Genomic DNA, 72,089 nt, shown 5'->3' on the forward strand with positions numbered 1-72,089 from the left:
GGAACCTTCCAGGGGCCTTCTGTAAATAGGTCAATCACAGCATTCCATTTTAGATCAGTTGTTTTTGACAGTGATTAGATGAAACCAATGGTAATGTTTAAAATATTTAACAACAGTAAGAAAGATGCACTGATCAGTACACCTGGCTTTAACCCTGTAACTAGTTGTTGAATCATGAGAAGGTATGAAGATTCATGAGAAAGGAGCTTTAATGGGACTGGGCTTGGGAAACTATTTGCCTATTACTGGTAAAGTGTTTCAATGTTTTAGTAACTAACAACAACTGTACTGGTGTGTAGCAGCTGACTATTAGCTCTGTATGTAACGATGTAAGTATCATTCTGCCAACTAGAGAAGTTGGTTGAAGTAAATGCAAGTATGTATTTCTTCTCTCTACAGTGGAAATGGAAAATGAAAAGAAATTAATTACCGATGTTACAGATGATATATTAAAGCTAAATTTCAAACTTAATGTAAGGGCACACACTATCTCAAGAAGTATTTTAACACTTTTTATATTAAATGCCACCTCTTCACAAAAACCTTCCTGATCTCATTAAAAATAAAATGTTTCCTAGCTCTCCGCTGATAGCCTCGTTCCCATCTCTGCATCTGTTTCCTTCATATCACGTATCACGACTTGTAATGTTTTTAATTTATATAACTGTATGCTTGTTTAACTGTCAGGGCTTGGCATTTATTCTTGTTCTGTGTACATGTGTGTGTGTTAGTGTGTGGGTGTGATGGGGAGGTGTACGTTCACACTGGTTCTTTGACTAGAATGCAAGCTTCTTGAGACCAGGACCACTTTTGCGTCGTACATATCTGTATTCCCTGTATTCACAGTGCCTGGCACATAGATGATCAGTAATTTACTAACTAAAATAATGATCCTAAATCATTAACCAAAATTAATCACTCCACGTTCTTACATTCCCATTTCTTTGGTCATTTACCTCCATTTTAGCAATTAATATTTTGTAAATGGTGTGAGAATTCCTTGAGAATAGAGGGCACGTCTCATTCGTCTGTGTAAGTATGCCAGTCTGTTACCCAGCGCCAGACCCATAGATGGAGTTATTAAATGGTAGCTGAAACACGAATGGAAGGCAGAGAAAGCTGCTTCTATTACTTCCCCACAACAAAGACACACTTATTTGGCCAGACTTTGAGATGCTTAACTACTCAAAGGCTGAATCTCAACCTCAAAACATGGGGTTTATTCCAAGATCATATGAGTTACAATGAAAAAAGAAGAAAGGAATGCAAACTATTTCTGCCTGAAAGCATGCTTTTGCACTAAAAGTCATATGAAAAATCCAGCAGCCAGTCCTTGGCAAGTCACAAGCATTGCTGAGTCTTTCGAACTATGTATTCCAAATACTTCATTTTAGGAAACAAAAATATAATAATGTAACCTAATTCTGATGTCTCTCCCAACTTCCGGAAAGCTGGGAGATCAATTAGTCTGAGAAATTTGCATACAGTTAAATCTTCCTCCACCTCAGAGAACCAAAAAGGAAACATGGGGCTTCCCTGGTGGCGCAGCGGTTGAGAGTCCGCCTGCCGATGCAGGGGACACGGGTTCGTGCCCCGGTCCGGGAAGATCCCACATGCCGCGGAGCGGCTGGGCCCGTGCGCCATGGTCGCTGAGCCTGCGTGTCCGGAGCCTGTGCTCCGCAACGGGAGAGGCCACAGCAGTGAGAGGCCCCCGTACCGCAAAAAAAAAAAAGGAAACTTGACTTTCTCCTTCAAGGTTTTAGACTTGGGATCCATAGGAGGATTATGTTAATTTCTTAACCATCTGATACAGTGCAGCCTCCACAAGAACAAATGTGATGAATTGGCGAAAGTCCTACAGTGAGGCAAATGCCAGCAGGGCAGGGGCCCTGGGGTTTGTCTGCTGCTGTTACCACATGCTGGCTTAGACCAAGTGCTGGCAGCCGGGTCTTTGCACTTCAGCTGAGGAGCAATGCGTTTATCAGTTTCATTCATGTCAAATTATCCACATTCTTTGAGAATAATCTGGAAAAATAATAAGCCATGGCTTTTTTACCTTTGCCTTTCAGGTTGTAATTAAAAAATTACACTGTTCTTCAGAGTATAGAATATATTGTGATTATGAAATTACAGACACAGCATGTGCCTTAATGACTCTAAGTAAGGCATGCCAGATTTACCAACTAAAGTTACAGGATTTCCAGGTAAATCTGGGTATCAATAAAGAACAGTGTTTTTTGTTGTTGTTGTTTTTGTTTCTTTTTTTTTCTTAAGTATACATATGTCCCATGCAACATGCTTATACTAAAAAAAAAAGTAGTTTTGGTTATATAAAATTCAAATTTATCTGGGAGTTCTGTATTGTATTAGGCAACCTTTCCCAAAGTTTAAATTCCAGTTTTCCTACCAACTACTTTGGCTAGTAATTTAACCTCTCTGAGCCTTCCCTATATGGAAAATGAGAGCGGGGACACATTGACCTTGCACAGCTTTTGAGATAATTAACTGAGACGCTGTACTTCCTTGTATGGATGCCAGATAAGAAATAAACTTAAGCATACCTTTCAGTGTTAAGGTATAGTATTAGTCAAGATAAGGCTAAGCACACATTGTGCTAACAATGTCCGAATGTCCAATCTCCTAACATTAAAAGAGTTCATTCCTGGGCTTCCCTGGTGGCACAGTGGTTGAGGGTCCACCTGCCAATATCATGCAACATCACTTTAGATTCCATGTAGCTTCTCAGTAGTCCAGACTGCCTGGATCTTGTAGCCCTACCATTTTGCTATGGGGCCACTTTCCTAATTGTCAGGCACAAGTGTGAAAGACATAAGAACTGTGCCAGCAATTAACTGCTTCAGCCTGGAAGTGATACACTTGATGTCTGCCCACAATCCACAGACAAAACTTGTCACATAGCCCTGCTTAGCTACGAGGGGGCAGCAAAATATAATCCCCATATGCCAGGAAGAAGACAGGAACCAGTGTGTGTGAGCCCTACAAGTCTTTACCACAAAGGTTATCATGATATTAGAAGCAACAGTAGAACCTACAAGTTAACTAAGCACTGAGTGGTCCAAACTTCTTCCTAATATGAAAATCTCTTCCAGGATGTCACTAGTGCTTCATCAACCCTTAGCTTGGATGCATTCAGCAGCAAGGGACTCATGGCTCATTATTAAAGATTTTCATTTTTGTTGAGCTTGTTGAACTCATATCTGTATCCTTACAATTCCTAAAACTTGCTCCACTCTGTGGCTGTTACTGCCAATGTCTGTACTTTATTAAAAGAAAAAGAAAAAAGAAAAACTATAGAAAATAAGGTAAAAAATGAGAACGCATAATTATTTTAAGAATGAAGAATAAATAAATACTTGAGAAAAGAATAGATCACTTTTAAATTTTAAAATGCTTAAGGAAAACTACAATGCATAATCAATTTGTTTTCTTTTAATTTCCAAGAAGTTACTCTCCAGAAGATGGGAATAAAGGTGTAGTGGGGCCGGGGGAGGAGATTGTCTACTGCAAAAAGAAATGTTTGCTTTTTTTATTCTGGTTGCTGTGTGTATGTACCACTTTTATTTTGAAAGAATAATTTTATGTGAAAAATTTCTGATTATAGAAAAAAGAAAGCTTAATAACTTTAACCAATTTGGGGCTAAGTTTTTAAATCCACTAGCCAGGTAAAAGTGTTTACTGTACCACATTATGTTTTGAAAAATAATAAATTGCAATGATACCAGTGCCTAGTGTTTTAAGGACCTTTTTTTTAAATTCAGTGATTAAAATAATGATGGGAATATTTAATACATGTATTCTATGAATATAGAACATAAATTGTTTTATAACTGGATTACTATGCTTCATCTATTCAAAAGAAAGTTTTGTTTGCTTCCCATTTGATCTTTCCTACCAATTAGTAACTGGGCTTAACTTTCCTTCTCATCAGGTTTCTATTTTGTTCATTAAAACCTTTCACGCATGTTGAAAGAAAATCATTGACTATTTCAGAAAGAATACAGAGCTCTATTTTCACTGACCTACTTATAATTCTGAATAAGAAAATACCCTACTGGTAGAGCTCATTTCACATTATAGGAAAAGATTTAATAATGACCACCGACTAAAAGGAGACTCAAATAGCACCCAGAACATTACCCCAGGGTTAGACAGAAGTTTGATATTAAAAGGTTACAGTCTATAATGGTTAATACAAGTCATTAACACAGCTTATAAATGAAACATATCTTCTATCAACCAATTTCTCAGTCCCACAGACATCAGTTGACTGCTTTTTATAATTCTTCTCTTTGGGCTCCATCCCCATATTCTGCCTACAACTGCCCTGCTTATTTCAAACTGTATAATAATACAACCACAGTTAGCTGTAACGCTGTGGAAATATTGCTGGAAATGGCACTAAGAAAATGTGTTCAATCCCAGCTTGCTTCTTTAGTGGTACACGAACATGAACAAATCATTTTAGTTCTATGAACCTCTATGAGTAAGGATATCTACCTTATAGAGTTGGTGTGAGGATTAAACAGAAACTATGCTACAAATTTGCCCCCAATACTGTAAGAACTCTCTGAGTGTGAGTTCCCTACCCATTTTGGATGTCCACAGAGACAAGAGTGTTCGTAATGAATGGTTAATCTATGCACATCTTTACTATCAACAGTCTAAATAAAGAGTTAAGTTATAAAACAAGCAAAAAGCAAACATAAAAATCAAAAAATAGAAATTAATGAGCCCTTGAAAGATAGAAACTATAAAATAAGCAGTGCTAATAGTTCATTCCTTAATATAAACAAAATGCTTTTTCTATACAGTCTCTATAAGCACATAAAGTCATACTTAAGAATTCTTATAAATATTTTACAAAGGTAAGAAGTCACTGTTGACATTAACAAGGCCTTTTTGTAGCTCTCAAGAATTTCTAGATGCTGAGTGCAACAGATGTGACTAAACAGGCACAAGAACATTTGTAATAAGCAGCATGCCCACCTACAATGAACTGCCTCACTTTCTCAATGTGACCCATAAAAAAACATTTTTTCTTCCACTTTTTTCCATGGATGCGCATTTCTACCTGAGGACTACTGCATCCTCCCACGCCCCCGTACTGAACATTCCGGAACAAACAAGTGCAGAAATTCATTTATATTACTGATAGCATTGGTAACCTTGTGCTATGACGCTAATGTGAAAGGGCAGGATGGTAGAGGGCTCTCAAATAAAAGCCGTAAATGATAAAATTCACTCAGCGAATTTTAAGACAGAATTTATTTTAATCATCTGCTTAAAGTCAGACGATGTCTGTCGATCACACAGAGTCCACAGGGTACCGAGGACTGAGAGGGCCTCCTCTGCTCTACAGCATGCACCTGAGCACCGTCTCCTACACGGATGTTCACCCTCCTAACCTAGTCCTTCACAGTCACCTTACAGGAGCCTCCACATTCTTCCCCTGCTGCCCTCACACCCCCCATCCCCCGCCGGCCCTTCAGGGCTCTCAGCTTCTTCGTTCCCTCCCCTTTTGGTTTAACTTCTGATGACCAGGCCCCTGGGATTATCAGATGGAGTAGGGAGGAAGGAGAGGGTAAATTTTGATTCTTGGGAAGAAGCGGAAAGGGCAGGGGAGTTTCTACCATTGTCTGACTTTTGGAAGGTTATCTAAAAATTAAGGAGACATATTTAATGAGAGTATTGACAAAACTGATTGTCTCTTCAAACTCCTCATGGTTAAAAAAAAGAAAACAAACGGAAAAGCTCTGTCTTCTTACCTAAATATGATGATTTACATAACCAAATAAAATGGACCTTACAGGTTTCAGGGTAAGGAATGTGTGTGTGTGTGTGTGTGTGTGTTTGTGTGTGTGTGTGTGTGTAGAAAAAGGGAGAAAGAGAGGGGTGATAACCCATCTAAACAGTTCAAAACTAACTGTAAGAAATAATAGCAGTAATCATACATGTACAGAGTCTCTCTGTGTTGATCATACTTTTTATTTATCTCTCCAGATCCCCTAATTTTAACTTCTTGAATGTCTCATGAATCAGATATGAATCAGAAAATTATATGTTAATTCAATGAAAGACAATTGTTTGAAGTGTAGACAAATAACTAGCTTGCTAGATGAAAACTAGTTGATCTTCCCTGATCCATTACTGCATATTATAGATGTCATCCTATTTTATTAGTGAATTTGACAAAGATTATGATTTCTAAGAGCCTCACTTTTCCATCTGCATATTTCAAAGTTTAATTTTAATTTTTAAGGTAAGGATTTTAAAAAAAAATTCAATCTTTTATAGGGTTTCAAAGATCTTCATTCAAAGTGTTTTAAAATGATCATTCTTATACATAAGATTTGCATATTTCTTTATTAGATATAAAATAATTTAAATTTAACTTGGCTTAAAATAAAGACTTAGGTTACTTAGGCTTTGGGTTAGTTCTCTTTTATACATGAAGCTACTTTTATAACCAAAATGACAGGTCAGGGAGGTGCTTAGAAGGCTGCCTTTTGGTTGACAAGTAATAAATAACCTTCTCCTAAAGGCAGTGAACTAACTCCTCTGAGCTTCCCCAATCACGTGCTCTTATAAAATATACTATTTCTACTTGATCAGTTTGCTTTCCTGATCTTTTCCCTCTCTAATTTGAATGTTTCACTGAAATTATCCAAAGCTAATCATTTTTTCTGGTCTCAGAAATATCTGATGTCCTTTACTAGTGAGAGTTCTATAAGCACCAAGTAAAGAAAATTACCAGGTGTCCTTCAAGTGGGCAATAAGGAAGAGGAGTTGAATCCAAATCTCAGGGAGTCTCTTTCGGTTAGCAGTACTTAATTTCCTGTAGCACTAATTATATTGCATTTTAGTGAAGACACTATAATGTCTTGTCAATGGTCCCAACAGGACAGCCACACCCTTTGTAAATCTTTTAATGCTTGTCACTGCATTATTTGTGAATAGGGACCAGAAGTGTTTTTTAAATGGGAAATGTGATTTTGCCAACACTGAGAAGATCCATCAGTCTTGACTTCCTGTCTTGTAGAGGTAAAACTAAGGGATAATAATTGATTTCATACTATGGGAAATGTCCCTGGTTTCTCTAGACCATGTAATTCCCCAAAATTTTATAAACCAGGCTAGGGTTTGAATTTTACCTGTGTTTTTCAGTCAACCTCTATTTGTCTTATGAGTCACTGAGATCCTCACCTACTTCTGTGCTTCTTCCTTGTGGAGGCCGTTACCATGGTATCATTAATGTAGTGCTCTACCTTGCACTTAATGATATTACAAACACATGGCATCTATTCCAATTAAGTAACAACAATGTAAGCACTGAGTATTGTCTTGGCACCAGAGCAGCACTACAATCTCCAAGCATCTACACTACATTTTCTTCATACTCTAGCCGAAAAAGAACTTTGAGCATGCATCAATCCATAATGATCTTACTCTTTACTAAATTCCCATTTCCTCTGCCTCTACCAGCCATTTCAGCAAATACATTTTGAGGATCATAATTCTGTCTCCCCAGTTAGATGCAGGCTCATTGAGGAAGGAAGCCTTTTCCTACTCTTCTTTTATGGTTGAAGCACTGACTGATATATGAGGAATTTTACCCATCAGATATAACCATTTATTTAGAAATTCTGTCAGGCCCCTTCCGAAGAGTGGTGAAAACATAAGTCAGAGAAAAAAGGATCAGACAAGAAAACAGAATCACTAATGGACTCCACATATCAAAAATATGACAAATCTTCCATCTAGAAAAATAAATACATATTTATAATTATTATGCTGGCTATTTTGTAATCTTCAAAATAGCTAATGATTGGTCACTGGAAGAGAGACTGCCAGCTCATCATCAAACCTATTTCCTCTTCTTCCTTGGGATACAGCTAAATGATGTTTCCCAACATCCCTTGTAATAGTGTGGAGGCAAATGACTAGTTTCTAGCCAATGGTATTTTGTAGGAAGTGACGAAAGCTACTTTCAAGTCTGGCCTATAAAGAAATCTTCCTTATAATTATAATCCATATTCCTTCCCTCTTCACTATATTGATGCAAATATGCATGGTGATCTTTGAAACCATGTGGTAAAGATATAAGATTCACAAAATGGAAGTAATATAAATTCTCTCACTTGAAGAAGAGCCACTCTGATTAGAAACATCCATCTACCCTTCACATGAAAAGGAAATTAACAATTATGATAAGCTATGTGTCTGAGCTTACTTAACTGTAAACAGAGTTAAAAATATAAAGTCAGTCATCCTTCCTTTTTGCAAAAGGTATCATATTGAAAGAAGAGGAGGAAGAAATGTCACTACCCAGCCTCTAACCTCACCTCACCCATGACACCAGATTGGTGTACCGCAGAAGTTATAGGGCTCTCTCATGTCATTACGTAAGGTGTATCTCAGAAATAAGACTCCATGCCATTATACATGCACATCAAATTAGATATAGAGACTAAATTCCAAATTGATGAAGCAGTCACTTCCACAAATTATATATACACACACACACACACACACACATACATATATATATACATATACATATATACTATCATATATTATATAACATATTTCTATATAGGTACATATTATATTTAACTATATTTTCTATAATGTATATCTATACATTTAACTATCATTAATAATATAGTTTATAAATTAAAATTACATCTCATACATTAAATTTTTTCAAGTAGTTAATAAGAAAAAATATGGTTTAGTACTCATTCTGTATTAATTGACACTTTCTTTACTATAGAAGGTTTATGGCTTCTTAAATATTTCTTTTGCTAGAACAATCTATCACTAATTCCTATGTTTTATATTATGGATATTATAATAGAAGTTCTAGTAGAAACTGTCAATATTATTGATCAATTATATAGGCTTGATATTTTGCTCATTTCTACATAATTCCAAAATATGGTTTAAAAAGTAAGAAGTGAGCCAATATGCTCATTACACACATACTTAACTATTTCAGAAGCACTTGGAGTATAATGGCTGTATTACCCCGTTGTTTTCAGAACGTCAGTCTTGTTTCAGCCCCTAGCACACAGCAGATGCTAAATACGAGGATATAGTCATGATGATACCATAAAGATATGTTTAAAAGTTGCAAAATAATGGAAACTTTATCTTTTACAAATATTATAGTACAGACATAATCTTTGGAAATGAGCACAATAATTTTAACTATACAACAAATACACTACTTAATTCACTCTCAAAACAAGTATTTTTGATTATTTTGACTTTCAACACCTAACACACATGTATTTAAAAATTTCTTATGGGGAACTCTTACAAGGTCATTTGTACAAGCAGAATAGAAATCATCAGTAAAATAAACAGTTTAAATGCCTTAATCTTAACTTAGAAAGAGAGAATTTCACTAAACAGAAATTAAATTATTGTTAATTGGCCCTACACCAGTATTTGCAATATTGTGTTGAATTTAGAAAACTCAGTGAAGAAATTAATGGCACATTTTATCAGAAACTACATTGTTTGAGATGTCGACTTGAAATATTCTGCCCTAAAATAGCAATGTTATGTTTGACTGAATCTCTACTCAGTGACACAAAAACACAGCCCTAACATTACTCTTCTTTGCTTTCACAGAGTTTAAGCTTCTCCATGAGGCAAAAACACATGACTGGCCTAACAGATGACTCTGAGTTGCCTTAATGCCTTTGGAATTCTAGCTATTAATCTAAGCTTACTATAACTAAGCATATAATTTAATAAAATGTAATTCAATTGGACAATGAATATATTCAATATCATTTGCCACAAGTGCTCACTAAATATATTAATATTCATCAACAATTTTTCTGGAAAAATAAAGATGCTCCTGAAACTCTTATTCTCCTCAATTTAACCTGAATTCCTGGTCTTTATCATTTAGCTTTTTGACTACATCTTTTATAAATGACAATCATAGGACTTCAAAGGAAAAACGAGGATGAGATATGAGCTTCACATCAGCTTTGGATATATAACATGCACATTAATGGTGGTTACTAATAAGTCTTAACATGCTGCCCATGTGTGTATCTCTGAACAGCCCAATTCTTTTTTTTTTCTTTTCCATTATGGTTTATTACAGGATACTGAATATAGTTCTGTGTGCTATACAGTAGGACCTTGCTGTTTATCCCTTCTATATATAATAGTTTGCATCTGCTAACCCCATAAGGCAAAATTACTGTGTAAAATTTAATTTCCATCAAAGAAATCCTAGAAATAATTTCTGTAGGGGGCCAAGGAGTGTTGCACATGTATTTTGACACTGATTCCTGACCTATGCTGTGAACAACTTTGTTAGAGTATGGCATTTTAACCATTCCACAATGTTTGGTCAAAGAGCAAAGACAAGTATGTTTTTCTTTTTACACTTTGCACCCGACTCCTACATTAGAGAACACCTACAAGCTAAGGAATGATGTCAATATGTGCGGTAGAATATACTACTGGTGGTCTATTGCTAGGCTTTCACAACTAATAGAGATTGCCATTTCAGCTTTTCCTCTTTCTTCAATGCTTGGAATTCTTGTTTCACAGGATTACTCATAAAACTGATCGGACATTTGGTAATAATGAAGGCATGGTGTAAATTATGTCCCAGTCTACTAAGATGATTATGAATAAGATATTAATTTCAGTATTTTTCATCTACTTTAAGATTTCTATCTTTGATGCATTTATTTATTAAACTAGCATTGATAGTCTGGACTCTCCTGGTTATATACGTTTGTTATACATATTTTATAGATGAGGGACTGAGACCCAGACAAATAAAGGCACCTGCTCACTGAGGCAAAGCTGGTATATTTTATGACTCAAAATACAACACTCTCTCCATTCTCCAGCCTTCTTCTTTAGAATGTGAGCAGTACTTAAAAAATACAAACATTCTGGAACCAAATTAATTTGACTTCAAAACCTGAAATTGCCACCTACAAGCTACATAATTTTTTAAAGTTTTGAATCTCCATAAGCCTGTGTTTCCTCATCCTGAAGAAGAGGAATAAAAGTAATAATTTAATAATATTTTTCAAGTATGAGAGCTAATATATGCATGGCACTAAGGGAAATAACAGGTGCTCACAAATAGTAGCTAATGAAAATATTGGAGGTAGGTTATATTTATTCATTTTAGTGGCAGTACTGGCGATTTACTAGACTGAGAGTAAATAAGTCAGATGTCTAGTCCTACTTCATTTAAAAAACAGCTAAATGGCTCTCTAGAAATCTCTCAGGTCAGTATTGGAAGAAAGACAAAAACTTGTCTTCTGATAAGTGAGACAAACAATAAACAAGTAAAAAATGAATAAGTAATAAAAATGTCAGGCAATGTTTAGTACTATGAAGAAGATTTAGTCTTAAAAAAAGAGAGAGTAATGAATGATGGGTTTAGGGATAGAGAGGTCTATTTTAGGTGGGGTTTTTAGGCAAGCCCTCTCCGAAGTGGTAACATCGGAACAGAGACCTGAAAGACATGACACAGCAAGTCACACAAACACCTGGGGAAATGGCAGAGGGAATAGTAAGTGTAAGAAACAAAGTAGTGAATAAAAGAGTTTACCAGGGAGGGCAGTGAGAGTGAAGGTTGTCAGAGATTGGAGGGGCCAGATCATGAAGGTTTCTGTATGCACTTAGGGTTTTATTCTAGGTATGTCTGGAAATCACTGACAAATTTCGTTTTCATCAGGTTATCAATAATAAAAAGTGAAAAATAATAAAAAGTGAAAAATAATAAAAAGTGAAAAATAAATTCTCGTGTGGAAAATAAACTCCTGTGACATTAAGTATGGCGGGTGAGGGGATAAATTAGGTTTTTGCCATAGGGCAGGTTAAATTTTTCCCTTTGCCTCTAAATTGTAACCTGGATAAAATATGTGCTTCTTAAACTTATAGGAAAGTAGAAAAATCCCGTTGTATTTTTCCAAAATCTAATGATTCATACCTTAAAGCGATCTAGTATGGCCAACTGGCAGTTAAGACATCATTAGCTCAGTCCAGTATACTCAGCATTGGCTGTAACCAGTTCTCTGCCTGCTGGTCTATTAAAATGTGATGAAAATTATGTACTGTAAGGCACCAGGACTTTTCAGTTCCGACATTCTAGGTATAATAGGTTATTTTCTTAATAATTCTTCCTTTCCCAAAGGACCTCTTCCTTTTCCCATTTACCTGTTGCACAACTTCTTACTTACTTACTTGATAAAGTGATAAAAAGCAAAAATTGGTGCTATCTGTTAATCTGGCTCAACTGTCAAACATAGTTTTGGATATTTACCTGGTGACTTTTGAGGTAACTTGACTTACTCTTTTATTTTTGTTCCTACAACTGTGCAGTAACAGACAAACAACACAAATTATTAATATAAACATTGAGCCTGGTGATTTAAGATCAAATTTTATGGTGAGAGAACTGCCTGTTAAATATATTGGTATATTCTTAGTCTATAACCTCCTGGAGTAGAGTCATTTTATGATATAATAATAAAATCCCCAGCTTGTGTTTTGTGATTCTAATACATTCAGGCTTTGGTTGCTGACTCAAAGAGTATGGGAATTATTTGCTGTATGTATTTTAATATAATTTTAATGATAAAACCAACTTCCACGTGATTTTAGATAGTTCCAACTGACTGATATGACAATATTTAAAATTACAACTTATAGGTATCTTCTAATAGAAACTATTAACTCTGCCAATTTATACAAAATAAAAAGATAGGTTAAGAGATATGAAGTACAGAATGAGAACATATGCCTAATCATAGGCCCAAAAGAAGTAAACAGAGTATGGAGATGAGGCAAAATTGGAAGAGAAAAACTACTAAAATATTTCCAGAATGGACAAATTCATGAATCTACAAATATGTAAAGCAAAATGTAGACTAAGTAGAATAAATAAAAACAGATCCATTTCTATACACAACCTGTGAAAGCAGAGACAAAAAGAAGATCTTAAAAGAAGTCAGAGAGAGAGAAGACAGCTAACTTACAAAGAAACACCTTAAGAATGATAGCAGACTTCTGAGGAACCTCAGTGTCAATGAGAAAACAGCACAGGAACATCTTCAAAATTATCACTCAGGAACTAAAGTGACATAAGCCATTTGGAGATAGACAACAAGGTCCTATTGTATAGCAAAGGAACTATATTCAATATCCTATAATAAACCATAATGGAAAAGAATATGAAAGAGAATATGTATATATATATATATGTATAACTGAATCACTTTGCTGTACACCAGAAATTAACACAACATTGTAAATCAACTATACTTCAATTTAAAAAAAGATTTTTAAAAAAGAATACATAACATTGACACAGGGATAGTCAAATTCGCCAACAGAACAGAAGAGCAATGCCAGAAATAAATCCATTCATACATGAAAACCTGAAAGGGTGATACTGCAGATGACTTGGGAAAGGATGGCTCCAGCTATAAATGGTACTCAGAAAAATTGGGTTTTGATGTGGAACAAAAAGTTGAACTGAGGTTCCTATTCACATCAAGCACAAGACCTAATTCCACATGCATTTAAAGAGTGAAATGTGAAAGGCAATATTTAAAGCTTTTTATGTTGGAGACAACATTAAAAAATAGTTCATTGCTTGTGGAATGGTAACAAGACATGGAAGCTACTAACAATAAAATAAAAGATTGATACCATGACATTAAAATACTAATCCTCAGAAAACTGTGTCAAGAATGCAAAACTTAAGCCATAAATTAGAATAAGATATTTTCAATATATTTAACAGAAGATTAGAAGACAGAATACATAAAGAAGTCCTATATAGCAAACAGACAAAAAACCTAATTAAAAAAATTGGCAATATGCATGAAAAAAATGTCCAATAAAAGAAACAGGTGGGATAAAAGCACAAGAACAGTATTAAAACATATTAGTTATTAACATGAATGAAATATCTATCTCTATAATGTTAATTAAGTCTATTATTACCAAGTGTTAGCAAGTTTGTGAACCAGGAAGAAATCTTAAGCACTACTGGTGGGAATATAAATTGATACAACCACTTTGGAAAACAACTTAAAACTAACTTATAAATATTCACAAATCCTATGACTAGCAATCCATTTCCTAGGTATTTACCACAAGAAATTCTTATATATGTTTAAAAAGAAACATTTACAAGCCTCTTTACAGCAGTTTTGTTCATAAGACAAAAAATTAAATTAAAAATCCTGGAAAATAACCCAAATGTTCACTAACAGGAGAATGGATAGAGTATATTCTTACAATGATATATCAAACTGACATTAAAAAAATAAAATAGAATATTGTTACATACAACAACTTGAATACATGCTATTAGTGGGGGAAAAAAGTTTGGTCACTGAAGCCTACTTAAATAGTAATGATGATAGACAGCATTTTTGTGATTCTAGTACCCGAGATCCAAGGCAAAAAAGAAAAAGGGACTTTTGGCCTCTATGCATGCGACAGATCACAACCAGGATTGCTATGTTTCTTAAAACATTTTAGGAAATATCCTAATATGTATTCACATTAGTAGATTGTTTTATACACAACAGACCAAAATATAAAACTAAATTTAAAAAGAATAACACTAGATTTATAGACACAATCTTAATAACCATGGCTTGATATGGTTGTAATAAATCATGTTGATGGCCTGGACGAGGGGCCGTGTATAGGAAATTCTTCTTATTCTTTTTATCTTAATTTGTAGACATAGCCTTGGTTGGCTTTTTGTTGGTAACCATATACCCAAGTCCTTTACATAGGTTTCTGGACAATTTTATGGCTGAGAGTCAAATAGGACAGCTAACCCTGATCGCAAATTCTGATCACTTTTGCACAGCAATTATGTACTCCAAACTAAAGATTAACTTTGAAAATTGATTTCATATGTATGGGTCTCAACTCCAGAGGAAAATTCCTTTTGAAATACAGGAATCTATTACCCTTAGTGCCATTAACTTAAGATCGCTTGCAGAGAAGGTAGGAAAGAATAAGCTATTTAGTGGTCATTTTCTAAACAGTAGACATAGCAGCGACCCTGAGATCCTTTGCCACAGAGATGAACACCACCCCAATGGAGGTAAGGGAATTGGAGTACCCAACTGTCAATACCAGCAGGCACCTTGATAGCCAATGTCATGTGAGTTGGTGTAATTATATCTGATGCCTTTTCTACTACAATTATTCTCTCTGGAAATTTTAAGAATGGCAGCATCTGTTTTCAAGACGGAACACAATCAAAAGCTACCATCAGGTGCAGGCACTAGCCTAGCCCTTTATCACTAAGAAAAGGTAAGTAATCCCATTTATCCTCTAAAGATATATTTTCAAAGGAAAAAATAAAATTCTCTGCAATGAAAACAAAAGCTCTCTATAGTTTCTCTGACTTGTTGTATTCCAAATTCATGGCTCTGACCTTTTCTTAAAACTTTAAACATCACAAGGAAATCAGTGGGAAGGCAATCATGTGCTAACCAAATACTTAAAGGGCAGAAAAATTCACTGAAGTGAAAAGAGATTAGTAAAGGGTGGAAAAGAGGACCAGCCCCTCCCAGTTTGGGTGAACAGATTTGGGATGAGTTACCAGGCAGAAACCCACAAGCAATTAACAGCTCTGACATCACGGGACAAGCAAATATAAAACACTCAGTTCTAAGAAAGGCTCAGCAGAGGATCCCCTCAGGAGTTCAAGGTATTGGAGAGAAACTCTATGGGGAGTGGGTGGATTCCCGCCAAAACTCCATTAGGATAAAGGGGACTTTAAATCCTGGAAATTAACTTGCTAGAAATCTGCCCCCAATTTCTTCTTTCAGATCCATGGATAAATGTAATTAACGACAGTGACCCGATAATGAGTGCTTTTGATAAATGACATCCAGGATAAGTATTTTTTTTATATAAATAGAAATTTTAAATGAAGAAAATTAAATGACGAGGACAGGGGATTTACTTATGTAGGTATTATACATGTCAAATTTTTAAAGGTAAATTACTATTTTGATTAGTTTTTGAAATGTCATTTTACAGATATGAAAAACATTTTGAAGGTGGGTTGGGAAGGGTCTCATGCCATTTATAACAGTACAAAACAACTTGCATAATTTCATCTTGCTTTTTCCTTTTCAGCTTGATTTTTATCTATGTGCCTCGGGCTCTACACAAAGGGCAGAAAACCAGAGCCTGTATTGCATTCTTGCTTCAAGCAGAATGAAAGCTCCCAAACTCCTCTCTCTGGGCTATACCTTCTTGGCCCTGCTTTTTTTCCAGCAGGCCTGGGCTCAATTCCCAAGACAGTGTGTCACCATCGAGGCTTTGAGAAGTGGCGTGTGTTGCCCAGACCTGTTCCCGCTGTCTGGGTCTGGGACTGACCGCTGTGGTTCCTCATCGGGAAGGGGCAGGTGTGACGTGGTGACAGCTGACTCCCGACCCCATGGCCCCCAGTACCCACACGATGGCAGAGATGACCGAGAGGGCTGGCCCACGCGCTTCTTCAACAGGACATGCCACTGCATTGGCAATTTCTCAGGATACAACTGTGGAACCTGCCGTCCTGGATGGAGAGGAGCTGCCTGTGACCAGAGGGTTCTCATAGGTAAGTGGGGTGTGAATGGATGCACAGTTCTGCGTGGAACTCAACACACTTACAGAATCCTGAACCAGTTGAACTTTCAGAACTCTCAGAAATCATAAAGCTCAAGACTTACTTTTCACAGCTGAGGAAACTGAGGCTTAGAGAGGCTGAGAAATGTATTTGATTTAAGGAGTTGAAGGTGAACCTCAAGTCTTCTAATAACATTTCCTTTCAAAAGATTTGTTGAGCAACTCCTTTATACTAGGAACTGTGCTAGGTGTTTATGACTGGACCTTTCAGTAACTTTGCAAGATAGTTATGTTAATTGTGAGGTTCTGAAAGGTCAAGTCCATGTAGCTGGTATGTGGTAAACCTGGAATTCACAATGAGATGTGTCCAGCTCTAATCGATGAGCTTCTTCCACTACCCTTGCTGACCACAAGGATGGTTCCTGCTCTGATGATCAAGTTCAGCCATTTTACAAGATGAGCCTGGCCTGCAGCCTAAATGACAATAAATGAGAAAGCTTTAAATAGTAACAGTTGGCAATACTGGATTGTTTTCCTTGTGCCAAACGTGGGACCAAGACTTTCAGGGGACGTTTACTGAGCCTTTTTTTGTGTGTGTGTGGTACGCAGGCCTCTCACTGTTGTGGCCTCTCCCGTTGCGGAGCACAGGTTCCAGACACGCAGGCTCAGTGGCCATGGCTCACGGGCCCATCCGCTCCACGGCATGTGGGATCTTCCTGGACTGGGGCACAAACCCGTGTCCCCTGCATCGGCAGGCGGGCTCTCAAACACTGCGCCACCAGGGAAGCCTTTTTTTTTTTTTTTTAATTGAAGTATAGCTGATTTACAATGTTGTGGCTATAGCAAAGTGATTCAGTTACACATATACATCTATTTTTTCAGATTTTTTTCCCTTATGGGTTATCACAAAATATTGAGTATAGTTCCCTGTACTACAGAGTACATCTTTGTTTGTTATTTATTTTATATACAGTTGTATGTACATGTTAATCACAAACTCCTTATTTATCCCTCCCCCCCTTTCCCTTTGGTAGCCATAAGTTTGTTCTCTATGTCTGTGGGTGAGTCTTTATTCTGAGCCAGGCTCTGGTCTAAGTGCTGTAAAGTGTGTGTAAAAATATCCACTTTATAAATGAAAAACTGATGCTTAGAGAAATGTGTGCAGTCATAGAATGAGGCTCTGGTCTTAACCACTATACTATACCGCATACCCTGTTTTTGCAAAATTTATGATATTAAAAAGGTAGAAAATTCCAAGAAATATGCCAATAGTGAGCAGAAATCAATATAACAGGATCATAGAATCATAAAGTCCATGGTAAGATTAAGGAAAGCTCATAGGAATCCTACAGTAAGTTGGAGAGAGAAAGAGAAGGAGGGGAAGAGACAGACAAAAAGCAGGCCTGAAGAAGGGATTTTAGCAAGGGGTATTATTAAAAGTATAAAATGATGTGAGCACACATGTAAATTATCATTCATGGGTAAATGGGACGTGGTGTTCCAAGATGATTATGTGTGCATTGTCTACCCATGCCCACACTGCAGATGTTTTCACGTTTGAATTTTGTACCCTTAAAGTCAGGAGAAACCTACTGGACTTAAGTACAGAAGAAAAGAACCGCTTTGTCCGGGCCCTGGATATGGCAAAGCGTACAATTCACCCTCAGTTTGTCATTGCCACCAGGAGATCAGAAGAAATATTGGGGCCAGATGGCAACACCCCACAATTTGAGAACATTTCCATTTATAACTACTTTGTTTGGATGCACTACTACTCAGTCAAAAAGACTTTTCTGGGGGCAGGACAGGAAAGCTTTGGTGAAGTGGATTTCTCTCATGAGGGACCAGCGTTTCTCACATGGCATAGGTACCACCTGCTGCAGCTGGAGAGAGACATGCAGGTATGCACGAGGCATGGCCATGTTCATATCCTTTACAGAGGAGGTGACTTGTTTCTAAGTTGTTTGATCCGAATGATCAAAACAGGCGATGACGAAGCGATTTCACATTATTAATCTGCCTTTGGCATTCTGTTAAGTTTCTCCCTATGCTAATTACCTCCTTATTAATTAATCTTTACCCTTTGTGAAGTGAAAAGAAAGTCATATCAGTGATGAGGAAGCCAATTGAGATATTTGTAGGTGTGAATTAAAGCACTGGACATATTCTACAGCTCTGTCATTGAAAAAATAACCCTCATATAGTTTGCAATGAAGGACTCTCACTTGATATGTCTCCCTTTTCAAATGTAAACCAATACCTCCTCCTGGTTTGGATGAGGCAGGTGTGTATAACTTCTCAGTCTTCCAAGTCCCAAATGTGTAGCTCACTTTATAAGTTGATGATTCGTTTTGATATGATACAGGGTTTAAATTATGAAAAAAATTACTTTTCATTTATATTGTCATATTTTGATTGAACTCCGTTTTTTCCATGCCCCCTACCACTTTGAGGCTTATAGAAGACACCTACTAACAACATCCCATAGGTCAGACATCATTTTAATTAAAAAGGCATTGACTTTTTTGGCATAAAGTGAAGCTCAAAACAAAGTTATTTCCTGCTTATTTTTAATCAGATAAGCTAAAGCCACATTAAAGAATCTGTTAACATAAATACTTTCACATTGTTTATTTTACTAATTGCTCAATATTTTAAGAAAAGTATTGTTATTTTTAAATGAAGTTTTTAAAAAAATTTTTTGTTATTGACGTACAGTTGATTTACAATGCTGTGTTAATTTCTGCTGTACAGCAAAGTGATTCAGTTATACATATCTATACATTCTTTTTTTATATTCTGTTCCATGATGGTTTATCATAGGATATGGAATATAGTTCTCTGTGCTATACAGTAGGACCCTGTTGTTTATCAATTCTGTATATAACAGCTTACATCTGCTAACCCCAACCTAACCCCTAACCCCTTTAAAATTCTTAGATCTCAATTAGGAAATCCACAAACTGAACCTGTTTTCTAGATGAAATAACAGCAATGAACCCCTCCCCACAAATTAAAATCTAAAAATTAATCTAAAAATATCCGAGGGCAGATTCCCATATTGATTCGCAGTGCCCAGCATTATCCAAGAAAATAAATGGTTAGAAGGGAGAGATTTAATGCACTAAAATACAGAACAAAATATGCACATGTAAGTAGTCCATCCATATGCAATTTGAGAGTGATTAAATGAATTCATCTGATACTCTGAACTTCATAGTTTATAGCTCTGATTTCAAGGCATTTTTCAGATTATGAGTAGATAAATCTGTCATTTGTAATCGACTCGAGCTCTTCTTGCCTTCAAGTAATTTTCCCACAGGTACACCAAAATGAAAGGGCAGGTGGAAAGTATCTAAAAGCTTCAATTTTGCCTGCGTAAGCTTCAACCTCTATAGAGACTTACGCTTTTAAAACCCAACAGCACGAGGGATCCAACAAATTACAATCTAAATGTAACGCACAGTTGAAATGCCACATGAATCTGCTCCAGCTCCCAGATGCCAGTTGCTGAACCACAAACTGACTCTTAATGATCCCTTAGAAGCTGTCACTAATTTTTGTGAACCAGAACAATGGCTTCTAAATAAGGACTCTAAAGCTCTGGAGATCAATAACTGGGGAATACCTTGGAAAGTTCTGACCCTCTAAAATACCCCGAGGACAAGGAAATGCTTCCTAGAAAGGGTTTAAAAGTAAAAAAGTACATATGTACTAAATACTTGTGAGATAAAACAATGGCAATCCCTACATTTATATCCCACACTCTAAATATAGCTCACTAAAGGCTTAAAGGAATGAGAAATAACAAGTACAATAAAGGAACCCAGTAAAATAAGCATGTGATCTTGAGTCCAGCATTTTTAAAATTGTTGAGATCAGCTCTAAATGGAAACTAGGTCTCTGGTCTAAATAACAGTGTGCACAGAGAAATATTCTGCTTCAGTTCAGCATTTCCTGTCTGTATTAGTTTCTAGCAGAAGCCTGAGTCTTCACAGTTTAGATTCTGAAGCAGGGGTCTCTAAGTAAAACACCTTCAGTGCCCCGGCAGATAAGGCAAGTATGAAAGAGCCTCTGTAGTCTGTGGCCAAACCAGAATCTAAATGCCTGGAGTCGTTCTGGTTAAATTAAAAAACAGAAACAAAATAAAAGGCACTGCTTCACATAATATATCTCAAGGCTGAGTCTGGCGCCAGACCAGGAGTTAGTCATGCTTGAATTAGAGATAAGAAAATGAAAGGAAGTGGAAATGTCAAAGTGTAGAAGTGATTATTGATACTTTTTAGTAAAACCAACAGAAATGTAACTTGCCTAAAAAAGAAAAGGAAGACACCTCCCCAAAGCATTTGCAAAAACTTCTGTATAACAAGTTGAGTTTCATTCCCTCTAGTGCCCAAGTGACTTACTGTAGTAAATTTGAGGCTTTGTTAAATAAGGTATTTAAGTCCTCTAGCCCTTCAGGCACCAATGACACACTAACTGGTTCCTAAGTGGCTGAAGAGAACTAATAGAAACAGAATGCCAGGGAGTAAACCAAGCAAAGGGAGAATTTTAAACAAAAGCAGAGAATGCTAACAGAGTTTCTGTGATCTAGGAAATGTTGCAGGATCCTTCTTTCTCCCTTCCTTACTGGAATTTTGCCACTGGGAAGAACACCTGTGACATTTGCACCGATGACTTGATGGGATCAAGAAGCAACTTTGATTCCACTCTTATAAGCCCGAACTCCGTCTTTTCTCAATGGCGAGTGGTCTGCGAATCCTTGGAAGATTATGATACCCTGGGAACCCTTTGTAACAGTAAGTTCCAAATGACAACTAGGATTCAGAATTGCCTGTTAGGTAAAGTGATTAAATGTGCTGCCTGAAGGCTCTTCATTCTACTAAGGACTTCAGACTAAAATCCACGTTTATTATGGAGAGTTGATGTACAAATATTCACTAAGTACCTAGGACAGTCAAGGCAATCTGGGGTGCTCCAGGGGAAAAAGAAAGTGCCTATACATTTTTCCATTGCTTTCCTTGAACAACTTGGTCAGTGCATTGCTCACTTTCTTATTCTGGAAATGTCTATTTTGTATTAATTAATCCTCTTAGTAAGCTCAGCACTGCTTAGTAGTCATGTGTCTTGCGTTGGAATTTCACAGAAAATATTTCCCTAGGAAATGTGAAATATGCAGAAAGAGTTGGAAGTGCCCTGGGAGTAAAAAATACATATAATAATAATTACTATTATTATTGTATAATGATTATTACTATTATTCTAAGTTATTATATTATTTTTACTATTATGTTAATCTTCTCAGAAGGTTAAAAAACCAAAAGGTGACATGGAGGATGCCTTTAATAAAAGAAAGATACTGTACAGAAGATGTCTGCCAACTAGCTCTTTCCAGCTCTCCCAAAGTGAATACAAAAAGAGAATGATTACCCAGTTTTCCTAGCATCCTTTCTCCAGTGGTCTGAATGCCATCTCTGCCACAGGTCACGTTTCTGTCCTATGTGGATCAGCTCCCGTGAAGCTTTCTGTTCTCTTCCTTAGATCCTATTTTTACCGTCTCTCTTGCTGCTAACAGAAGGTCTTAATTATCAGAGTCTTTTTATCCCATCTTATTTTTCTTCTTCAGGCACGTCTGGCTATTTTGAACTTTTGTTCTTCCATATAAAAACTAGAATTATTGGAATTTATTTTTTATTTTATTATTATACCAATAACATTTATTCTGCACATATTCCTTTAGGCACCAAATATTAAATTACTTTGTAACTTAAATAGAGAATATTTTAAATAGAGCAAAGAAATTAAGTAGATTTTTCACCATTAGAAAATTATTTAGCCATCTATAGGAATAAGAGAAGTAAATGTATATAAAATTTTATTCTGTAGAAGTTTAAAAATTAAAATAAAACTTTGGTTGGCATGCTGAATGAGATAAAATTGAGGATCAGTATGTCTTTAGATACCAAAACATTCATCTCTCTCTGACTGTGATTTTTTTTTGTTTGCACATGGACAACTTCTGCCATTGCACCTATTAACATCCTATGGATTGGAGTCCTGTGGGACTTCCATGCAGGAATGAATGAAAAGTTCAGAGTGTCTGAAGTAGAAAGCAAATTTAAGAAGTATAGTGAAGAAAGACCATGTTTTTCATGTGATGAATTAAAGGTGATATTTTAGTGGCTGGAAGAATGTTAGACGTCAATAATTAACTCTTTCAGTATACCGAATTTGGTGCATTTATGGAATACTGGAAAGATACTGTCCAGAAAGCATATGAGGACATAAGCATGCAACGTCTAAGGAAGGTTTGATCCAAAGCTGTACGGGTATGGGTGTCTTGTAAAAGATGGTCAGTGAAACCACAGGAATGGATAATTTCATCCAAGAAGAAAAGTAGAGAGAGGCAAGAATTACCGTGAGGATTAAATCAGATATATTATTAAAGTATGTGATACCATATCAGACACATTAATATGTGTTCAATAAAATGTTATTTTCCTTTTTTCTTTCACTGGCCTAATAAATGAAACAGTTCTTGTCTAGCTTCCTTTCCTTCCCGCCATCCACTACACCCTTACATTGCCACATACCCTAGGCAAGCTGTTCACCTAACAGGCCCTCTTGTACAATCAACCTTATCTTTTCATAAATCAACATACACCAAACAACTATTTCGCTTTAATTATATTCCAGTGCTGGATCAAGACTGGAGGACACACTGGTGATCAAGAAAAGAGTTTGTGCTCCGATGGGGCTTATATGATGCACAGAAGAAAGCTTATCTCTTTTATTATTACCTCTGCTTAAAATGTTTGGCTTGAAAAATCTGTCTTATTTCACCTCTGGCAATTTTCCTCAGTCCTTCAGGGCTCTTTGCAAATCTCTCTACCTAATGAAGGCTTCCTGAAGCCACCCAATTGGGAAGAATTGATTCTCTCACTTACGCTCTCCCCGCTTCCCACCCCCGCCTTCCCTCCCTTCCCTATTTCTCCTTTTCTCCCTCCCTGTCCCCCCAAAGGCATCTCTGTATCTCTAGGGGTACATATTATCCCTAGTACAGCAGCTCTTTGTTTACCTGTTTATCTTACTGACCTTAAAATGTTTCAATTATTTTCCACATTAATTGCTGAAAAATATGTGGTGACTGCAATACAGACCGCTTCCCAAAGAGATTTAAGGTTGTTTTAACTTTATTTCTCTGAAGGCTTGAAAGAGCATTCAAGTACAAAATTGCGTATGTGTATGAAATATGGATTTCAGTGTAGAGTTCTGGTTTATGAGATTATGTTGGTAGGATTTAATTTTCCATGGAATTTTCATTTTAATGTGTTCTCTTGAAAAAAGCATATGTTGATTTAACAAACACAAGGACCTCTATCTGTTATTGTGATCATCTTTTTCCTCAGGTGATTTTGTGTATCACATATTTTCCCTATTCACAGAAGTTGGACATGACAACTTATTTCCTCACTTTAATGCCACTAAATATGCACTTTAAAAATTTTCTCTTCTACCAAGGGAAACCCTGTTTTTCAGTGTTCGTGCTATGTATACAAATTTGAAAAGCAAAGCTAAGATCTCTAAATGTTCTATACATGTTCACCGTTTCCCATCTTTTCCCCAGGCACTGAGGGTAGGCCAATTAGGAGAAATCCAGCTGGAAATGTGGCTAGACCAATGGTGCAACGTCTTCCTGAACCACAGGATGTCACTCAGTGCTTGGAAGTTGGTTTATTTGACACACCTCCTTTTTATTCCACTTCTACAAACAGTTTCCGAAACACAGTGGAAGGCAAGTAAAAATCGGTGCTCTGAATTGACCTAGTTGTTACAGGGAAAACTATTCAAATTCAAATCTCTTTGAAAAAAAACCTTTGAATGCCATATGGATCCTGTAAGTTTATGTGAATAGGGCCGCCTATTATGATATAATCACAATTCTCTGCTCAAAAAAAGAACTTTCTTAAAGAAAAGTGTGAGACCCTGAAACTTTTTATCATAGGAGAAGCCCTTGGAAACGATTCTGTTAAAATACCTAAAAGGTATTAAACTCAAATTTCTGTTAGGTAGCTGGCCAATATGTGTATAACTATATCAAATTCTAGTATAGGCAAATAATATTCAAGACTTGGAGAGATTATTAATTTTTTTCTTAAAAAATATAATAAAAAATCCTGAACATAAGTTGCCATCTACTAAAGCCTGGTTTGGACACATGTTTTACTTAGGTATCATCCTGCAACTTTTATTAAGATCTATAAAAATTGGAACTTGCATCTAGAGATATTTAATTTGGTTTTCCTTGCTTAATTCAAAGTATTTTAAAGCTGAGAAACTGAGGTCCAAAGAAGTGAAATTAATTTCCAAAGATATCCAGCTACAATGATACACTGACTTGGAGATGACTCAATAAATAATAACCGTATTTTGACTAAGCTGGTATTTATAAACTAAGACTATAAGTAGTGATTTCATAAAGAATTTGCAGATTGTGTCTTACTGATGCCCAATCAAAAGACAAATTGTACTGATTTCCTGACAGAATGCATGAAAAGATTAGTGCTTAACCACCTGCTGTGTACATTACAGACAATCTTTAAACGTTTTATGAGTCAAAAATATGAGTCAAAAATTTGGATATTCCATAGATATCCAAATTTTCTAAGTCCTCTAAAATAAATTATATTTCACTTATAATTATTTTATAAAATAATTTACTTTATAAAATAAATTTTGATACCTCCAAATTATTCATGATACATATTTAAAGTTTTAAAAGAGTAGAATCACATTTAACTTTATTATAAACCTGTTATTGTCAAATTTTACCTTAAATACAGCATTGCACATGTTAGACCACCCTCCCCCCAACCAATAAAAGGGAATAGATCTCTCTTTCCCATAATCTGAGATACGTGATGTATAGATCCGATAATTATTTTCAATTATCTCCCCTTTTATCATCAAAATTATATGTCATTCTTTCCTATCTTTATGTTAATTTTCATAACTACAATGATACACTGACTTGGAGCTGATTCAATAAATAATAACCGTATTTTGACTAAGCGGGTATTTATAAACTAAGACTATAAGTAGTGATTTCATAAAGAATTTGCAGATTGTGTCTTACTGATGCCCAATCAAAAGACAAATTGTACTGATTTCCTGACAGAATGCATGAAAAGATTAGTGCTGTGTACATTACAGACAATCTTTAAACGTTTTATGAGTCAAAAAATAATGGAATAAACATATAAAAAATGAGTAAATGAATAACTATAATTATGCAACTGAGTTAATGTATTTCAAATTCTAATTTTGTTTTATAATATAGAGCCTTTCCCTGCTCTCCCCGCTCTGGTCCTTCAAGCTAACTACACACACTTGTAACTCCATCCCACATCAGAGACCATCTATTTTTGTTTGTGATCTATCCTTGTCTTCTCTCTAATATGTATTCATGAACAATATATATATGTGAGTATATATGGGAATATAATATGTGGATTATATATAAAATGGGAATATATATATGATCTACATGTGAAATATATATAATATGGAAATGTATTTGGAGAAGATATATGTATAGAATACAGATCATTCTCAAAAGTTCTATAAACGTTTTGACAGCAGTCTTCAGATATTTAAAACTAGCACAGAGGTGGTAAGAAAGCTCTGAGAAACGGTAACTTCTCCACAAAAATAATTTTCTAAAAATAAACATGCTGACAGTCATTCAAAAGGAATAAGGTAGGAGACTAAAGTAACATCTGGCAATTTAAGTTCCAGGACAGTCAGAGTGGTGTTCTCCCAACTGTATCAGCAGTTTTTGTAGAAGCTAGAGCTTTCCACTATCTTTATTTCCATGTAGACCAATGTTACCCTTGTCAAAATAGAGTGTTCTATATATTTTGACTGGTAGTCTTTGCAGGTCATTATTTTTAACCTAGAGGCTACATTTAGAATGCCATGCCACTAGCTTCAAACTAACCTAGCTCTCGGTACAGCAAACACATGTCACCAACCATAGGTACAGAGAAGCAGTGCTATTACACTAAGGTGAAAATTGGCCTGACAAGCTTATGAAAAATTGTTTCCCAATATAATCACTGCTTTGGACTTGAAAAGTTAGATATGTGTAATGGTTTTTACTATTCTCATCCTTCTTTTTGTATCTAGGTTACAGTGATCCCACAGGAAGGTATGACCCTACTGTGCGAAGCCTTCACAATTTGGCTCATCTATTCCTGAATGGAACTGGGGGGCAAACTCATTTATCTCCCAATGATCCTATTTTTGTCCTCCTACATACTTTCACTGATGCAGTCTTTGATGAATGGCTGAGGAGACATACTGCTGGTAAAACTCTTTCATATGCTTTTTGCAGGCTCAGCAAAGGCGATTGTTCAGATGGCATAGTTACCACTTTAGGCTAAGCATTTGGCACATTTAAACTACACCTAACAATAGGATAAAATAGCTCTAATATCTAGCCATTTCCAACTATTCTAAACCACTTTGAAAAGGCAGATGAGAAGTCTCTCAGAATAGTAATTGTAAGATGATACTTATTAACATTCAATAGGACTAAAAAGGTAATCCCTTCTCCTTTTTACCATGTAAAGATGACTACCATGTTTCCCCGATTTTTCTTTCTCATATCTTCCAATGAACATCCTCATTGTTTTTTAATATGAATGCAAAAACCTTAAAGAGCTCTTCTTTGATACCCCAAAAGACAGAAAAAATACACTCATAATCCACAGTTCTGATACTTATTACTTTACGGCCTCTCACAAATGGAAATTTTATTCAACTTGACAAGTTAATGTTAGTTTTTACATCACACTGTAGAAAATCTCTTTTAAGTTCATTGTAATGCATTTTTAAAATATTATTTAAAGGCTACTTTCTCTTCACTCAGCTGAGAGGGTTGTATTACTATTCCAACAATGAATGTGCTTTTACTGGTTAAAACATCATAAATTTGCACATTTTAAGTGTTCTAAGTTTTGTCTTATGTGCCTTTACTTCGTCATGCACATAAACATAATATTGGAGATTAACTATCTACTGATTCATTTATTCATTCAGCCATCTCTTACTTCTGTGCTGTGTGTGTGTGTATGTGTGTGTGTGTGAGAGAGAGAGAGAGAGAGAATACAATAGAAACCGCTAACCTAACCTGATTTGGACCATTAATTGATGAGTTGGTCAAAATAGTTTGTTTCATCTGAAAACAATTTAAGAAATAAATAGCTTAAATACAAATATTTATTCACTTATCAATCTTCTATGAATTCACTGATTGGAGTTCCATCTGATTTTTCATGTGTATTTATATACATACATACAACCATAATGAATTGTCTATAATTTACGGTGTCTGTTTCTTTAAAGTGAAACAAGAAATTAACAACCCTTGTGATGCAATCTGAGTACAGTATTATTCTAAATTTTCATAATGCTCCCCTAACCCTTAAAAATCATAGTTGCTTATTCCTAATTCTATAGCAACGTTGCAGCCACTTATTCTTAATAAATCTTTCCAAAGCATTCCATTTATTTATTATAAAAACAACATCCTCCTCTTTTTACAATCATAATTATCGATTTACGTGTGTTTTGTTATATTACTTTTACTTCAATAACAAATAACTAGAATTAGTAGGTTTAGAAATGAACATAACAAACTTTTGTTAAACATACACTGCTGGAAACTAGACAGCAATGTATAAACTGACAATAAGCATATGTAAATAAATATAGAGTATGTTATATGGGGGAAAGTCTTTGTAGACTAGTAAAATCAGGAAAGGGGATAGGCAGCACTGCGTAAGTATATGGAGAAAAACGCTCCCAAGACAAAGGAACAAAGGAGCCACTGTGGCTGTAGCAGAGTGGGGAGTGGGGAGAAAACGGAGGGAGATGACAAGGTCAGAGAGAAAACAGGGGGCAGATCCTTAAAGACATTGGGCTTAACTCTAAGACAGAAGGGGAGCCATTGAAGGGTCTGACACAGGGAAGCAACATTGCAATCCAATTGCTATTGATATTTTTATTCTTCTTCTTCTTTTCCTCCACTTATTTTAATGGACATAACTTTTTTATGCAGCTGTAACTGGACTGGGTTGAGGCCAATTCAGTAAAGATGAAGTGGGAAGTTTAAAAAATGATCTAAGTTATTAGCTTTAACATCTAACTTTAACAAATAATTAATAGGAGTAGTGCCTTGAGGCCAGGAACCTTGTCTTTTGTTTAATGCTATACCCCATGTGCCTAGATCAGTGCCTGGCATTAGCAAGAGCTCAATAGATTTCAGTGGATAAATATTTAATTAGCATTAATTCATAGTACATTTAAAATCACTAGATTTTAAATTTAAAGTTACAAAAATATAAACACTACCTGCCATTTCTATGATCAATTTTTCTTCAGAGTAGATGCTAAAATACTCTCCTGTGCTTCACAGGATCACAGTGACTGTCCAGGTAATATACTTCTTGCGAACAGGAAACCTAATATTTCACTAGCCTTCTCACATATTCCAGCTCTTTTAAATGTATTTCCACTAATGTCCTACCCAAACCCACTTCCAACTCTGGTTTTGTGACATTCCATTTGGCATTTAATTGTACCAATATAAATATAAACAACAACGACAACAAAAAGGAATGATCTTTTGTCACAAAGAGTATATCACTCCTTTTAGCTGTGATAACAGAAACTTACTAATAATATAAATACCTATGATTTTTATTTAAGTAGAAAGATGAAAGGCGGCAGGAAGCAAATAGGATTCTAGTGATTCAAAGTGTTAAGTGCTTTTTGTTAACAGAGTAAAACCCAGGGAATAAGTTACTATTTATTTCTCTAATTAAACAGAAAAATGAAAAATACTAAACAGAAATAGTCATAGTCAAGGACAAACCTCATTAGCTACAGTGTCTCTCATATTTAAATCATAGATGATACTACAGCAAATTACAGGTCCAATCTTTTCTTTAGCTTTGAAAAGTAAGTTTAATGAATTTTATTCAAATTAGTTTCTGTAATATAAAAGTAAAACAACTAATGATCATCATAGATAAGAAAAGACTAAAACTTCCTTACTTTTAAACTCTCTTTTTGTATTGGATGACATGTTAGTGCTGTACTCAAAGCATCTGAGCTCTATTTTATGCAATTCCCTGTTCTGCTGTAGTGAAACATTTTTATGCCTTTACTCAGTGTAAAATATGAAAGAATTTTTAATGTTACCCTTGAATACTTTGGGTCATCTTCAGAACATAATAATAATGTATTAATATTAGCTTGAGTTTGTCTATTAACAAGGTGTCTTTGACATATTTTAGATATATCCACATTTCCATTGGAAAATGCCCCTATTGGACATAACAGACAATACAATATGGTACCATTTTGGCCTCCAATTACCAACATAGAAATGTTTGTTACTGCTCCAGACAACCTGGGATACACTTATGAAGTTCAATGGCCAAGTGAGTACTGAAAATGTATTTTTACTGTGGAAATTTCTGAAAGCAAATTTGTCACCCTTAATCACATTTTTCTGAGATAAAGTAATCCAGTTTCCCACTTGGATTTAGAAGCTTTCATTTGAATTTTTATTTGTGGATAAAGAGACTGAATTTAACATTTGTTGAGAGCCCACTCTGACCTGGTATTGAGCCGATTACATACCACACTATTTCATTTAATCCTTACAACCCTCTGAGGCAGGCATTAAAATCCTCATTTTACAAATAAGGAAGACGAGGCTTAGAGGGAATAGAGAATGAGTCTTGAGCTTAGCCCTGTGTAATATGCCCTTATTTTTCTACTACATAATGTTGCTTCCGTTTATTTAGCCTAAAAAAAAAAAGAGATGGAGATATTCTGAGCTGTTTTTTCTGAAGTTCTGAAATTCAAAACTTTCTGATTTAATTTTAAATACCTTTCTTAACAAAGGCAGTGGGGTACAGTGGAAGAGCACAGGATCTGGATCCTGAAAGACCTGGGCTCCAAAACAACTCTACTGCATACTAACCAAATGACCTTGGGCAAGTGACTCAAACTCTGAGCCATCATTTCCTTTAGAATGAATATAATAACTATCCCAGTAGGGCTCACTATGAGAAATCGGAAAGTGCTTTGAAGATGCCAGGTGCTATAACAGGCGATGTAGCCAATAAAAATTAAATATGAGGACTTTGTAAAGTGCCTGGAACAGTGCCTCTATTACGGTATCCAATTTTGGGTGGCAACTGTTTTATTATTTATTTTTTGCTCTCGTTTTCTTTTTCACATAGGTCGGAATTTTAGTATTTCTGAGATTGTTACCATAGCGGTAGTTGCTGCTTTATTACTGGTTGCAGTCGTTTTTGTGGGTGCTTCTTGTCTGATTCGTGCCAGAAGAAACACGGATGAAGCAAATCAGTCTCTCCTTACTGATCAGTATCAACACTACGTTGAAGAATATGAAAAAATCCAGGATCCTAATCAGTCTGTGGTGTAATTACAAGTGGTATATTCTCTTATGCATTACTATCATAAAACCATATGGTTGAAAAATAATAGGTTGCGTTAGTAACTGTATTTTCTTTCATTCTGTTACTTCCGTCCTTGTGCATGCACATGCTGGAATTCAAAGCACCAGATACTATTTTCCAGAACTGGGGAAAGTCACAATATTTTCAATGTTTTCTATTTTTCAGTTCTATTTATAATGGTAAGTTGCACCCATTCTATGGTATTGAAGCAGAGAGTATGAAGATTTGGGGCATGTTTTGAAGGTCAACTATATGACAATATAAATAAGTTGTTGTACTTTGTTCATATTGTAAAGAAAAATCATGATTGATCGTAAACCCCTGATTAAAATACATGAGTAGGATGCAAATGAACTTATTTACGAAGCAGAAACAGACTCACAGACCTAGAAAACAAACTTTCAGTTACCAGCTGGGAAAGGGGGTGGGGGAGGGATACAGAAGGAGTTGTGATTAGCAGATACAAACTACTATATATAAAATAGATAAACAACAAGGTCCTACTGTATAGCACAGGGAACTATATTCAATATCCTATAATAAACCATAATGGAAAAGAATATGTATATACATGTATAACTGAACCACTTTGCTGTACACCAGAAACTCACACAACATTGTAAATCAACTACACTTCAATAAAAAATTAAAAAAAAAAAAAAGAGTAGACATTTCTACAATGTCAAGATGTAAATACATTTCCATTCATTGACACTGGCCAACAGATATAAAGGAAGCTACATTTGTAGTTTAAATTAATTATGTGACATTATAAATGGGATCCCAATTAGCTTTTTCAAACTGATCTTCCCCTTTGAGCATCAGCCTATATTATTTAGTTTAAGGTTCAAGGCCACAACAAAATCACAATCTTTGTCACACTTTGGAGAGGTAAAAGCTTTACTTTGTTTAAAAGACTGTCAATAGTGCCTATGCTTGCAACGGTGTTTTCCTACCTCTCAATTCACTGAAAAAAAGAACTACCCATCCATGCATTTCACCTCCCACTTCCTCTTCTAGTTTCTTAGAGGTCCACAAGGAAGGCATAAATGTAGAGAATATGTGTCATAGTGTTAGTGAAAGAGAATGTATATAACAATAATATTGTTTTAACTTTCAAAGAGGATTACTCAGTTGGTTCTCTCGAATACATTTTGATTTATTAAAATCTTATGTACTCAAAGCTTTTCAGATAAATTATTGTATAATGTAAGGTTTATTTTTATATAAACATCAATGAAACTCAGTTCCTTACTTCATATTTTTGGAGATTTACTAAGTACTCATTTCAAAAACATGTATCAAGCACACACTACTTATTTGGGGAGGGGAAAGTCAGGAACATAAAATTAAGGTGACATTTGACTTGGGCCTTAAGGAATACCATTGAATTTACTAAATATAGGAGTAGAGAATGAGATTCCATGCAGAAGTGACAGCATGAGCAAAGTCACAGAAGTTTGAAAGAGCATGGAACATTCAAAACTATAAAGCAGGTCAGCGTGGTTAGAGCACAGTTTTCATGGAGGGGAGAAGAAATATAAATTGGGAATAAAATCCGTGTCCTATGCGCAATCCTCAGAAATTTGGAATTCATTCTATTTGAATTCCAAATTTGGAATGAGAGAACAGGGGACAGTCACAAAGTATGTCTGAGAAAGCTAACGGTGGAGGTAATATTTTTAAGTAATGATGATTAAGAATGATTTGGGGGCTTCCCTGGTGGCGCAGTGGTTGAGAGTCCGCCTGCCGATGCGGGGGACACGGGTTCGTGCCCCAGTCCGGGAAGATCCCACATACCACAGAGCGGCTGGGCCTGTGAGCCATTGCCGCTGAGCCTGCGCATCCGGAGCCTGTGCTCCGCAACGGGAGAGGCCACAACAGTGAGAGGCCCGCGTACCGCAAAAAAAAAAAAAAAAAAAAAGAATGATTTGAAATGGCCAGAGTACAAACTAAGAGACTAGTTAATATCAAATAGTTCATGGGAGAGAGGAGGAGAGCCTGTCCCGAAACATGAGCATTAATTCTAAGAAATCCTAACTCTATAGAGAGCTACACCCATTACCTTATAAATATAGCTTTGATAATTTCTCCCTAAATGTGCTGCTTTATTTTTCTTTTACTCAAGGACTTCTTTCTATTTATTTTACAGCTCTGTAAGATCTTAAGACTTATCTTGATCAGGTAACCATTCCTCCCCCTATAATATGCTACATTATTCATTGTAAATAATACTCTTCTGCAATCTTGGAGATTTTTCACTGGTTCTCAGTCCTCCAGCCCTCTTATAAAACACAGTAAATGAAATTATTATGTACTCACTGGAAAGCACACTGCATACCACTTAAACCCACTCTTGCCTGTTGCATAAGCATACATTGCATGCCAATACCACAAACTGAGCTGAGCTTTATAGACTAAACAGAGTGAGTAAAAATGCCTGATTGGACCTTCCTATATAATCAAGAATGAAAAGCTATTACTTTTGTATCCCTCTGAAGTTATATCCTGTCTTCTTTCCTATAAGCAGATTTCAGAGATGGTGCTCACTTACAGCTCCATGTAATCTTTAAAACTGGACGCAGGGAGAAAGAAGATTTGTCTATTAAAATAACTGTTCCAAGACTGGTTATGAGACACTTGTTCTGAGCTCAGTCCATGAAGACCCAGTAACATCATGTATTTTGTTCTTCGCCATTTCCTAGTCAAAATCATTACACAAGCAACCAATCAATGAAAGATCAAGTTGGGCACAGAGAGCTAATATGAAACAGAAACAAGAAAAAAAAAATTTAAATATGTTAACAAACCAAGAACAGAGCTTGATATGAAAGAACTGAAATGTAAAAGGAAAAATGCAAAATCTCCCACTCTGAAAGCACAATTGAAAAATTAAAGGGTAGAACAAGACAGAAGCTAGCAGGAGATTTTAGTGAATTTCAAGGCCAGTATAAGGCAATAGTGCAATGCAACCAATAAAGTGGGGGGAGGAATGCTATGTGATTGATAAAGAGGAAAGAAATACTATGGAAGTGCTAAGGTATTATGCGTCACTAACACAGGAACAGAAATCTGTGGTGTCTGAGTCACATCTGGAGTATTTATTTGACTTAAAGGTCACGGTTTAAGAGAAACATTAACAAACTGGAACATGCCTCTCCATCTTTTAAGTGACACAATTACTAGTCCAAGAGAGAAACTTGGAAGTCACCCTTGAATTCTACCATTTCTCTCAATCCTCACATCCAATTAATTAATCATCTTGATAATACAGCCAGTATCTATTGGTCAGTATCTCCTGGGCACTGAACCCATCATCTAAGACAATGCTTCTCAGTTGGAGAGCAATTTACCCCCAGGAGACATCTGGGGGTGGGGCATTCTACGGGCATCTAGTGGGCACAGGCCAGGGGTGCTACTAAACATCCAACAATGCACAAAACAGCCCTCCAAATCAAAAAATAATCCAGCCCAAAATGTCAATAGTGCTGAGGTTAAGAAAACCTGATCTAAGGCCACAAGTATAAACAAGGTTCATAGTGCTCGTGGCCTCACAGAGCTTGAAAGAGAATGAAAAGAGATGAAAGAGAATGGCAAAGCCAATGCACTGTATTAGGAATGCATTATTTTCTCACAGACCAGGAAGTCTGAAAGGCAGAGCCCAAGGGAAGTAAGACAGCACAATGATGCCTTCAAGAGCACAGGCTCTTTATAACTTTTCCCCAGCACCTTTAGTGTGTGGTTTGTACCATTTTATTTATACTCTCAGTGCTGTGAAATGGCTGCCACATCTCTAGACTTTATATCTATCCCACATAGAAATTTTCTTTTTATTTGGAAATAGATATCCTCCCAAATTCTGCCTATCTTGCATTAGAAGTTTATCCCATGGCAGGAGAGTATAAAAAATTGAGGGAGTTTTTTGTTGGTGGTGGTTTGTTGTTCGGCTGGTTACTATCCTGAATAAAATCAGAATCCTACTCGTAAGGGATAAGAAAGAAAGAATCTGAAATTGTGGCAGCTGGGAGTACTGCTACAGCAATAAACAAGCAAAAACAATCCAGATATGTAATAATTATAGCAGAATGAAAGAAACACACAGTGTCCTTTTCTTTAAAAAAAAAAAAACAATCTGGTGGTGGAGGGTGGCATCTAATTGATAGATAGGTGATTAAGGAAAATCAGCTAAAGAAGTGAAAATTAAGCTGAAACCTAGAGGATGAGAAAATTGCTGGAAAAGTACACTGAACAGGTCTATGATAAAAGGTGAATGAATCCCCACTGTCCTTAACAGAAAGTTAAAACATGCTACCACTGCCTTTTTTAAAAGGTAATAAATATACTGTTTCTGTTTAGAAATAAAGAGGCAAAATCAAAAGAATCAACTTGAAGTGTGAATTGTATGTGGGGAAGGTTGGAGCAGAGGCCATTTGTAGTCGTTCGCGAACCCTGACTTTTTGAAAGGAAGTTTTAAAGAAAAGAGTGACTTTTTTTGAAATCTCAGTAAAGAATGATTGATTTCAAAATTTATGTCACTAAGCAGAAGTTTATTCTTAATTTTTCCACCTATGAAATAGGAAACTTTAGACTTTTAATTGGGGGACGAAGGAAAGAAAGGACAATGAATAAAATCTGTCATGGCTCTCAAATAGAAATGAGTAAAACTGGTCATCAATCTTAAGTAAATCACATGTAGAAATACACTCTTGTATTTTTTTATGTAGGCTTCAAAATAGACCTTCTGACATGTTGTAAAATGTATTTCTGCAATGTTCTTCTAATCTTTGGATTTAGTCAGCCTTTTATTAATATATCTGCTAAAAGGAGAATAGAATCTGACCACAAGATGGCAGCTTTGAACACATTTCAAAATGTTGATTATGAACATCAAATGTCTCCAACTGAAATGAACAGTGAAGACATCTGCTCTTCCTCTTCTGGTTTAAAAAAATGTTCATGTGATCCTTGAAAGCAGAAGAAATGCAGTTTTTCATTTTGGTAGAAAAATGGCCTGTGAGATTAATAATCTCCACACGGCTGAAATTCCCAACTGAATAATAATGACAAAAATGTGTCCTCTTATTGACTAGAACTCTCTTGTATACATTATCCTCCTTTATCACGATCACTTATCATCAGGCCCTTCCAGGCCACAAAATGAAGAGTGAGGGGCAGATCACCCAGATGGGTTTCACATACAATAGATGATTACGCCAGCACCAAAGACACTGATAATTTGTGACAAGGGTGAAAGGGCTAGTCAGCTGTGGGAATCAGCTCTACTCAGCCCCTGAGACGACACATAATGAAAGTCATGGCTAACTTTGCAAATGTACGCCTAAAGCTGTCAAAGAAAAACTGGCCTAATAGAAGGCTAAAGAGAATATCAATTCATTTTAACTTACTTTGAAAAAAATCCAACCTAGACAATAGATGCAAGAATACAACCAACTCCTGCATACAGTCTCCTAAATTTACCAATTGTCAACATTTTGCGCGTTTCCTTTGTCACTCTATTTTCATATTACCTGTGTACATATCATGATTAATATTTTTCCTGAACAAGACTGAAAGTAAGTAGCAGATATTGTGGCTTTTTAATCCCTACTTCTGTGTGTCCCCTAAGAAGAATGGCAATGGCATCCTCTTACGCAATCCAATTGTCAAATTCAGGAAATTTAACATGCTTACAATACTATTTTCTAATACACAGTCCACATGAAATTGTTCCAATTGTTGAGTCTTTTACAGTAATTTTTAAAAAATAACCAATTTAATACTTTAAAGAAGAAATAAACAAATAGCATGATATAAAAATGTCAAATACGTAAGAAAAACTTATTTAACTCAAGTTGAGTAAACCCAAAGAGTAGAAAAAGGGGGGACCTTCTATTAAATTCCTTTTTAAAGAAGTACTCAACATCTGATTGAAATAGGCAAATTATAGGACAACTCTAAACCCAGACAGCCCTAGTTTGGCCTCATGTCTATTCTACTTATTAGCAATGTGTCACTGAGCAAGTTGCATTACTTCTCTATGCCTCAGTTTTCTTATCTGTAACAGAAAGGCAGTTCTTTCAAAACAGAAATTTTTAGAACATTAAAAATGACTTTACATGGTAAGTACATCTCCCAATGCCTGGAATGCAGTAGGTGCTTACTAAATTCTATCTTTCATTCCTAGAATCTTGAAAACTTAACTCTCCCCGACAACTTCCTTAAAAACTAGTTTGGCAAAAAAGAATTCATGCTCCAAAGTTAAATCTCGTCGTTCATGAAGACACGTTGCACACTGGTTTCCAACTGAACGCTCTCATCCCACTGCCATGGAGGGCATGTCACAGCTAATTATCTGTCATCACGCCCTGTTGCATAGGCAGTACCTTGCCTGCTGCTGCTGGGACCTCGCTGCTGTCTGTTGATTCATTTGCATTGCCTCCTGAGTGTCTCTGCTGTGTATGGATCACACAGAATGAAGCCCAGGGGCCAACTGGCAGGCCCATCTGAATTGTGGAACATATCTAAAGCCCCTCCTCATTACTTAGTGAGTAATGCGGGGGATGTTCGCTTGTTCACACACCCTGGCAACGTAAACGGTCATCTGCTGCCTCATCTGCTTTTCCGCGTCTGGGGTGCAGGACCAGATCGGCTGAGGAACTTTGCTAGCACTTATGCAAATAGCTATGGGAGTTCCTGGGTTTGGCAACGTTTCCTTTCAGTAGCCTCATTTGTGGCTGCACCGTCTGCCTCTTTTGTGCTTCCACAGCTTTGTGAGGCGACCTCAAAATAGATCTCTCCCATACTCATGTTGCGTTTCTGTCCCTTTACCACAGAAAGACTATAAAACTCTTCTCAATACGTTTAATACACCCTGTTTAGTGACTGGTGTTTCTGTTTAAGCCCTAAAAGAACGTATATTTAAGAATGAATCAGACTACGTATATCTAGTTTTCCAAATTAAGGGGGACTGCAGTCCCCAATTTAAAGTACATAAATAAAATTTTAATGTATGCATAGACATGGAACAATGAGGCCTAAACTGTTAGACATACACATATAATATCATAATTTTGTACCAATACTATTCTTCCAAATACATTACATAATACATCTTCTTAAAAAAAACAAATTTGCTTCGAATTTTTAAAATTATTTTCAAATTACCAGCTTCGTAGAGCAACTATGGAATCTGCAACAGCACATTGATAAATGACAAGGATACAATTTAATCTTGATATAAATTCTTATTCCATTAATGGATGAAGTTTCTTAATTTTCTTCTCTTTTTTTCACGTGCTATAATTTTTAATATGAGATACTCCTATAGAAACTAAATTCAAAGTTTGCTTAGAAAAGAAGGAAAAAATAAAGCATTATAGTAAGCCACAACTGTGGGAACTTGATCTACAAGGGACTGGGAAAAGCACTGCAAATAAGTGATACTTAAAACTGATTTCCTCTAGGTGGCAGTAGAGTCCCAGAACGTAAACCTTAACGTTAATGAAAAACTAAGAGCACGGCAAAATAATTGTTTATGCCAGTCCATACTATTTATACATTTGAAAGATTTTTCTTTTGAAAACTGAGCTAAATTTACAACTGTGAATGTTCATCTGCAGATGACATAGTGGATTTTGTACAAGAAAGAACAAAATGTGGCTATGATATATTTCAGCAAACACACATTGCTTTCCATGTCTTTTTTAGCACTGTAAGACCCTATCATTCATTATTGGATATTGGATATTGTGACAATATCCAGATATTGGATATTGTGATTTACCTTCTCCTTTACAGAGACATTAATGTTTTAAAAACTCAATAAACTTTATCTTAGATAATTACTGATATCTGATACTGGACTCAATTCAGCAATGCCCATTGGCATGGAGGCTTGAATTATATCTTTTTCACCAACAGTGTAGATTTGTTTAATCAGGATAACACAGAATTTTAAAAGTAACATAACATACAAAGATTCTAATGAGTGTGTAGTTGATGTGTATCACAAAATGTACTCAGTTGAAACACTAGACTCCCCATTCCCTCAGCCATAGAAAATTCTTCTCTTTCTTCTCTCCAAACTGTTTCCTGAGTCGTCTATATATCATCCTGATGTCTCCCAGTGATCAGACCAGAAGTAATAGTGACGTATCTTCACCCACAGATTTAATGCATTTCAGAAATTCATTACACCCTACCTCTTAATTTTTCTCCAAACTTTATTTGGAAAATGTCAAACCCTCAGAAAATTGAAAAAGCAAAACAATGAACACTGACATACACATACACATGCATACATCTATTTCATCAGTTATTAACATTTTATGACATGTTGTACCACTCTAAGCAAATACCTTGACATATAATTTTAAGTAGAACATATTTCTGAGTAATAGAAAATTGTTATTAATCAAAAACTTTGGTAGTGTAAATAAGCCTGACAGTCACTCATGAAGTCTTCAGTCTAATTATTATACTACATTACACATACAGGGTTCCTGTTTGTATGTACGTGTCTAGTTGCCTACTGGGATGATTTGTAGTCCCCAGAAAGGGCTGGAGATCTGAACACAGAGCAATCGGGGAACACTAAGATGATAGGATATTTGCAAACCCTTTCAGAGCTCACATTACAGAGCCAGCACATAATTCTGTAATCTGAGGAGAGAGAAGGCTAGATGACCTGGGTTACCAACCTATAAGGGTCTGGAAGACATCACTGGAAAATTCAGAAAAAAAATCGTTCTGATGACCTCATAGACAACTCCTTCTATTTATGGCAAAATGCAAAGTGGTCCCTCTCTGATCAAACGAGATCAGAAATTTTTTTCTTTTAAATGAAACTAAACTAAACTCTATAATGGAAGTGACCCTGCCTATTAAATAAATGAATATACTGTATATTATTCATTAACAGTTTGAAACGGCTGACAAATTATTAGCCTGTCCTGGGCACCAAATCTTAGTCCTATTCAATTTTCTTCCATAGCTCTACGGCCAACTATACTGACCATGTCTCTCTCACAGTTGAAGGTTAAAGTTCATGTATCAAAGTTCTCCAGAGAATAAGATTGAAACTATGCCCACTTTTTTTGAGGCTTTATTTTGTACTTTGTCCAAACATAAAAAGAAAAATTTCTCTCTTTGCTTAAGTAAAAGGTTTCCGGTTTTTTGTTTCTTTTTAATAACTCAGGAGATGTCTACAGTAATTATTTTATGAGTTTAAAATACTGTTTTACCAGAATGGACATCATCACAAAATCTACAAACAATAAACGCTGGAGAGGGTGTGGAGAAAAGGGAACCCTCTTGCACTGTTGGTAGGAATGTAAATTGATACAGCCACTATGGAGAACAGTATGGAGTTTCCTTAAAAAACTAAAAACAGAACTACCATACAACCCAGCAATCCCACTACTGGGCATATACACTGAGAAAACCATAATTCAAAATGAGTCATGTACCAAAATGTTCATTGCAGCACTATTTATAACAGCCAAGACATGGAAGCAACCTAAGTGTCCATTGACAGATGAATGGATAAAGAAGATGTGACACATATATACAATGGAATATTACTCAGCCATAAAAAGAACAAAATTGAGTTATTTGTAGTGAGGTGGATAGACCTACAGTCTGACATACAGAGTGAAGTAAGTCAGAAAGAAAAAAACAAATACCGTATGCTAACACATATATATGGAATCTAAGAAAAAAAAAAAAAGGTTCTGATGAACCTAGGGGCAGGACAGGAATAAAGACACAGACGTAGAGAATGGACTTGAGGACACAAGGAGGGGGAATGGTAAGCTGGGACAAAGTGAGAGAGTGGCATGGACATATATACACTACCAAATGTAAAATAGATAGCTAGTGGGAAGCAGCTGCATAGCACAGGGAGATCAGCTCGTTGCTTTGTGACCACCTAGAAGGGTGGGATAGGGAGGGTGGGAGGGAGGCACAAGAGGGAAGGGGATATGGGGATATATGTATATACACAGCTGACTCACTTTGTTATAAAGCAGAAACTAATACACCATTGTAAAGCAATTATACTCCAATAAAGACGTTAAAAAAAGTGCACACAATTTAAGTGTTAAAAAAAAAATGAAAAATGGCTCCCAAAGATATCCAGGTCCTAATTGCTGGAACCCGTGAATGTTACCTTTTATGACAAAATGGATTTTGCATTTTGTCAAATCTATCCGCCAGCAGACTGATTTACTAAATCTCAACTATCTCCCCGCCCCACTTATAACAATCAGTAACCTGCAATCTTCTCAGCATGGCATCCTCAGCCAGCCTTCTGGGACCAGTCTCGGATTGCTTTGCAGACCCATCTTCTGTCTCTGCTGCTTCCCAAATTTTAAGTTCTAGGATTACAAATTACTTGCTTTTCTGAAAAACCAATGCTTTTTCTTAGTTCTGTGCTATCGTTCATGATGCCCCTCCGGTCCACCATCTCTGCCCCTGACTGCTTCTCAGGCAAGAATCCTCCACTGAGAGCATCACCTCCTCTAAGGCTCAGTGCCCCTCTGCACCTCAATTTGCCCAAGGTATATCCTTGGCAATTTCCATGCCAGCAGCCTGGCAATATTGTGTGTTCTTTGAGGGAAGAAATCATATCTTACTTATTTTTGTGACCAGATACCCTGCAGGTCACCTAGCCCAGTGTAGAAACAGGTAGAATATCAAACTGAACAAAACTGAGTCGAGTGAACTTGAAGGTCAGGTTTCCACATCTTCTAACCTCCACCAGATGGCACTATTTTATTTTCAGTGGAGACCAAATCACAAAACGAGGAAGAAGTACAGTGTTCAGAGCATTTGTATATATCCATGCACATGTATGTACGTTATGTAGTGTGGAACTCTTTTCACTGCTACCCATTTATACTAATGCAAAATACGGACAGTCAATTTAGGTACTTCCTTTTTGATCTTTACAAAAGCATAGTTGAAAAAAATATTATTAAATTACCGGGCAGTTAATTATAGTCAATCTTCCTAAACAAACGGGACCTGGTGTCCTTTTCATTTATAGTGTTATCACCCAAAGGTTTTCAAGAGGAGAACTGACAGTGAATTTCCACTCTTGAGATGATTCGAGTTATTCCCAACTAGAGAGACAGGAGGATGGAAAGATTGGGGGGCTTATAAGCAAAGAGCCTTTGCTTTGTACAATCTTAAAGATTCATGATCTCAAGTTATAGAAGCTGGATAATGATGCTTACCTTTAAATTGATATTAAAAGATTAAACATTATGTAACCTATAATACATTTAAAATACTTAGCACAGTGAAGAAACTGAAGATATGGATGATGATTATTATTAGAGAAATAAGATGGATGAAGAAACTTATGAATTTCATCTGGTCTTAAAGTTTGTGAAAAGGTCAACTGAGGCATATTAAAAATTTAAAGAGTTTATCTGAGCAAAAATCAGTGGGAATAGGGCCAAACTACCAAACAGGAAGGAGTTAGGAGCACTGTGCAGAGAGGAGCCAGGAGGAAGGCTTACAGAGAGAAAGGGGGGAAGAAAAGCAAGGAAATTGTTTGATTGTCTAGAGCTTGAACCCTACTTGGCTGTGTGTGATTGGTTGTCCTTAGCATTTGAATTTCATAACCTTGAGGCATTTACAGGCTGAGATTTTGGTTTGCTTTTATGCAGACTGCCATGGCATTAGAGCCACCTTTGTCTAAAGGCCTCCTGGTCTGATTAATTTAGCAAGTTTTAAAAATTCAAACTGCTTTTGCTTTCAAAAGACTGCCTGGGCTAGAATCTGTTTCAACCACTGTTTTGATGTGTAACACGTCACCCAAGCCTATTATTCTCAGCTGTAAAATGAACCTTGTAGCAATCTCTGCCACCTGACTGCTAGAGGGACTGACTTAGAAATTAGCTATTAGTTTAATGGTAATGGTGCAGCAAGAGTGGTAGAAGTCTAGGATGTAGCAAATTATTTGCTCAAAGCTCTATCCATTAATCCCAAACCATGGTCTAAACCTGAAATTTCAGTTCAGAATGCTGAGCCCACCAGTGGTGCTGCGTTCAGATAAATGGTGTTTAGCCGTTTCAACCAGGTTCAAAAATTGAACTTAATGTATGTTTTCTGCCCTCTGTCTCCTACAAGAAGGTGATCTTTCTCTTTAAGGAAGCAAAGCCCTTTTGCCTCAACTGGATATTTACACGGCAAATGCAAACATACAGGTACTGCCTTAATTCCTATGCCGGTGGTTCCCTAGTTGAGTGGAAAAAATGTTTAATAACAATGTCATTGATAGCAATAATATTGTTTGGGAGTTCTGCCCTTCCTACTTAGAGATTAGGCACTTCTTTCTTAAATAAGAAACAGAAGGAATCTGGTGCCTTTTTAAACAAAAACTTAACTACCAAGAAAATTATCCATCTTACTTATTAGTCACCACTTCCCACTTGGGTGTTGACTACTAAGTATGCAGACTGCCTACCACTTCCAGGGGTGGAACAGAAAGCATGGGGAAGTGACTATCTGAGCAACGAATTTCTCCTTCAATAATTAGTTAATTCCTAAAATTCCACAGTTAAAGATTCATACTTCGGGCTTAAAACCTTTGGCCCCTGGTAAACATATACAAGGGCAGGTACACTTGAAGTCTTATCAGTTATTTGCATCTAAATATGAGTAATCTGATCAGATCCCTTCCTCCTTAAGGTTTTGAAAAGGTAGGAATGGAGAAAGCATAAAGTCTCCAAAAGCTGGAGGGCAAGGGGGAGGCTGTTGTGGGTACACTAGTTACTTGATTTTAAATACTCTCAACCATGCCCTGAAGTTCATATTTTTAAGACAGTTACTCACATTTTATAGATAAAATGAAGCTCAGATAGGCCATGTAAAATCAAGTGATAGAGCTTACACAGGCATACCTCGGATATAATGCAGGTTCTGTTCCAGACCATGGAAAGAATGCAAGCCACGTGAATTTTTTAGTTCCTTAGTGCATATGAAAGTTAAGTTTATACTGTACTGCAGTCTAGTAGGTGTGCAATAGCATTATGTCTAAAAGGAGAACAATGTACATACCCTAATTTAAAAATACTTTATTGCTGAAAAATGTTAACCATCATCTGAGCTTCAGCGGGTCATCATCTTTTTGCTGATGGAGGCTGGTGCCGCAATGTTGATGACTGATCAAGGTGGTGATGGCTGAAGGGTGGGTGGCTGTGGAAATTTCTTAAAATAACACAACAATGAAGTTTGCTGCATGGATTGACTCTTCCTTTCATGAACCATTTCTCTGGAGCATGCAATGCTGTTTGATAGCATTTTACCCACAGTAGAACTTGCTTCAAAACTGGAGTCGACCCACTCCAACCCTGCTGCTGGTTTATTAACTAAGCTTACGTAATATTTTAAATCCTTTGTTGGAATTTCATCAATCTTCACAGCATCTCTGCAGGGAGATTCTATCTCAAGAAACCACTTTCTTGGCTCATCCATAAGAAGCAGCTCTTCATCCGTCCAAGTTTTATCACGAGCTTGCAGCAGTTCAGCCACATCTTCAGGCTTCACTTCTAACTCTAGTTCCTTTGGCTGTTTCCACCACATCTGCAGTTACTCCCTCCACTGAAGTCCTGAACCCCTCAAAGTCATCCGTGAGGGTTGGAGTCAACTTATTCCAAACTCTTGTTAATTGTGATATTTTGACCTCTTCCCATAAATCAATAATGTTCTTAATCGCATCTAGAATGGTGAATGCTTTCCAGAAGGTTTTCAACTTACTTTGCCCAGATCCATCAGAGGAATCACTATTTATGGCAGCTATAGCCTTACAAAATGTATTTCTTAAATAATAAGACTTCAAAATCGAAATTACTTCTTAACCATGGGCTGAGAATGGATGTTATGTTAGTAGACATGAAAACAATATTAATCTCCTTATACATCTTTATTAGAGCTCTTGGGTGACCAGGTACATTGTCAGTAAGCAGTAATAGTTTGAAAGGAGTCTTTTTTTCTGAGCAGTAGGTCTCACCAGTGGGCTTAAAGTATTTAGTTAACCATCTTGTAAACAGATGGGCTGCCAATCAGGCTTTGTTTTTCCATTTATAGAGCACAGGCAGAGGAGATCCAGCCAAATTCTTAAGGGCCCTAGGATTTTCAGACTGGTACATGAGCACTGGCTTCAACTTCGAGTCACCAGTTATATTAGCCCCCAGCAAGAGAGTCAGCCTGTCCTTTGAAGCTTTCAAGCCAGGAACTGACTTCTGCTCTCTTGCTATGAAAGCCCTAGATGGCGTCTTCTAATATGGCAATTTAGTCTACATTGAAAATCTGTTGTTTAGTGAGGCCACCTTCATTAGTGATCTTAGCTAGATCTTCTGGATAACTTGCTACGGCTTTTACATCAGCACTTGCTTTATTCACCTTGCACTTTTATTTTATGGAAACCCTTGGGCTTTTTCCCTTAAACCTCATGAACCAACCTCTGCTAGCTTCAGACTTTTCTTCTGCAGTTTTCTCACCTCTTTTGGCTTTTGTAGAATTGGAGAGTTAGGGCCTCGCTCTGGATCTGGTTTTGGCTTAAGGGAATCTTGTGGCTGGTTTGATCTTCTATCCAGATGGCTAAAATTTTCTCCGTAACAGTAGTAAGGCTTGGTTCACTTTCTTATTCATGTATTCACTGGAGTTGCACTTTTAATTTTCTTCCAGAATGCTTCCTTTGCATTCACAACTTGTCTAACTGGCACAAGAGGCCTAGCTTTCGGCCTGTCTCAACTTTCAACATGCCTAATCACTTCTCAACATTTTCACTAAGAGTAATCATTTCTAACTTTCGATTTAAAGTGAGAGACTCGCGACCCTTCTTTTACTTGAACACTCAGGGCTATTAATTGGTCTAATTTCAACATTGTTTTGTTTCAGGGAATAGGCAAGCCCAAGGAGATGGAGAAAGATGGGGGAAAAGCTAGTCCATTAGATTAAGTTTGATTAAGTTTGCCATCTTATATGGGCATGGTTCACAGTGCCCCAAAACAATTACCATAGTAACATCAAAGATCACTGGTCACAGGTCACCATAACAAATATAACAACAATGAAAATGTTTGAAATATTTCGAGAAGTACCAAAATGTGACAGACACAAACTGAGCAAAGGTGTTGGAAAAATGGCGCGAATAGACTTGTCTGACGCAGGGTTGCCACAAACCTTCAACTTGTACAAAAACACAGTATCTGCAAAGCGCAAAAAAGTGAGGTGCAATAAAATGAGGTGTATCTGTGTTCAGATGAAATCTGTATCTCTAAATTATACATATTCAAAGTGCAGACTGTGAGACCAAAGGAAGACTGACTTCATCAATGCCACAGTTCTGTGCTGAATGCTCTGCCTCACCCTTTTTATACTCATACAAGGCTGCCAGATTATGGACAGTTAAAGGAAAAGTAACTCTCTAAATAAAAAGCCCATATTAAAATGGCAACCACAACTTCACAGCTCTTCTCCATACATCTAGATCTTTCTCCCGTGTCATTCCATACATGTTATTAAGTTTAATTTAATATATGTAAGAAACTCGAAGGATGTGTTTCAAATTCTAGTCTATCTTCCTGCAGCTATGAGGGGTCACAGAAAATATCAAAACTAGGAATTAATTACTTTAGGAACTTTTCTCCACAACCAGAAACTATTTCATTTGCTATCCAGCTTTTTCTCCCCCAACTCAAAGCAACTACAACGTACAAGAGATGTCATAAGGGGACCTAAAATGATACTATACTGCTTTCTTTCACAAAACTGAATATAGAAGTTGAAAGTGACCTCTGTTAAGACTCTTGAAGAAAGTTCACCATCAGAGCTTGACATATCTAATAGCGTTTTGCCCAAGTGATGGCTCTATCAGGAAGTTTTCAGCCTTTCTGTCATTGTGCCTGACAGGTGGTAAAACACATTTCTACGAGTAAAAGGACAAGAGTGAATTTATCAAAATCTTTTGTAAGCCAGTAACGTTTGTTAGTGCAATGCTAGGCCAGATCTCATACATCACCTTCAAAAGTCAACCATTTTGTTGAAATTCAACAATGATACAGGACCTGTTCAGTACTCATGATCCACGGTGCAATTTCTTATTTGTCTACTAATGTGGTTTTCTAAAGTGCTTTCTTCAGTTGACTAACCGAAGCAACTAAAAAAACCTTTTTTGAGTAAAGAATTTATACAATGTGGCAAGGTTTATTTATTTGTTCACTGGTTTAATTCACTCAATAAGTAATATGTTACCAGCCTACTGTGCGTAAGGCAGTATGAGTTGACAAATATGTGTAAGATATGTGTAAGTACAGGCTTTGGTCCCAAGAAACTTACAGAAAATGTACATACGAAAACAACCGCGAAAAGCAGTGTATAATAAGGGAGTAGCCAAATAACCTTGCCTTGCTGAGCCTTCCACTAAACTACGGTAGGAGTCAAACGTCTACAGAAGGCACAAGTTGTTATCAATGAGTGAAATACTTAAAAAAAAAAAAAATACACACTTGAAAAGGGAAGCTGCCATTCAATCTAAGCCTATTGTTATCATGCAACTATGCAAGTGCAAGATTGTCGGGTCTTATTATTTTTCAAAAGAAAATCCAGGGCTTCCCTGGTGGCACAGTGGTTGAGAGTCCACCTGCCGATGCGGGGGACACGGGTTCGTGCCCCGGTCCGGGAAGATCCCACCTGCCGCGGAGCGGCTGGGCCCGTGCATCCGGAGCCTGTGCTCCACAGCGGGAGAGGCCACAGCAGTGAGAGGCCCGCGTACCACAAAAAAAAAAAAAAGAAAAAAAAAAGAAAATCCAGATTTTTATGTGGAAATCTACCGTTATTTAATTAGTGTCATCTATAGGTTTTTTAAAATACTGTGTAAATTAAACACATACACAGGACAAAATAAAAATCAGTTTGCAAATTCTGTAGTTTTCAAGAGAGCAAGGAACCACATCTGACCAGCGTGTCCTAGAAAGACTGTGCCAAAGGCAATGTTTTAGTTGTGTCTTAAAGAGGAAATAAAATTGTCAAAAGATGGTAGGAAAAAGAAGCAATCCAAATGGAGAGAAAGGTTTCAAGAATGGGAAGGCACCTGGAAAACATATTTAGGAAGCAGATAAGTAGGTTTCTTTTTCTAATATCTTCAGAATTCTTTATGATGTGATCATAGTGAACTATTCATCTCAAAAATTGATGATGACAATATAGTAGAACCTTAAAATTTAAACCATTTTGAAAGAGCTTTTTTTCTTATTGTTACAAAATGAAATGTGTTCAAATTAAGAAAATAGTGTCATCCTTATGCTATCACCTAAATATGACAACTGTTAACATTTTGTTAAATTAAAATAATAATAACATTTACTATATTTTGAGCATTGTACCAAGCACTCTGCAAGGCTTCACCTCATTTTATGTAAATATAGATTTTAAGCCCAAATTATCATATGTATACTGTTTTTAACTCATTTATACACAAAAATATTATGAATATCATTCTATGTCATTATATCTTTTCCACAGTGTCATCTTTTAATTCCTGCTCATTATTCCATTGTATTAGTGATTTTTTATTTAACCCGTTCTCTATTGGTTGATATTTAAGATGTTTGCAGCTTTTCTCTCTACAAAGTATCGATTTTGATGAATTCAACCAAAAGAAAAGATCTAATTCAAACTGCTAAAACCACATTAAATGGCTTATTAAGGCTCGCATAACTGGTTAAAATCCAGATGTAGGGCACTGGTCAGCTACGTTTAAATCAGAGCTAAGACTCCATTTCTCTGAGATCCTTTTGGCCCTGCTTTTGCCAAAGGTCCACTCAGTCCTTTGGTGGTGAAGAAAAATGATAGCAGCAGTTCTGGGCTTTACATTCAAATACATCCAGAAGAATAGAAACCACCTCTTCCAGTGCCCCTGGCAAATGTCCTCTTATGTCTCATATACCCACTTATGAACCGTTTCCTGAGATGCGCAGAAAGCCGTCAATAGGTTGGCATAGGCCAGTGTTTCCAAATAATCATTGGAAACAGAAAGCAGATTTACCCAGTGAGGCTCAACTTCAGGACTGGAATAGAAAAACGTTAGCCCTAAAATAATAGGGGTGAGATGGATAATTGAATGCAAGTTTAAAATTCTTGAGAAGGGGAAAATAGATTGGATAAGCAACCAGTGATGTCCACGACAATAAATAATGCAACAGACACCTTTAGGAAAGGAAAGGTGGAGAGACCACGTGATTGTACACAACAATTATTTCCTGAGGAGTCATTCCAAGAAGAGGAATTGCTAAAGCAAAGGAGATTGTTTTTAATGTGGGTTTGGGGGTTTTGTTTTCGTTTCTTTATGTAATGTTAAACTGCCAACCAGAATTGCTACACCACTTTATGTTCCCTCCAACAGTGTCTGAATTCCAGGAAAGAAGTGTCTATTAGTCTGGCACAAAAGTGAATGCAACTGTAACTTGACAAGACTAGAAACATCGGTTGGGCTGAACTGTGGACATCCGTAAATGCCGGAATCAGGAATTTGAACTTTACTAAAGCATTTAAATATTTTAACTCCTTTTTAAAATTTGACATGCTACTTTTTCTTAAAAGGGTTTTGAAAGGGCTTAAAATAAAGGATAAATATACAACAATATCAATTAAATATAAATTTGGGAGAGTGAGAAGACAAGCCACAAACTGGGAGAAAATATTTCCAAAAGACACATCTAATAAAGGATTGTGATCCAAAATATATGAAGATCTCTTAAAACAACAGTAAGAAAACAGGCAACTCTACTAAAAAAAAAAAGGGGCAAAAGACCTTAACAGATGCCTCACCAAAGAAGATATATAGATGGCAAGTAAGTATATGAAAAGATGTTCAACACCATATGTTATTAGGGAATTAAAAATTAAAATAACAATGAGATAGCACTACATACCTGTTAGAATTACCAAATCCAAAACACTCATGACAACAAATGCTGACGAGGACGCAGAGAAACAGGAACTCACATTTACTGTAGATGGGAATGCAAAATGGTACCACCACTTTTGGAACACAGTCTGGTAGTTTCTTACAAAACTAAACACCAATCCATTAGTCATGCTCCTTGGTATCTACCCAAATGACCCTCGCATGGATGTTTATACCAAGTTTATTCATAAATGCCAAAATTTGGAAGCAACCGAGATGTCCTTCAGTAAATGAATTAATAAACTGCAGTACATCCAGACAAAGGAATATATTCAAGCCATGAAAAGGCATGGAGGACACTTAAATGCATATTAACACTAAGTGAACAAAAGCCAATCTGAAAAGGCTACTATGATTCTGTTGGACATTCTGAAAAAGGCAGTAAAGAGATTAGTGGTTGCCAGGGGTTTGGGAGAAGTGAGGGATGACAGAGGATTTTTAGAGCAGTGAAAATACTCTGTACGATACTATAATGGTGGATATATTTCACTATACTTTGTTAAAACCCATAGACAGTACAACACCAAGAGTGAACCATAAACTCTGAACTTTGGATGGTAATGATGTGTCAGGGTAGGTTTATCAATTGTAACAAATGTACTACTCTAGTGGGTGGATAATGGGGAAGGCTGCACATGTGTGGCGATGGGGGTATATGGGTAATCTCTGTATTTTCTGCTCAATTTTACTATGAATTTAAAACTGCTCTAAAAATAAAGTGTGTGTGTGTATATACACACACATGGCTTTTTTTTTTCCTTTTGCAAAAGAGCCTGGCACATACTTTAGAAGATTAAACCTGCATTATTGCTGAGGAAGAACTGAAAGTCAATGAAGCTGGTGGAAAGAGACATGTACAAAGCTGCTGAAATTGTCCACATAGAAGTCATAAGATATTAAATTAGGAAGGTGCCAGTAGACTGCAATAGGCTACACATGGGAAGTAGAAGAAACACTGAGATTCGCCAGTTGATTGCACGCTGATATGTAGGGGGCAATGTGTAATTTCTCATCTATATTTTTACTCAGACATACTAAATTATTTAGCATTCTCTAAATAATACCATGTTCTTTCATGCCTCGTATCTTGTACCATCTATTCTCGAAGACTAACATATATCTTATCTTGACAGAGTAAGGCTAAGATATCACATCTGCCACTGACTGGCTGTGTGACCTTGGGCAAGTTAATTCCCATTTTGAATCTCAGTTTCTTCACCCATAAAACTCAGGCAATAAAATAAAAATATACATTTCATAGGACTGTTGAGCTAATTAACTGAGATAATATAAAATATCAAGCAAAGTGCCAGGAACACACTCAATGTACAATTTTTTTTTTCTCCTTTTCCAGTGATCCTTCAAAACACACATACACGCACACACAGAGGCTGACTCTGGTGACCTTGTTTACTCTCTACCCAGCTCTTTTTAAAAACTTGCTCTTGGTGTAAAGACCTGATACAGTGATTCCTATAAAAGTGTAAATAACTGGTAACTCGTGGAGTGTTCCTTGAGGTATTTCCCAGGTAATCTAGGCTGTAAGCCAACAAAGAAAAAAAAATTTCAATCTATAACTGAAATTTAAGTATAAGGTGATGACTGCAAAAGGTATTCTCCTAGGCAGGAATCTTTTCCATTATTCCATAAATGCTTTCTATCTGCTGCTACTCCCCTCCGCCCCAAATCACCCAAACATCACAGCTTTACATTGCTATACTTTCCTGAGGTCATTTTATTAGACTGAACAAGTAGCAAACCTATCTGGGTCAGGACAGAATAAGAGGAACTAAGGATTCTTCCTTTCCTGAGATATCCTAAGTAAACTTGCACTCAGGAGGCAGGAAGTTACACAAATACTTTTGGGGGATTTCCTAAAGGTGGTTATTGAGAACCAGTTATAATTTTCAAAGCTGCAGCACTGGGCATGAGAGTGCAGCGGCAACAAGATATAATGCTATACACAAAAGTACACGCACATTCAGTAGCTCTAAATATGGGCAACAGGACAAAGACCATTGTTCCACCTTTCCACTTCCATCTGCTTGCACTCCAAAAGGTAATTTAAAATGCTTTATATATGATACCTACAGGCATCAAGGACAATGAAACAGGGATAAAACTTTTAAGAATATTTATAGTTTAACTGCCCCAATATTTTGCTCATATTCCCAAAGTTGCACATCTAATCACCAGTTTTTTAATCATATATTTTCCCTGTGCATTTCATGTATTGTTATTTAAACTTTTAATTAATAAATTGTGTTTAATAAATTAGTTTTTTTAAAGTCTGTTAGTATAAGAATGAATGATCAGAAATTCCATAGAATGATCAGGTTATTTTGATGAAATATTAACAAACTGCTTTCAGAAAAATATATTTACTCTGCTGAGCTAAAGTGACATAATTCAAAGTGCTTTTTTTTTTTTTTTTCTAATGTAGGTATGAGTTTACTGTGGATCTGTGTTAAATTTAAGTAACTGGTCTGATTACAAAGTTGAGTATTTGGTTTGGTCTAAGCTCCAAGTGTAGAGACAAGATCTGTGCAACCCTGGAGCTTTAGAATCACAGCAGCTGATCCAGCCTCCTCATTAAGGGAATCAAATTAGACACTCAACATGTTGGCACCTCCAAGCCTCGGAGATTCCCCTAGAACTCTCACTAGAGTTTTCCACCTCACTTCTGTTTTTCCATCTGAATGAACCATTCCTACCAGGTGACTGGCCCAGCAATGACCTCATTTTGAAGGTGAGCCCTCAACACGTTCATGTAGAAGCATTGCACTGTGACTCAGGTACATCCTTGTAATTACACCTTAAATCAGCACACCTGTGGTTTTCCTCAGTCGGGTGGCAGGGCACCGGAAAGTGATGGATATTTTAGTAATATTCCACAGAATATTTATACATGCTTAAAAGAAACGAATACCTTGTTTTAGTCTAAATGAGCTGCAAACTAATACTGGATGAGTGGTGGCAGACATCAAAGATTTCAAAAAACTTATAGAAGAAAAAGCCAAAGTTAGAAAAACCTTTAAATTAATTTACAATAGTATTTTCCTGAGTATTAGAAGATTCATGCTGTGGAATTTTATTTCATTGTGGAAGACAAGCATGGCATCAGAAAATAGTTTGTGAATGACTACGACCCAACAAACATAGTGTAAAACAACTATAACACTGCCCATAGTGTAACGTGGACAAAAAGTGTAGCATCTGTGAAATTTACTGAGAAATTATAGTAGGGAGAGTGGTCCTGTGTCTATAAGGACACTGACTTGAGGGATATGAGCTCTCTTGCAAAATATTTGCTTCTTAGTCTCAAAGTTAGGCCAAAGGTCCACCAATAGAGTCCAGTTCTCCGGTTTAGCTTTAGGAAAATGAGGTTCTATCACTCTATTTACAGCCATTAAACAATGGTATCAATGCAGAAAACGTGTGGTAATTTAGGCTACTGGGAACTTTTAAGTCTAAAGACACGAAGCCTCTTTGGTTGAACTCATCTTAAGCCATATAATTTGACTGGATTTTGAAGGAAATTTGGGCCCAGGGTGAATCAATTTGATAATTCTGATAATGTGTTCTTGGAACTCATTTATCATTATTATTATTATTATTGGAATGAAGCTCATTACTCCCCATTACTCTTAATGAGCTCATTTTTAAATGAACCTAGTCTCTCTTTCCCTAGGAGCTCCTTTAGGAATCTTAACCAGATGGTGAAGCAGTAACATCTGCTGATCATTTTAGATCTTCTTAACGGGACTTTTGCAGTTCTCAACAATAGAATCATTTCATATGGAGCCTCAGTCTTCAACAGCACCCTTTAAAAAGAATGTTTAATAGTCCTCTCGACCTATGTAATTTGTTATGAAAAGACAGTAGCTCTACCTCATGTTTAGGTGTGGGCTGAATAAGAAATGTCATGAACCAAATTTGGGATCATGTTATCCTCTTGCCAGCTTTGTGGTCATCTTCTCACAAAATCTGTGAAGACTAGAGCCCTATTACTTCAAGACTGTCATAAGGCTGGCTTTAATTATTTCTATCCCAGGGAGGATTTCCTCAACCAAGGCTGCCTCGGAAAGCTGTACCTCTCTCAGGTCGCTGCCCTGTCTCTGGTCACTCTAGCCTTACACATGCCTGGGTGACAAAAGGCTGTGCACCATGTGGTTGCCACCACTGGGCTCACCTGTTTCCTCCAAGTGAGGTCTATGGACACCTCATCAGAATCACTTGAGGGTGCTTGCTAAAAATACAGAGTATTGGATCTCAGCATCCATCTACTGAATCACAGTCTCTGAGGGTGGTGCCCAGGAATCTACTTACAAGCTGCCCAAGGGAATATTATAAGCATTAACTGGAGAACAAGAGAGAAAGTAGGATGATAATATGCCTGTCCAGAGATAACAGTAGTTATCTCAATGTGGTGTCTAGTTATCCTTAGGAGATTAATTTGGTCTGAAAATAAATTTGAATGTAGAGGGTTTTATATTTCTTTCTGTGGATTTAGAAACTCTCTAACTCAATGAAACCCATGTCTTTAAAGCTGACTTAAATCTAGCAGACTGAGTACCGGTCCATCTAGATTTTAGGATTTTTATGTTCCTACTTAAAATTGCCTTCAACTTGACTTTGCAGCGGAAAAATATGAAAGCATTTCACGTCCAGCTATATCATTAAGTCTGCTGTGTAACTTTATAGCCAATAGGAACATCTGGGAACCAAGCTCTATTACAAGTCAAGTTTTGAGTTTGTTGCCATGGGCATCCAGGAACCAGTTTTATGCTACTTGAGGAGGCAATGAGAAAAATGTGAGTAGAAGGGATGCTTCAGTGTTGACATATGCTTCTGTGCATGTTTTATAGCTCTCAGTACAATTACGGGAGTTACACTACCTTTGCTTAGCAACCATGTTTCTTGTGTGGTCATTTTCATGTTAATGTGCGGCTGGTTAAATATTTCTTTAACTACCAGTAAAAAATAAACACTTCAGGCTGTGAGATTACAGCCTGGATAAATTAGAGGGAGAGGGCAGGAGGGAGTGAGGAAGAGAAGGAACGGACTAGACGGCTCAACTGACACTCAGCTCAGGAATCTGGTCTCTGACTCCATTTCGGAGAGGGTAGTGTCCAAAGGACGCTGAGGGCAATGGAAGGAGCTGGACTACAAGACAGGATGCCAGTCTGTCCATTCTACCCTCCTACTATTTGTGGGATCAGTTAAATATTTTAAATCTCCAACCTATGTCCTTTTCTATAATGTAAAGGAACTAAACTGAAGTGTCTCAAGGATTCCTTTCATTTCTAACATTCTAGAACTAAATATAGAAAACTTGATCCAACTTAGTAGAAAAGTAAACTACATCACAGGAATGAACTTACTTGATTTAAATTCATTCTCAACAACATGGATCAGTAGTTCAGCAATTTTTATGGATGGGAAGCTCTTTTCTTAAAGAAAATACAATAAATCCCACGTGAAAGTATTTCTATTTTGGTTATAGATGGATTAAAAAACAAAATCTAATTCTATCAGAAATCTACAAATACACTTAAGTAAAATTGTATTAATCATAACAGCATCCATGAACTCTTGAAAAATAGCATCTATAAAATAAAACCGATTCAGTGTAAAAGCAGTTCTTAGTTTTTATATAAAGATTCTCTGATTCCTTGAAATAACACCAAAAATATGTGGGAAATTACCAAAATAGACTATGAGAAATAACCTGAGCCTCCCTAAATAGAAGCTAGATCTTTTCATCTCAAGGAGATATCAAAAAGTAGGGAACCACTCAAACATAATGGCCAGGGCAGTCTTTCTGAGGAGGTGATATTTGGGGCTGAAATCTAAAGGAACAGAAAGATCTAGGCACACAGAGCTGGAGGAAGAGCATTACAGAGAGTACCACCTGTGAAAGGCTCAGAAGGTAGAACCTGCTGGGCTTGCAGTGCTAAGAGTGGGATGGCGTGACTCTGGAGAGATAGATGAGTGCTATAAAGCAGAGTTTTCTGGTTCACTGTAAAGAGCATGGATTTAAGACTAAGCACAAGTATGGAGTGGGACATGTAAGCAGATGTAAGCTTTTATATATAGAATGTATGAACAACAGGGTCCTACTATACAGCACAGAGAACTTTATTCAATGTCCTAGGATGAACTATAATGGAAAAGAATATATAAAAAAAGAATGCATATGTATGTATAACTGAATCCCTTTGCTGTACAGCAGAAATTAACACAACATTGTAAATCAACTATACTTCAATAGAAAAAAAATTCAAAAAAATAGACTAAGCACAAGGAGAAAATAGCGAAAGATTTTAAGCAAGATAGTGACACAATGCAGCTACATTCTGAGAAAAATAAATTCCACTGCTATGTGGGTAATGGATTGGGATGGGGAAAGAGACCAAATGAAAAGGCCAGCAGAGACTTGTGGTGTAGTCCAAGTAAAAGATGATGTTCATCTAGAATAAAGGTGAAGACAGGAAAGATAGAAATGGAAGAATGTGAGATCATGTGGAGTTAACAAGACGTGATGATAGGTTGAGTACTAGGGATAAAGGAAATTGGGCAACCAGAAATGACTTCTAGTTTTCTGGCTGGTTGATAATTCTTCTGAGATGTGAGTGAGGAAATAAGCAGAGTGGGGGAAAATACAAATGATACTTGATAATTTTCTAATAAATTGCCTATGCAATTATTATTTGGGAAATAAAGAAGAGAATGAACAGGAAACACTAGATGCTAACGGAGAATATGTTCATTGACTGCAATTTTTTTTTTCAGATTAAAAGCATTCTTATAGATCTGCAAGGTTTCTCTTAATTTGGACGTCAGTCTTTTAATGAAAATCCCCTTCCCACAGTTTGGTAGCAGAACCTTCAACCTTCACTGTCTGTAGTGGCCTGACTCTTGTCCCACTTGTAGCCCAGGTTCCCAGTGGGGACTTGTGTTTTGGTTACTGGCAGCCTTGAGCTGAAGGCAGCATGATGGAATGGGGAGTGGTAAGAGGCTGCTTATTAACTAATCATGACAATATCCACCCACCCTCTGACTTCATTTCTGCTTTAATGGAAGGGGGATAAGTAGGTGGATATGGCTCTAAGGTTGTCTAACTAAGAAATGTGAAACTAAATTATTATCTTAAACCTAGCAGATGCTGGAAAATGCAATAAAGAACACTTTCCACATTTTAATTCAGAAAAATTTCAGTACAGAAGAAATTTTTAAAAATTGTACAGTGAACACATACATACCCACCACCTAGATTCTATCAGTAATATTTTAGCAAAGGTGCTTTATACAGATAAAGGTATCTATCCATTTATCCATCCCTCTATCCATTTATTAATATATCTTAATTTTTGATGCATTTCAAAGTAAATTGTGAATAATAGTATACTTCCCACCATGCATATTCCAGTATGCATATCATTAAATACAATGTTTGTTTTTCTTTCAATGAAAAATTATACATGTAATGCACAATTCTTAACTGTACATTCACTGAGTTTTCACAAATCTATACATCTGTGTAATCCAAACCCCTTTCAAAATATAGAAAATTAACATGATTCCAGAAATATTTCTCATACTCCTTCACATTCAATCTCTACTTCCACCTCCACAGAGGCAACCACTGTTCTCATTTTTTTCCATTCTAGAATCAATAGAAAGGAATTCATACAGAATGTACTCCTTTGTGTCTGTTTTGTTTTTGTTGTTGTTGTTGTTTTTTTGCGGTACGCAGGCCTCTCACTGTTGTGGCCCCTCCCGTTGCAGAGCACAGGCTCCGGACACGCAGGCTCAGCGGCCATGGCTCATGGGCCCAGCCGCTCCGCGGTGTGTGGGATCTTCCCGGACCGGGACACGAATCCGTGTCCCCTGCATCGGCAGGCAGACTCTCAACCACTGTGCCACCAGGGAAGCCCTGTATTTTTTTTTTTTTTTTAACTCAGCATACTGTTTTTGAAATTCATCCATGTTGTTGTGTATATCAGTATTTCATTCCTTTTTATTGATAAGTAGTATTCCAATGTATGAATATACCATAGTTTGTTTATCCATTCTCCTATTTGATGGATATCTGAAATATTCCAGGTTTTGCTATTATGGATAGAACTGCTATGAATATTCTTAAACAAGTCTTTTTGTGTACATATATTTTTAGTCTCTTAGATAAATAACTAAGATTAGAATTGCAGAGTCATAATGTAGTTGCATGTTTAGATTTTTAAGTAATGTCCAGAACTCTTCCCAGATTAGTTGTTCCATTTTACATTCCAACCAGTAAGAGTTCCAGTTGCTCCACACTCTTACCAACATTTGGTTTATCTTTTTTTAAAATTCTAGACACCTCAGTGAGTTTATAATGGTATTTCATTGTGGTTTGAATTTCCCTCATGACTAATGGTGCTGACCATTTTTTGCTATGTTTATTACCATTTGTGTAACTTCTTTTTATGAAATAACTGTTCAAATCTTTTGCCTGTTTTTTTAATTGGGTTGTCTGTGTTTTTTATTATTAAGTTGTAAGAGTTCTTTATCCATCTAACACCAGTTCTTTGTCAGATACATGTCTTGCAAATATTTTTCCTGGCCTGTGACTATTTATTTTCCTAATGATGTCTGCTAATAATCAGACGTCTTAAATTTCAGTGAAGTCTAATTTATCATTTTTTTCTTTTATGGTTATTGCTTTCTGTGACACAAATAACCTTTGTTTACCACTGAATCAAAAAGATTCCTCCATGTTTTTTCCCAAAGCTCTGTAGTTATAGCTCTAAGATCATAGGTATATGATTTATTTTTAATTTATTTGGGGATATGGAGTAAAGATCAAGTTTCTTTTCTTTTTTTTTTTTTAAATGAATATCGAGTTACTTGGTACCAGTTGCTGAAAACACTTCCTTCCCCGGGCAAGCAATTACATTCCCACCACGCATTGCTTATCTTGAATTGTACTTCTTTGAAATACCTTTTTTTTTTTTTTTGGCCAATTTTATGCGCTTATTTACTTTAAAGAGAAATGTAAAACAAGTGAGCAGTTTTCACTTTGTGTAAATATTATAGAACTTGCCTCATCCTCCCCCAGCAAAGCCAGTCATAAAAGACCAGTTGAATCTGACCCATGTTGTCATCTTCCTCTCATAGACAAATGTTGTTTATTACATTGAATAGAACAGCTCTGTACACTCTGATGATTCAGAGATCCTGGAAAATGAGGAGTTAGCTTTGATTCATGGGGCACTTCTTTCAGTGCTACTTACTAGTTGTGGTTTGTGGCTCATCTCTTACCACTCCCTGACAAACACCCTGCCCTCAACAATTCTGAAATACTTATTCCCAGAAAAGCCCAGGCTTTTCTCACTTCTAGGGATCTGCACGTGCTATTATCATTGCCCATAATGCCCTTGTCCTAATGCCTAAGGAACTCTATTCATATCGGAGGGAGCTTTCCTCAACCTCCTCATCAATGTGAAGTATTCCCTCCTAGATGCTCCCATGCACATAGGTCATAATGTATTATATCACTTATCCATATTCCTCTGATTATTCGTTCTATATTTCTCTCTCCTCCCCACACATGGCCTTCTCATCATGAACCTCTGGAAAGTATAAATCTAATCTATCTTTCTCTGTACCCTAGTAAGTTAAAATAATAAACACAACAATAGTAGATTTGCTGGATGAAAACATTTTAATTTTCTGATATAGTTTAAATTTCAAATCGCTTCCACCTTACACTTAAGTATATTTATATTTATATTTACTAGATCTCACAGCCTGACCATTTGGTTTGGAAACTGTAATCATCTTCCTATATCCTAGAATAGACCAAAAAAAAAACTTCCTTGAAAGAATAACAAACACCTAGTGTTTGCAGTTCCCTTATATATGGAGATTGGAAGAATAACTGTAGTAGGATATTTGAGGTACATCTCAAAGAAGTGTCTTACATATAGCCTACTGTTTTCCTAATTAAATTTCTTCTAATACACTGTTTGAGATTCTGTAAAGAAAGTACACTAATAAGTAGATGGAGTCCCAACTCTGCTATTTACTCGCTATGTGTAAGTATCAGTGAGGACAGACTGGGTTTTGCTGCAGTAATAGCAATCTTGAACATCGTAGTTGTCTCACTCACATTACAAGACTCATCATGGATCAGCACAACACTTTTTCATGTTGCCATCACTCTAAAAATGAGAAATACTGCCCATCGTCGATACAAAGGGAAAAAGAGACATGGCAATCGGTACCCTGACTCCTGGAGCTTCTTCCTGGGAATGTCACTCACATTATTAATGGCCACTCCTGAATTCATCAGAGCATAGTCTTCAATTGGGGGGAAATTTGGAATGCATTATTTGGCAAAATTAAATCTACTAAATAAATAACTTTAGGGAAAACACGTTCTATCTGAATCTCAGTTTTCTCACACATAAAACGATAACTATGCAATGATAATAAAGCTACTTCATAGGGTTATATGGATTAACAGAGATAATGATTTAAAAAAAAACACTTAGCACAATACCTAGCATGTAATTACTACTCAGTAAATGTTTTAAAACATTAAGAAGAAAGAACCTCAGTTTCTGTATCTTTCACGTAAGTAATAGACTGATAGAGCTCCATGGTATCTGGGGTTTTAGCTGGGTGGGTAAAAGAGCTAGAGATGATTAGGATGGCTCAATTGTGGACATGTGCCTAGGGTCTTCATGCTTTTACATGTGGAGTCTGTTGGGCTGAAATATGCAAGATGTTCACATGCCCAGTGCCTGGGCCAGGACAGGTATAACTTCCGGGGGCTGGTCTGCATCACTCTCTGGCCACACACAAGGGACTCAAGGTAGCCTCAAACTTACATGGCCACCAGCTTCTCCCAGAACAAACGTTACGACAATAAGTGTTCCAAAAGGCCCAGAAAGAAGATATAAGCCTTCCTCTGATATAGCTTCAGAGGTCTGGAATATCACTTTTAATGTATTTTATTAGTCAAGCAAATCACTAAGGCCAGCAGTGTTCTTATATCTTCACTAAAATAAGCTGAAAAACTAGGGTTTGCTATAGGAAAAAACATTATAACATTATAATATAAAAAACATTATAATAGTGGTTTATTTATTTTGCATTTCCCTAATGGCTAATGAGGTTGAACATCTTTTCATGTGCTTATTTGATACCCATGTGTGTTCTGTAGTAAAGTGTTCAGATTGTTGACCAATTTTTAAATTGGGTTGTTTGTTTTCTTATTAAGTTTTCAGAGGTCTTTAAAGATATATCCTAAGTATGTATGTCTTTTGTCAAATACGTGATTTATAATTATTTTCCCAGTCTATAGTTATCTTGTTATTCTCTTTATAGGGCTTTTGTAAAACAAAGTTTTTAAAGATTGATGAAGTTTAATTTACTGAGATTTTCTTTTCTTTTACGGATCATGCTTTTGGTGTCAGATCTAAGAAAACTTTGCTTAACTCAAAGTCACAAAGATTTTCTCCTATACTTTCTTCTAAAAGTTTTGAAGTCCTACATTTTAAAGTCAAATCTATAAACCATCTTGGGTTAATTCTGTGTATTGTGAGGCATAGGTCACAGTTCATTTTTGTTGCAGATGGATGCCCAGTTTTTCCAATACAATTTACTGAAAGGAGTACCTTTTTCCATTGAATTGCCTTTGCACCTTTGTCAAAAATAAATTTACCACAGTGAGTATATTTTTGGACTCTAGTCTGTTTCATTAATCTATGTGCCTATCCCTTTCCTAACATCACACTATCTTGATTAGTGTGAATAACATTGCATTATCTTGAGAGCTGAATAACATGTTTTAAAATAAGGTAATTTGAACCCTCTTTGTTCTTTTAAAAATTAATTGTTCTAGTTCTTTCTTCCTCTCCATATAAATTTTAGAATCAACTATCTAAATATGTACAAAATCATGCTGGCATTTTGATTTGTATAGCATTAAACCTATAAATCTGTCTGGGAAGAATTGGTACTTAACTATGTTGACTATTCCAATCCATGAGCCCTGTATATCTCTCCATTTACTTAGGCTTTTGGGGTTTTTTTTTCAATTCTTTCTTAAACCTGCATTTTGTAATTTTTGACATACAGATCCTGCACATTTTGCTAGATTTATATTTAAGTATTTCCTTTATTTGGAGCTACATAAAAGGTATTTTTATTGTAATTATTATTCATTGATAGTATAAAGAAATAATGATTTTGTATGATGACATTGTATAATGAGAACCTGTTAAACTCAATTACTAGTTCCAGGAGCTTTATTATGGATTCTGCGGGATTTTCTTAAGAAGACCATTACATTATCTGAAAATAGGGATAATTTCAATTTTTCTTTCCTGTGGGTATATGTGCTTTTTTTTTTTTTTCTTGCCCTCATGTACTGACTAAATAGGCATGCAGAGAGAGGACATCCTGCCTTATTCAAAATCTTAGAGATAAATAATTTGGCCTTTCATCATTAAGTATGATGTTAGTGAAGGGGTTTTTTTGGGTAAATGTCCTTTATCAGCTTAAGGAAGTTCCCTTCTTTTCCTAGTTTCCTCAGAAATTTTTTCATGAATACATGTTAAGTTTTGTCAAATGTTGTTTCTGCATGAATAACTATGAACCTGTGGTTTAACTTTTTAGTCTATGAATATGGTGGATTACACAAATTGTGTTTCAAATGTTGAACTAGCCTTGCATCCCAGGATAAATCTCACTTGTTGTTATATATTCTTTTTATATGTGACTAAATTTTGAATTGCTAATATTTTGTTGAGGATTTTTGTGGCTATGTTGATGAGGGAAATTGGTCTCTAGTTTTCTTGTACTGTCTTTTGGCATCTGGGAAATTCTGCCCTCATAAAATGAGTTTGGAAGTATTCTCTCTTCTTTAATTTCTTGGAAGATATTGTGTAGAGCTGGTGTTATTCCTTCACATGTTTGGCAGAATTCACCATTGAAACCATCTGGAACTGGAGATCTCTTTTTTGGAAAACTTTAAGCTGCAAATTCAATTTCTCTAATAGACATAGCTCTATTCATGTTATCTACTTTTTAAAAAAAATCATTTTAGTTATTTTTTTAGGCTGCATTGGGTCTTCGTTGCTGCGCACAGGCTTTCTCTAGTTGCGGCGAGTGGGGGCTACTCTTCATTGCGGTGCGCAGGCTTCTCACCGTGGTGCCTTCTCTTGTTGCATAGCACAGGCTCTGGCGTGTGGGCTTCAGTAGTTGTGGCTCACGGGCTCAGTAGTTGTGGCTCACGGGCTCTAGAGAGCAGGCTCAGTAGTTGTGGTGCGTGGGCTTAGCTGCTCCACACCATGTGGGATCTTCCTGGACCAGGGCTCGAACCCATGTCCCCTGCATTGGCAGGCGGATTCTTAACCACTGCACCACCAGGGAAGCCCCCATGTTATCTACTCTTTTGGTGAGTTTTAGTATTTTGCAGCTTTCAAGGAACTGACCCACTTTATCTACATTATTAAATGTATGTACATAGAATTGTCCTTGGTATTTTCTTATTAACATTTTAATGTCTGTACTGATATATTCTCTTTCATTGCTAGTAATGATAATTATGTCTTTCTTGATAATTTCAGTTAGAGATTTATCAACTTTATTGATTCTAAGAAACAGCTTTTGATTCCACTGATTTTTTTCTCTATTTTGTTCTGTTTTCTATTTATTTCTGACCTAACCTTTATTTAATTCTTTCTGACTTCTTTAGGTTAATATTGCTCTTCATTTTCCAGTTTCTTAAGGTGGAAACTTAAATTGTTGATTTGGGACTTTTCTTCTTTTCCAATACAAGCATTCAATGCTATAAATTTCCTTCAGAGCACTGTTATAGCTTCATTCCTTACATTTTTATATATTGTACTTACATTTTAGTTCAGGTCAAAATAGTATATTTTCTAATTTCCCTTGAGGCTTCATCTTTGACCTCATGGATTATATAGAAGAATGTTTTTATTTGAGGATTTTCCAGATATCTTTCTGTTACTGATTTCTAATTGAATTAAATTGTTTTCAGAGAATGTACTTTGTATGAATTCACTTCTTTCACATTTGTTAAGTTTTATTTTATGATGTAAGATTTGGTCTACATTGATGAATGTTTCTTGGACACCCAAAAAGAATGTATATTCTACTGTAGTTAGGTGGAGTGTCCTATGAATATCAGATAGACCCAACTGGCTGATGGTGATGTTCAGTTCTTTATACTTCTTGACTTAATATTAACTTGTTTTATCAAATACTAAGAGAGAAGTCATCACAGCCATAATTGTGGATCTATTTCTTGTTTCAGATCTATCCATTCTTGCTTCATGTATTTGATGTTTTGTTAAGACTGTACATATTTAGAATCATTAGGTCTTATTAATGAACTTTTACCATTATGTAATAACGTTTTTTTTTTTTTTTTTTGCAGTACGCGGGCCTCTCACTGTTGTGGCCTCTCCCGTTGCAGAGCATAGGCTCCGGACGCGCAGGCTCAGCGGCCATGGCTCACGGGCCCAGCCGCTCCGCGGCATGTGCGATCTTCCCTGACCGGGCACGAACCAGTGTCCCCCGCATCGGCAGGCGGCCTCTCAACCACTGCACCACCAGGGAAGCCCTGTAATAACCTTTTTTATTCTTGGAGTTTTCCTTGCTCTGAAGCCTATTTTGTCTGATATAAATATAGACTCTCCAGCTGTCTTTTGATTGGTGCTTGAATTGTATCTTTCTTCATCCTTTTATTTTTAAACTATGTAGCTTACTTAAATCCAACGGATAATGTTGAATTGGTGTACTTGCTTTTGCTGTTGTTGTTTCAGTAGGCTGCTCACATATTTTGACTCACATTCTGTGGACTCTGGTTCCAATACCAATTCACTATCCAAAGCCTTTGCTAGGCCATTTACAGCTGTCCTGTGTGTCCCTCACCCAGCAGCCAGTCTAGGACTTGGGCTGTAGTCTACCCCACAGTTCTGTTCTCAAAGCATTTAACATGCTTTTTAGCTTCAGATCCACCCCTGGCTCAGGAGTGAGCCCAAGAATTCATATACATTTTATGGGATCATTTTCTCAGGCTGTCTCCTCCCAACTAATTTGCTCATTTAAAAAAAAATTAATCTTACCAAATTAGCAAAACATCAACTAACCATTCTTGTTCTTCACTCAACTTGAGTTCTACTGAAGCTGTCAGATAAAGACACCCAAAATTTTATATCACTGCTTCAGGGTCTTCTACTCAACTCCACCCTAAATGACTCTTAGGGAGTTATTCAATGTTTCCTTAGTCAACGTTCCTTTTTTTTTCCTCTCTCTCTCTCTCTCAGTGGAAATGTCCACCAGAACACACTCTCTCCTGGACCAGTGACTACCATGTATCTATTATCTACCTCCTGGCAATAGTGAGTTTTACCTATGTCTTAATCTTACTTTCTCAGATCCAGTTCATGTGAGGAAAAGCACACCAATACCCTGTTGGATAGCCTCTCTCCTTTTCACGAGCAGTGAACTGCTGATCTTTGTGCACACTGTCACTGGAGAGCCCACCATCTGAACACCAGAACTGGTCCTAAACCAAAGTGCTTAAGTGGGAGATGTGTCTCGAGTTGCCTGCTGCACTCTGTCTCTGCTTGCAGTTCCTTTCTTGTCCTCTCAGCACTTAGCTCAAGCTATTACCTGGCCAGAATTCCCAGGCTTGCCTGCTCTCTGGTATAAGAGAGAAAATTATTAGGATAAATGAAATCATACTGAACTGTTCAAGTCATACTCCTTCAGGGAGCATTTGCATTTTAAATAAGCTTGTGAAGACAGGTTACTCCCTTCATTCTGGATTTTCTAGCAGGCTGACACTTGGAACAAGGGGTTAGTATGAGGCAGAGGTGCCCCTAATTTTTTTAAAAACCCTTCTGTTAATATAAAGGATTGAAAATGAGAAGAGTATTTTGTTTTGTTTACTTGGAGGGGGGAGGTGTCTGTATGAGTGTATGAGAAAGATAATTTGTACAATTTGTTGTCCACAATATTCTAAATTTCAAAATACCTATAAAATCAGATGGAGAAATGATGGACAGAAATGTATTACCTTCCCCTAAAATGCATCTCTTGATTCTCCTACTCAAACTGAGTGCATAAAAACTCTTCACAAGCTGTGCGTGGTGATAATGTATAATAATCTGCAATGATTTGTAAAATACTTCATATTCTTCAGTCATATTAATAGGCTCACAAGTATAGAGAAAAGACCTAGTTCACCCACAAACAGCTATTACAGCTGACTACATACGTGTGTTATATATTTCTACTGAAACTTTAGAAAAGTATTTCGTGAAGCGTTTTACGTAGAACAATTGCCTAACAAATGTTTCTAAGAGAAAGGGAACCCATGTAGCTATAAACTATATCCCCTCTTGGAGATTTAAAATGTATTTGACCATATAAAAGGCTCTAAGTGGCTCTGCAGTAAAGAAATCTAATTTTTTTGGCAAAACTTTTCCTAAATTGATTAGACCACTAACTCTCCTCTTCACATGACACCCATTAACGTCGTGAGCCAGTGTACTGCACAGCACATTGTGGGAAACACTCCAGTACATTCTTATCATTTGGGAGAGATACATTCTGCAGCTTTTCTAAATCCCCAAATTCATGAACACCACTGCAGCATACAATTTCTATCATAAATTATATGACTGTTGATCCTTATCGAAACAGTTTGTTGAACTATCTTTCCTGTTCCTGTGAGGAATACATGGTAGATTCAATAATGTCATAAATCCCACTACCTTCCACTGAATTAGGCATTTATCTCTGGACTTATCCAAAAATACTCTGGTTAGAAATACCACTTCTTTTTTAACTTCTTTACTTTTTCTTCATTTCCATCATAAGGATTAGCAGAGGATAATTTGGGGAACAATTTCTGTCTCTGCCTCTGCCCCCCCCCCCACACACACATATACACATACAATTTTCATGCTTTTGTTTTGCTTTGTATTTTGTGGAGTAATAAAAAGTAAATTATGGGGCTTCCCTGGTGGCGCAGTGGTTGAGAGTCCACCTGCCGATGCAGGGGACACGGGTTCGTGCCCCAGTTCGGGAAGATCCCACATGCCGCAGAGTGGCTGGGCCCGTGAGCCATGGCCGCTGAGCCTGCGCGTCCGGAGCCTGTGCTCCGCAATGGAAGAGGCCACAATAGTGAGAGGCCCGCATAGCGCAAAAAAAAAAAAAAAAAAAAAAAGTAAACTGTGGCCCAAGTTCTCAAGGCACTACATGCACGTAATCAGAAAAAAATACGTAAGCAAATATGTATAATCAGCCTATCCCTTAACCCATAATGACCTACCCACAAAACAGGAATTTGGGGGTAATGTTGGTATCATATCTGAGATGGTTTTGGAGTCAAACAGAACTGGGTGGATTCTAGGTGACACAGAGTAAGTTACTTTATCTCTCTGGGATGTGCTATCCTCATTTGTTAAATGGGATTATAATAGTTATTTGAAGACTAATTGAGATAAGATGTAAATGCCTGGCACCTAGTAACTCATCCAAAGGCAGGAGTAATCATGTAAGGAACAGCCTCATGGCCGAAATGTCATTAAAATCTAAGTCTTTAAAAATTACGTGTGGGCTTCCCTGGTGGCGCAGTGGTTGGGAGTCCGCCTGCTGATGCAGGGGACACAGGTTCGTGCCCCGGTCCGGGAAGATCCCACATGCCGCGGAGCGGCTGGGCCCGTGAGCCATGGCCACTGAGCCTGCGCGTCCAGAGCCTGTGCTCTGCAACCGGAGAGGCCACAGCAGCGAGAGGCCCGCGTACCGCAAAAAAAAAAAAATTACATGTGTGCCCATGTGTACAGCAATCAAGGCTAAGAGTGTATTTGATTTTCTCAACAACTTTTGCAAGCTAGTTCAGACTTATGCCACATTACAATTCAATAAACATCTATTGGGACACTCTTTTCCAGCCCTACGTAGAAAGAACAATATTCTTTGACCCAAATTCTAGAAGCAGAAAACCTTCCTGCACCAGTCTTCTTTTCTGAGTAGAGGCAAATAGGACACTAGTTTTACATACATCTCCATATCTTATATTTCTTCAGGAATTAATAATCTTTTTCTTTGCAAAGATGCCTGGACACCAACTTTCTACCTACTTCTATTTAGGTCAACATTCAGCAATTTTTTTTTTTTTTAGTAAAAAAATGAGTATTAGATGAAATTATGAAGAGTAGGTATTTATAGCAATGACTGACATGGAAAGAAAAATAAAATCACACCCATATACCCATTTTCCTAAATACAAGTTACTTTACTTTTCATATCTTCTATTTGACCTCTCAAATTACTCTCTATATGACCTGAAACAAAACAATGTGTGAATAAAACATAATAGTAGAAAACCTTCATGTTGAATCTTCTTTTGTTCAACTTCCCTTCATGGCAGTGAAATGGGACAAAAATCTCTCAGATGTAATGTCACAGTGGCAGAAATACAATACACAATGCACTGTCATTTCTCTATGTCATACACACACACACACACACACACACACACACAAATGGAAACCCATAGCACAAGTAGATGGTGTTTTATGCGAGGAAAATTAAACAAAACACAAACAATGGCTGGATTACTATGACAACAGAATATATGCCATGGTTTCTGGAAACACTTGATAGCTGTTTTCAATTTTAACTGTTTGCTCTGGTACCTTATATCATGTTAGCAGCTCCATGGGCCTTAAAATGTGTGCCTTGGCCATTTTTTTAAAAGTTTCACTCGTTCTGTGTGCTTCTAAGCATACAGAAATAAGGCCACAAGTGAGTCATGCTCAAGGCTGAGCCACTTCACAAGACTCACTCACAGAGAACCCAGAAGGTCTTCTCATTGTCCTGTAGGCTATGGAAAAACTGCAGTAGTGAGACTGCGCTGGTCAAACTTTTTTAAATTACCACATAATTCTTAATTTCAGGCCATGTGAGTTTTAAGTGCTATCATCTTTTCTCCCATGGAGAAAAAATTCTGATATGAAATGAAAAGTCACCTTTCTTAAACAAGATTGTTAGGTAAAATTAATTTAACCCTCTGAACAATCCTGTGATGTAAGTATTATCGGCTTTATTTTATGAATGATGAAAGTTGAATTCACAGAAGTAAAGCAATGTGTACCAAACCCACATTTTGAAAATAGGAAATCCTGGATTAAAACAGCTCCTCTGAAATCCTATTCCGTTCTTCCCAATTTGGACCTTCCTATGTCCTTTACTGCATTCATGAGCACGGTTCAGGAAATAATGTTTTGGGAACATCTTTGTCTAAGAAATATTTAATGAGGGCAAACAGTACAACTAAGAATAGTGCTATTGTTGTTCGTCTCCACTAGGTCTGTGTGTATATATGAGGTTAAAAAAAAAAAAGAAGAAGAAAAGAAAAGAAATTCAGTGAACACTTTTGAAAGTTGATAGATGCATCTGAAAAGCAAATAATTATCTTCTCTCACAGATACCTCCAAAGAATCTTAACGGAAAATGGGAATATGTGAGTGTTTTAGTCCCAGATCACATTGAGGATCTTTCTAACTTTACTGAAAGATATTGGATAGATTATTTAATCCCCTTACGTATGGGTTTTACCAACTATAAAATCAAAATTATACAACTTGGGTGAGTTGTAGAAAGAATAAGTAACTTGATGGTGATAAACTTAAATTCACAATATTATTGCCTGTATAGTTTAATGCTTATTTACAATCAACTGACAATCCTTTATTGCCCAGATCAGGTCTAGATGCTCTGGGAGATAAAAATAAACATACATGTCCTCCTGGAGGAGCTCACCAGGAAGTTGGTGAGACAGAATTCACACACATAAAAGAATTAGAATATGCTAGAAGACAATGTAGAATCAAATGGTATAAAGTACGTTGCCCCCATCTAGCAATTACTGTTAGTCACATTTTTTTCCCGCCCAAACCAACTAAAGACCCATTTACCCTGTAAAGTCTTCCCCGAATTTTCTGGCTCATAGCTTCCTTCCTTGATCACTTTTCATTTGAGCCACATTTTAATCATCTTTTGTCAATTATTATATGTATCTTTGAATTTTAAAATTTGTTAATATACAACCTTTCTCTACTAGATCATAAATCTCTTGATCAAAAGCGACATATGCTTCTTTATTATATCTTCAAAGCCAGATGCTTTGTTTTGCACAATGGACGTACTGCTGATTATTTTTCTGATTATCATGAAAACGATGACAATTACTAGTCAAGTATGAATTCACAGAATGGAGCCACCACAGGAACAACACTTACATGAATGTGGTTACATTTCAGACACACTGGATTCACTTGACCTTGAGTTCCTTAAGCACGAGGATTGTCTTTTTCACATGTATCCTTTGTTTTTGTCCTAGCGTGATGCCTGACATAATATCAATAGAAATGGAAGTGGCTGACAGAGGAAGGAAAGTAGGAAGGGAAGAAGAGTTGGAAGGAGAGAAGAAAGAGTCTGTTTACTGAAGAATGGACTTAAATATGAAAAGAAGTAGGAAATCCTAGACAAGAAGGACATTATCGGCAAAGGCAGAGTGGTTGAAATTGGCAGTGTGTGAGCGTGTACACATGTGTGAAACTATGTGGAAGGCATTCCAGCTGGAACAAGCAATTTTCTTTGTGAGGGCATGGGACATTGTGTTGAATAGGTAAGATGTTTTTCATGCATGGAGGTCATACTGTGAAAGTCAAAATGAATAATTTAGAACCGGGGCCAGAGGCAATGGAGCCATTACAGGTTCTTAAGATGATGAAAAGCATTTTTAGGAAAAGTACTTAGAAACAGCAGCATACGAAGTGGACAAGAGAGGAAACATTAAAGGAAGAAAATCCGCTTAGACCCAATTGTGCTAATGTAATCATGGGGTGATGAACCTGAACTATAGCAGAGTCACCAAAACAGAAAATCTTTTTATTGAAAAATATCAGTAGGATTTGATGATTAACTGAATATAAGAGTAAAAGAGATAAAGACATAGTAAATATTGCCAAACTGCTAAACGATGAAAGAGGCTGAGCTCACAAATTGTGGTACCATAAATTAAAATAAGGAAGTACAGAAATAGCTGGTTTAAGGAAGATGACAAATTTAATTTTAGACACGATGATTCTATGCAGCATGAGGTAGTAGGAAGAACATTATATTAGAGATAAATTTGCAAAGCCTCTGGCTCTGTGAAGAGCGTAAAGAAGTTACTTATGATGTTGGATTAATATTTTCATTAAGTCACTTAACATCTCTGGGTATTTACGTTTCCTAAGATATTAAAAGGGCACATACATTCCTGCTATAATTACCACACTGTGAGGATAAAATAAGATGGTGATGGTTAGATTTCTTGGTTATTGTCAAATCTTATGTAAGTTAAAAATCAGAGATCCGAGGCAGAGGTACAAGTTGTTGCCTGATCCATATAGAGGCGGTTTATTTGCTCTTTCTAGGATCTTACAGAGGAATGATACGCTCCCATATCTACTTTCAAAGGGATGGAAGATAAAACTGCAGAGAACACAGGATTTATTTTCTAAGAAAACAAATCCTAGGATTGGCCAAGCTTTCTCCTGTCAACCAAGTACCTCTATTTTCCTAACTATAAAGTAAGAACAAGACATCCCCAACCCATTTAACTGATTTGTTCTACAAGCTTCAGCGAACACAAGAACAGGGACATTGGATGGGTGGAAGAGGGAGAAAGTGGTGCTGGGTGACAGGGATATATGGCTCTCTGAGTTACAGCAGATCTACAGAAAGCTAGAACCAAGTAGAAGGAAGGGACCTTTTGATGAAAAAGGGAGAAA

General features: G+C 36.6%; 1 protein-coding gene and 1 pseudogene across 1 annotated transcript; one reads left to right on the top strand and one right to left on the bottom strand.

Moving 5' to 3' along the window:
* The first annotated feature begins 15,741 nt into the window (after nt 1-15,741).
* Nucleotides 15,742-31,278, top strand: TYRP1 (tyrosinase related protein 1). The gene is made up of 8 exons (XM_024760485.1): nt 15,742-15,763; nt 16,198-16,663; nt 18,250-18,572; nt 21,266-21,470; nt 24,299-24,466; nt 26,860-27,039; nt 30,036-30,182; nt 30,993-31,278. Exons 2-8 carry the CDS (start codon nt 16,279-16,281, stop codon nt 31,196-31,198), a joined length of 1,614 nt encoding a protein of 537 aa, XP_024616253.1. The 5' UTR covers nt 15,742-15,763; nt 16,198-16,278; the 3' UTR covers nt 31,199-31,278.
* A 13,130-nt stretch (nt 31,279-44,408) lies between these two features.
* On the bottom strand, nt 44,409-50,342 carry LOC112410066 (tigger transposable element-derived protein 1-like; annotated as a pseudogene).
* Nucleotides 50,343-72,089: the final 21,747 nt, after the last annotated feature.

The sequence above is a fragment of the Neophocaena asiaeorientalis genome, unplaced genomic scaffold (assembly GCF_003031525.2).
Source record: "Neophocaena asiaeorientalis asiaeorientalis breed wild unplaced genomic scaffold, Neophocaena_asiaeorientalis_V1.1 scaffold174, whole genome shotgun sequence".
In the NCBI taxonomy this organism is placed as follows: domain Eukaryota; kingdom Metazoa; phylum Chordata; class Mammalia; order Artiodactyla; family Phocoenidae; genus Neophocaena; species Neophocaena asiaeorientalis.

Bases quoted from the DNA above. Each gene is read 5' to 3' on its own strand.
- TYRP1 (XM_024760485.1), top strand. From the start codon at position 16,279: ATGAAAGCTCCCAAACTCCTCTCTCTGGGCTATACCTTCTTGGCCCTG. The intron at 18,573-21,265 runs GTATGCACGAGG...TCTGTGATCTAG, and splicing joins AGCTGGAGAGAGACATGCAG to GAAATGTTGCAGGATCCTTC. The intron at 27,040-30,035 runs GTAAAACTCTTT...GACATATTTTAG, and splicing joins GCTGAGGAGACATACTGCTG to ATATATCCACATTTCCATTG.